General features: G+C 42.2%; 1 long non-coding RNA gene across 1 annotated transcript; it reads left to right on the plus strand.

The window, feature by feature from the left end:
* Window positions 1–4,426: 4,426 nt before the first annotated feature.
* LOC136786629 (uncharacterized) lies at window positions 4,427–11,557 on the plus strand. The gene is made up of 3 exons (XR_010825807.1): window positions 4,427–5,486; window positions 9,944–10,104; window positions 11,422–11,557. It is a non-coding gene; the product is annotated as an uncharacterized lncRNA (long non-coding RNA).
* The last annotated feature ends 60,532 nt before the right edge of the window (window positions 11,558–72,089 follow it).

The raw sequence follows: 72,089 nt of genomic DNA on the forward strand, positions 1-72,089 counted from the left end.
CTAGAGCAATCAGTTTAGCCAGACCACCTCACTATCTGCTCATCCATCCCACACTTCATCAGCTTCTCTAGGAGGATCTTATGGGAGACAGTATTAAATGAAATGTTTATCACTTAAGACTGGTTTCTATCAGACTGATAAATGTGATATGTGCTTTCTGTTGTTTTATGGTTTGGTGCTTTTCATTTATATCAAATTCTCTATTTCAGTGGGGTATATAAGTCATGTCATGTAAGTGGTTCCAGTCAGAGACTGTAGCCAAGCTGGGGGTCAAGGTACCAGCAGAAGTATTAACAACTGAAGTTCCTTGCTTAGTCAGTTGAGTGCAAGGTAGTGACCAAGAACCCCAACAAGTAGTGGCATCTGACACAGTAAGTGTAGAGGTGCTTTGTACTGGCCATATGAACATGGTAATATTTATTGCAGATGGTCTGCTCCACGGGCTGAAGGTTAATCAGTCTCATCTGATGATCAGCCCCAACTGGAAGGAGCTGTGAAAGAAGTTAAGACAGGTGAGAGCTAAAGTAATCTGTAAAGTAAATGGCTGGCACTGGGGTGGTTCATCAGGAAGATATGATGTGATGAAGCTGAAAAGCTGACCTGAGGCCTTCTTTTAGTTTTTGTCATTGATTGGCCATTGAATGCTCTTTTGGCATAAGATGACAGAATTCAAGAGGATAGGCAGAAAGTGGTGATACAACACTTGTGGAAGGTGTTGGCTGTCTCCTGGACCTAGGTGGATGTGAGGCAGCAGGAGCTAGACATTCAGATTGAACTTGTGTGATGGGCAACTGGGCCCTATCCTTTGCAGAATTTATCATTGATCACAGGCTATGTTAGTGTGCTTAGGGGGAAGGAGGGGAAAAGGAAAATGTCTGGCATAAAGACATTAGAAAACTTGCAGCTGATTGCACTGAAGAGAAACTAAAACGTTTGTGCTTGGTCTTGAAGCTCCTGATCCTGAAGCCAGAAAAAGCATCTGTGAACTGGACAGATTTGCCAAGTCTTTCATTCTTTCGCTATATCTTTTTAATGTTGATCTCTCCAGCCTCCCTTTCTCTCCTGCTGTTTTGTGTTTCCACTTAAAGTGCAGGTCCTGGCACTCTCATACAACGAATTTGAAAGAAGATGGGAAAAACAGCCATATGCTCCACTCTGTAGGTATAAATTGTGGCAAAGGGCCATTTCCAAGGTGAGGAGATGGTTACAGGCCCACATTCAATGTAAGTAAATGAACTCTTAAAAGTATTCAGAGCAAAATTGGAAGGAGTGAGTCAGTCCCTAGTGCAGATGCCCTTACCTTTGCTTATCCTTCCCTGAAATCAAGAGAGGCATGCCTGAGCTGAAAGCACTTTGCTGCAATGAACCTGTAAAAGGAATCACAAATTGTCAGTCTGCTTTGTCCACTCTGTGAAGCAACAGAAGAAATGGAAAGCACCACAAACACCAAAGAGACTGAGATGGAGGAAACAAAATGTAAAGGTTCATATAGCAAAGCTTCATGTTATCTGCTGTTCCCTCTGTTCATCCAGAAAATATGAAATCTATGGATAAACATCATATTTTGTATACATTTATTTTTTCTTTTGTTCTCCAAAGATACCAAAGCATGTTACAAAGGAGAATATATGGCAATAATTATGTCCACAGTGGGTTGGAAAGCAGGTTCTTTTTAACCATGCACTGCAATAAAGCCGCAGGAAAGCTTTTGGTTTGGGAGACAGTACTGGGCAATGCCCAGAACACTGTGGTGAGTCCTCCTATCTGTAAAGGAGGATACTTGGTTATTTCATGACCACAGATGTCCAGGGCATCTCTTCTGTCTTTCATCCAAAATCTTTCCTCTTCCATGTAGTTTGGATCCCTTTCTCTAAAACTGATCTAGCCCAACTGCACACAAATATTCTCTGGACTCAGAAAAACAAAATGTTGGTGCTTTTTAACCTGCTGGAAAGCTAACAATCCTGATGTCACTGAAGATTTGGGAGCTTGAGAAACAATATTCAGAAGCCCCAAAAAGCATCTCACGGAAACTACATAACGCAATGGGAAAGCTGAATGTGTAAGACTGCCTGTTTATTTATTTATGCAAATACATAATTTATAGCCACACTGGTGAATTCTTGTTTAGCCATGACTGGTTATACAATGATTAGGTAGAGCAATAGATTTCAACCAGAGTGTCAGCTTGGGTCTTCCATACCTCTGTTTGGCTATTATACCTAACCGTGAAGACACTGAAATAAATCGTTATTGCCTATGCTAAGCAATAAACTCTCTGAGAAGAGCCTCCACACTCCTGGAGCATTTTCAGCACTGGCAAGCAGGAGTTTGTTTGCTCTGGAGTTATTTCTGTGCTGCCTTCTTACCCTTCTTATATTACATTTGGGCTAAATTTACTCCTGGGGAAAAATAACACAGTGTAAAATGCTAACAGGTCTTTCTAGTGCCCATGGCTATATCCTCCAGACTATTTGTACTAACACTCATTTGTTTGCTATCACCCTGCCACATTGTGCTGTCCAAGGCCAGCAACCTGCTAGGAGCTAGAAACGGAAAGCTGGGTGCTGTTGTTCCAGGGAGATTGTGAAGAACCTTACAGATAGGTCTTGCTCTTGAGATGAAGCCTCAGGAGCTCCTGCACTACCTTTACATGGAAAGTTTAATTGAGGGGTGAGTGGTCATCAAGAGCCCATTAGGGTCAAACTCTAAGAGCGCACACATGATCTGTTAGGAGGGGCCCTAGAGAGTGCCCTCTGTGAAGGTGTACTATAAATACCCTTGTTGCAACACTAGCAGTGGGTCAGCAAAACTCTGACATGTGACTGATATGCAGGAGATGCCCTTAGAGGCTCCAAATCTCACCATATGCTCATTTGACCAGGTGGCACCAGTGCCCCTGTACTGAATTTGGTGGCCATGAACCTAAGGCAGCACAGGGTGAGTGAGTGAAGAACAGGTTGTTTCTCTTTTCTTGGATTTTGAGAGGCAAGGAGGATGTGTGTAGGACCACTAGGAAAATATCTGTTATAAACAGATGGGTTTTGGATCACTGGTTCAGGCTGGGTACTGTGCACAATGAACTGACCACTAGAAGAGATTAAGAGTTAAGGACCGTAGCATCATCACTGGAGGCTTTTCATGGTGCACATCCTTCTGTTGGTGCTTGTTGTGCAGTCTCTGCTTTGTCATTACCCTGACAGATGAAAGAGAGATGAACCAGCTGAGCAAGGGGATAAAGCAGATGTCTTCACAGAAATGGGCAGCACTGCCAGATGCTGGAATAGGTACATCCAACTTATATACAAATAGTAGCTGAGCAGAGTTTGTGCTTAGTCTAGGTTCTCAGATAATGGGCATGGATCATCTTTGCTCAGGTGAATTAGGAAAACGTAAACCCTCCACTGTAGTGCAAACTCACCTATTGTGGTCTCTGGGAGAGGGAGGAGGCAGCCAGGGCTGGGGCAGGGAGTGCATTTGCTTATGGAGATACTTCAGTCTGTGATGTTCAAGGTTTTGTCACAGCAATTTTCACAGCTCCAGTCTCACACCAGCTGAGTCCTCTCACTCTTCCCATACACGCAAGCAGAGCAGGGAGGTACAATCCTACCTGTTCTCCAGGTGAGGACACAAGACCCCAGCTCAGCATCTCAGAGGTGTCTGGGCACCCAGGTAATGTCCCAGCAACGAGGACATTGCCCAAATCAACACACACACAAGAAATATCTTTGGCAGGGTGTGGATATGATCTGCTTTTGTAGCTTTGACCAAATGAGGTCCCATGATTTAAACCTGTGTTTGAGATCTCAGACCAGCTCCAGGCTGCTTTCCTTCTTACACCTTTCTACCAAAGGGAGAATTTCCTTATCGTAAGAACTACTCAAGATAACACCAAGATGGGTCTGCAGGACAGCTTTTGCAGGGCTTTTTAGTGTCTGAAACCAATGACAAGATGATCTCATGGGAAAGCTCTTACATCTTACACATGGATCTTTCTTCAGCAAGCTACGTGGGACAGCCAGTGCCTGGTGGGTGTGAGGTTTGAAGGGAGAGCGTGTTTGTTTAGAGAGACCTCTAATTAGACACTACAGCTGCCCTACAGTTGGATATCCCACACTGCTTGCCTCTGACAAGAGCTCTTTGCTTGTGCCAGCAGTTGTTATGACACCGGCATATCCCAGCAGCAGCAGGCACAATCGAATAGATCCACAAATGCATGCAAGAATGCACAAGGCAGAGGAAAAGAGAAAGAAAGAAAGAAAAGTGCTGCTTCTGCTAAGTCTGCATGCGTAAACCTCTGAGGGTTTGCCTGGAGATCAGGGCGTAGCATCCCCCCTCCCCCCCCCCCCCTTTTTTAAATTTAATGTATTTTTTAAATTAATTAATTAATTAATTATTATTATTTTTTAATGTATTCCAGCTGCGCCTTGGGAAGCACCGGCCGCGGGCCCCAGGGCGGCGCAGCCCGCTAGGGGGAGGCATCGGCTCGGGAAAGCCTCCGGATCCCGCCCCGCACCGCCCCGCACCGCCCCGCGCCCGGGGCCGCTCCAGCTGCAGCGTGAGCCGATTGCAAATTCAAAGATGCAAAATTTGCCATGAGAAAGCCAAACGATGTTTCCTCTGTACCCTTTTCGCTGACCCTAGCGTTGTTTTTGTTGGTTTGTTGTTGGTTCTATTGTGTTTTGGTTTCGTTTCATCTTTCTCTTGTGGCAAGGAAATTGGAAAGGAACTATTCTCATTTCATTGTTCCTTCAAGACATACAATGGGAACCATTTGCTTTTCCTGAAGACATCTCCCCTCCTGAGACTCCTCCCAGTCCCAGCTACTTCCAGCAGAAAACACACTGAAGAAAAGGCAGTTCACATTTTTCTCCAATTTTAAAAGAGCAAACTATAGCCAAAATCCCATTGGCCTTTTTCTTCTAGAGGAAACAGCCTCAAGTTGCAACAGGGGAGGGTTAGGATGGATATTAGGAAAATATCTTCACTGAAAGGATTGTGAGGTATTGGAAGAGGCTGTCCAGACAAGCAGCTAAATCACCATCCCTGGAGTTTTTCAAAAAATGTGTCGATGTGGAGCTTAGTAACATGGTTTAATGGTGGACTTGGCAGTGCTAGGGTAAAGTTTGGACTAGGTGATCATAGGGGTCTTTTCCAACCTAAACAATCTATGATTCAATGATTACTCCTGATTGCCCTGTGTACTATGTTACCTTGATCTGGCTGACTCAGACTGGAACCAAACCACTTCAGGATTTGCTTTTTAAATAGGAGAGACCCTCCCACTCTCCTATGTTACACTTGGCTGTTGGTGCAAGATCTCTTGCAAAGGGGTTGCCGGAATCTAAATGTTGTGGACCTGACACAGAGGCCCATTTGCCTTTTTTTTTTTTTTCTTCCTGTGTCTGCTCCAGTTCTACTCCCATAGGTTTGCAGCATCTGCAAAAAGCCTCTTGGAAATGGAGCCTATCTGCATCAATTCAAAGGTGTGTAATTTAATTTTGATTACCTGATTTTCTATAATTCTGAAATTCATATATTCCAGCATTGTTTCCTTCATTTTTCTCCTAGCCTTATCCTCCCAAATCAGGCATAAAAAAGAGCTTGCCCTTCCAAGTGAACTGTGTGATACTCCTGCAAAGAATCACTTAGCAGTCTATAGTGCACCTCTGTGTACACACACATGCAAAAGTGCACACACATTGACACACCCTGGTTCATTTTTATGTGCTATATTTCACCTGCTTTGGGAGGCAACTGTTGTGCTGACATAAGAGTAAAGCTTTATAGGCTTTTGTTTCTACTGAAAATGAGTGACACATTCATCAAGAATCTAGGTGGGTCAATGTCAGGGACAAATCTGAATCAGAAACAACATCCAAAGGGTAGCAAAATATCCAGAGTTTTTCTACACTTTCCATGTTTGTGCTGAACCATGTGAGTTTAATTATGGGTATTGGACATTTTCATATGCACCTTATGTCCGGCACCAGCACACATGGCTAGAATAAACTTTCTTTGATTTCATATAACACCATTCTTAGATAAATGGCTTACAAGATTTTGTTTGTTATGCCCCGCTGCATTACACCAGAGGACTACAGGAATTTCATTCGAGGACAAAATAAAGTCATATGTTCCTTTAATTTTAATTGCTCTTTTGAAATGGCACAAGCAACCAAGAAATGCACACTGAAATGTTCACTTTCTGGTACACTGAAGAGAAAAAATACACTGCTTTTCCCAAATACTATAACTATTGCTTTTGAAAACTATATCGCTCTCTCTTCCAGTTTACAGGACAGTGTTCTAGCACAACAGCTCTATGATCAAAGCTCAATCAGTTTTCTGATGGAGATGTATGACTTTGTTATGTTTTAATCTGTAACGTTAATATCTACTCTCTTGGAAAAAAAAAACAGATTTCCATGGAAAGACTCCAGTATTAGGGTTTAATAGTGTAAAAGCCTGTGGCATGTTTCAAGGAACTTTTGTAATTTTTATGCTTTGTTAATCTGAACGTTCATCAGAGGTGCATATGTCACAGTAACACCTGCTTGCCTCATTGTAGGCATTCATGAGGAGGCATTAATGATGCTGTCAAGGCACCCATGATGAAGAACACCTACTAAGTGTGCAACAAGGCCCATCAGGGCTCAGCATGAAGGAATGTCCTGTAATGATACAAGAACAGTTCTTCCACTGCTGCTATTTCCCAATCATCTTTTGTGCATGGAATAATTGAAAACTGAAAACAAGATAAAAGGGTAGAGCAGTCCTTGGGCAGATCAGTGGACAGAGGATTCACCATCTTTAGTTTTGGCATTGTGAGGCAGAGAAAAATAAGAAACTGACCCAGCTGATAAGAACATCTAGGCAACACAGACTTGTGCTAACTCAGCTCAGTTGTGCTGTGCAATACAGAACAGAAAAAGGTATTCAGCTTAGCTGGCTGGTTGAAATTGCTATATAATTAGCCTCCTCTGAAATTTCTTCCATCAGAAATGGCAAAGCAGAGGGCTTGGGACTGCAGGATCCAGTGATACAATTTGTGCAAATCCTGTGCATTCTGGGCTCTTGGGCTCACTGCAACATTCAGGGAAAGTCTCGTCACAAAACATATGGAGGAAGCAAGTCTCCCACCAAACAGCTACTGAGAAGCAGTGGTTGCTTTGGGCATTGTCTAGACAGTGCTACTGTCTACTAGCAGTATACAAAATTGGGAAGTCCTTTCTCAGCATAGCAAAGCACGTAAGCACATGGTTAATAACACATGGTGTAATAGTTCCAGGGACTCCAATCAAATTAAGCTATGTGCTTACAAGCTCTGTTGAACTGGAACCAGATTGCATTAGCTTGCTTTAACCTCTCCACAGATCACAAACACTTAGACGGAAACACCTGCCTTAGAGAACTGAAGATAATAGAGCAACACAGGAGGAGGTGATACTCTGACTGGTGGCTGCTGGGATGGTTTGGGTTGATGTCGAGCCCAGCATGCAATTCTGGGTTCAGTAAACCTAGGAGTTAATTCTGATGCTGTAGTGTGATTCAGGGAAATAAAGTCAAACCTACCAGAGACCTTGGCCAGGATAATTCTCTTGACTTTTATAAGGATGTTTATGCATACAGAAAGAGGGGGGTCTTCTGCACGTAGAAAGATTGGGGCATAAAATGATCTGTCAGCAATATCCAGCCTTATTGTGAGAGATGAGCCGAGACAGATGTAGTCTGGTTTAGAGAATGAAGTCCACAGAGTGGCACCTGCTTCTAATTTGGGTGAATTCAGTCTGGTTTTGTCACTTGGGGTTTGCTTACATTAGCAAGGAGCATTATCAATACTGCCCAAGCTACCTTCCCAGACTAAAATACCCTGTCATTGTCACTGCAATTCCCTAATGCTGGTTTTACAAGGATTTTACTGCTTGATGTCATTCTTTTTAATTGCAATTGGATTATTTTATTTTATTTTTTAATTTTTTTTTTTAGTCTGAAAAATAAATGGTTGTTATTGCTGGAACTCTGGTCCTCAACAGCATGGCAGAGCTCTTGTGAAGCGTGCTGGTTTGTCCTATATCGTTGTCAATCACAAAATGGCATGAGCTCCTTTAATGACATACATACTTTATGTGAGAAAAATTAAACATGCTCAGTACTGGAAACCTGTCAGGGATTGATAATGGCATCCGTTTTGGAGGCCATTATAACTGTATCTAGGGAGTTTCTGGCAAATTCCAGGTATCTAGGGACAATGTCAAAATAGTCAGATTCAGTTTTTCATGCTTAAAGCCTTTTGCTCTATAAGGACCTGATTGCTCTTCAGATCATCTTCATGAAGCTGTATCCCAAGAGATGTGGGCATGCTAAAGATGAAGAGTGATACCTGTAACCTCTTTTATTTTAAGAGACCCTTAATGATGTACTGCCTTCATCAGGAGACTGAGCATTGGCTGTGGGAAACCCTGGGATGTGAAATGAATCTCAGGGGCATCTGGTTCAAAACAAAGCTCTCCATGTAAAGAATAAGTATCTCCAAACATTTATTTTTCCACATTGAAACACAGTCAGTCTCAATATGACTTGCCAGCATTTCTGTAGTGGTGCTCAAAATTTTATATTTATCAAGGCTTTTAAGGGGGTTTCTGGTGCATGACCGGTGGACGCTCACGGCCAATAAAACCCAACTCCATGGCCTACAGAGGGACTTCTTAACAGTGACCAGAGCCAGCTGACTGCTGACACTTCACTTTTCTTCCATGGTGTCTGACCAGGGAGGTCAGGGCTGCTGGAGCTGAGCAGGGCCTAGGGAAACTCTGCCAAGGCACAGTCAGGCAGACAGTGCCTGAGGGAACCCTGGAGCCCTGGGCTGCTGCTCCAGATGCCCTGCTTGCTCCTCTCTTGCAGCCCTTCCCATACTCAGTGCTGCAGCAAGGACCTATTGCAAGGTCTGTTCTTCTGTGGCTCTGTGTCACCATGACAAGTCTCTTTTTTTTTTTTTTTTTTTTTTTTAATGCACAGCAGGAGCCCTTTAAATGCAATTCAGAGCAAAACAGAGATTTGTGGTTTTAATCATTGAATCATTGTCACAAACACTGGTATTATAGGTGCTTGTTCAGTTGGCCCATAACACTCTAATAGGCGCAACACCAGAAACATAATAAATATAATAAAGATAATATCATAAATATAATAAAGGTAATATAATACAATACAATACAAGCAGTGACAGGAATAAAAGAACGATCTCTGAAGACATAGCAATACCCTGGCCCATTTTGCATAGCCCAGGGAATGGTTTCTCAACCCATCTCCCCAGGAATCAGCAGAATAGCACCAGCTGACAACAGGGAACAATGTGTCTAAAATTAGAGGAAATACCTTTTTGTACTGTTACTATTCAATCAATATTAAGAGACGAATATTTTCTGTTTCAAATGTATATACCACTTCAAAATATCTCCGGAAAGCTATATTCTGACTAGGAGAGTAAAGAAACTTTCATTGTTATTTATTGCTATTTCTTGCTCAGGGAAGGAGGAAGGAAGGAGTTGGGCCAGGCCTTTTGTATTTCAATAGTATTCAGAGAATGTTTCACTAGTTTTCTTCTCATATTCTAAAAGTGTCTGATATGTTACCAGCACAAATAGCCTCTCCTTCAATAAATATAAATGTGTTTTTAAAGATTAGTTTTTCATGCCACTTGTTGCTACTCTTTCCTGCAAACTTGCAGGCTACTGTTCAAAGGCTACAATTTTAGACAGTCTAATATACATCTAAGCCTATCCTAACACCGGCACATTTCATTTCTTTTAGTATATTAGGACAATAAAGCGTAATATCAAAAGTACTTTAAACTTTGCTTTATATGAACATTTTCTAAGATAAAAGCATCAGATGTCCTGAGAAGCCAGCAATAAAATTCACATCAATTTTCCTGGTGCAGAATCAGTCCTACAGAAAATCTTGAATGATCTGGTCTGCAGACTTCAGCTATGAATGTCTCACAAACCTAATCTCACGGATAATAAGGACGAAGTGCTACTTCATCAAAATATGAAAGCCAGCAGTGAAGGAAAGCTGTTACACAGTGAAAGTCCTCATAATGTGAGTACCAAAGCCTTCTGGCATAGCTCCTTGCTTTTTTTTTTTTTTTGTCCTTGATGTTGTATGTCATTTTTGCGATATTTCTTATGAAAGATCAGCTCTGCTGCCACCATTAACACACAGTCGATGTGTTACATTGATGTGGAGTCTGCAGTCCCCTAACAAAAGACCATGGAATTAACTCAAATTCCGCTAGAGTTCTGGGGAGCAGGATTTAACAGAAAGCAAAACTATTTAATTAAACTGTAGAAAGTCTCAAAAGTTTCCCAGGAAAATTGCACTGATATACAGTACACTGTAGAATAGCTGTGGCAGACTACATATATATTTCATAATTTGAAATACCTTTGATTATGTCAGTTCTACTCTGCTGTTGGATTATACCTCACTTTTCAACTACCTAAGAACAAATCTCTTCATTTCCCATCCATGTGTATATATTCTACTAAAATTACACAGTCTGATATTGCTAAAGCTCTCCAAAGTAGGGTTTAAAGTCCAGCATTTATAGAGTCATCCAGAGTCTCCTACCATTACAAAAATAATGGATTTCTGTTAAAAATCTAGCAATCAAACAAACACCAACCAACACTGATGTCAGTTATAGGTTTGTTTGTTGTTTTTTTTTTTTAAAAAGAAGTTCTTATTTTTCTTTCTGTCTAAGATCATACTCCTAAGAAAGGCTGGCTACAGAAGTGTTGAGATAGAAAGGCAGTATACATGTCATTTAATTTCTCTCTATAACTACTTTTAAAATGAGATGTGATAAAAGACTTCTAGTGCTTACATGGGACAACTGGCATGATCCACCTGGCTGTAGCCACTTTTCCAGCCAGTAAAACCTTGCTTTCCTTGCCTGCCTCTTATGTTTCTTCAGGCTCCACTTCTTATGATTATAAATGCCAAAGAACTGACATAGAATATTTGCTGTTTCATGAAAAAAAGTATTATAATGAATCAGCCCCTGTAATAAAATCAAATTGTATTTGATTTCAGTAACATAAACTCAGCTCGTTGCTGTACACCCTGATGTTGTGCCTGGCAGCCACTTGCCAGCAGCTGGGGTGGTTGACTAACTGGAATTACAGCACTACCCATCAAGAGTCCTGTCTTGAAACAACCCTTTTGGTTTGCAGTACTCTGGTGAACCAGCTCAGTGCTGTATTGATTGTGTCCTGCTCTTCATCTGCCAACAAGATTTCATTTGACCTGCCCTCCATTCTGGTTTCTCTTGGTTGCCATCCACTCCTTCTCCAGCTGCTCAGCCTAATTCCTCCTGCCTTGCTGTCTGACCATCCCTCTTCTCGTCTTCTTTAGATTTTGTCATCAATGATCTCTGCATCTTCATCTCATGCCTCTCTGGCTTTTTTGGAGTTCATGAACAGTGCTGGATCTTCAACCAAGATCAACCAAGATTCAACCTTCAAAGCCTTCAACCAAGGCCTTGGGCACCCCCAGCTATTTCATTGTCACCTGCTGCTCTGCTTCTGACTTCTTTTGCTGACAGCTGTTGAGTCTCCTTTGGCAGCTCTGATGCTTTAATCAGTGACACAGCCTTGTTGCTCTGAAGCCTACAACTTCTCTAATGGTGTTTTTTTTTTTTGTTGGACACCTGGGCCTCCGCTTCCACTCTCCTCTCTAATAAGTGAAGAAGAACTCCACTGCATCTTGTCCCTCTGTAGTTTCTTTTTCTGCTGTAAAGAAAAATAAAAAATATTGTGGTTATTAAAGGATCATGAGTTTTACAAACTTAAACCACAGATATCTTGTCTTTGTGATACTGATACAGGTCATGGGGGACTTCCCCTGTTTTTCTTTGTGGGCTAGGGTGGCTTCAGTGACTTTATGGATTCAGACTCCTCAGACACATTGCTAGAAGCAGTTTAACACAGAAGCCTATTGGGACACAGCACGTCAGCTGGGTAGCTTGACACACATAGTTGCATTTTAAATGTAAACTAGAGCTAGTTGTAACACTTTAAGGAAAGGAAAATTTTTCAGAATTGTATTGCTACACTTCCTAAGAGAGCGGTTCTCTGCCCAGCTGTGAGATAATGCTTTGTCTCGGCCAAGTTCTCAAGTTTTACTCGGCATGATTCAGATCACTCAGCAATGAAAAGCTGTCCTTCAAATCTGGCAGAGCTAGGACTTAACCTCCACCTCCTGTATCTTAACCTGGAACCTAGGCTTTTCCCTGCATATTTTATTTATTTTATTTTATTTTATTTTGTGGAATTCAACTTTGACTTTTTCCCTGTGCTTCTGCAGGACACCCACATGTGTAGCCTCAATTTTGGCAGGAGCACTGATCCATTTAGCAGCTGCTTATTAAAAATAGTGTCCTCCTCCAGAAAAATGTTTATGTGAATGCTGTTAGAAAGCGTTTCTCTGACTGTCTTCAGATCTGGGAGTTTTAAAGGGTTAGTTACACAGATGAGCAGAAAAATCTTGCTATAATAATCAAAGGCAGCCCACATTACCACTATACAGATACTAGCAGACATGTATTGCATGTGATTCTCTTATTCTCTTATTGCATGTGATTGCATTCTCTTATTGCATGTCTTATTCTCTTATTGCATGTGATTCTCTTATTCTTAAACCAAGTGCTCTAGTGGTTAAAGCGATTACTTGCAAATTAATGTGTGCTAGACTTGGTCTTCAAATTCAGTTCTTACTTGGAAGTCTTCCTTATAGTAGGGTTTCACTTAAAGATACTGAAGAAAATTATGTACTCCCTTTCTTGCTTTTCACTTGGTCAGGAAAGGCATTACACTGGCTGTCCACAACGCGCCATTTGCTTTCCACCTCCTGTCTGTACAGATCTGTATGCACTATTACGTTCATGGCTCTCTCTGCTCCTGGACAAGCTGGTTACAGGTCCAGTATCAGCCACCTCCCATTGAATTCTGGCAACATTCATTTATCTGAACATGGCAGAGTGAAAATATGTTGCCTTTTCAGCCCTGCAAGCTGTACTTTCGATAACCAGCACTCAGCCTCCTTAAAATGACAGCAATCAATCATGTGTTGGTTCCACTAAGGGCTTGCTGTGGTCACACCTTACCTGAAGCCACCCAGTTCTCCTTTCAGTTTGCACAAGCACTAGGAAAAGGCTCTCTGCCTTGCATACATTGAGCCCCAAATTATTTTGTTTAGTCAGAACATAATCAGAGCAAACTTCCTCACACAGCTGCCAAGTAGGCTCAGTGCTTATCCATAGGGAACACTGTTTTGAAAGCAAACATGCTTTGCTCGGCTGCTCTCGGAATATCTGCTATAACTCTCCCATTATTCACAGGGTGGGACCCGGGGTAGGGAATTGAGGCCATTTGTCAGAGCACAGCCCTTACACGTGGGACTCGTTTTACTTAACAGGAACTGGTGCTAAGGAGCGTATGCGGCTATATCTTTCGGTCCTCCAGCGTCCTACTGCAGCACCAGATCCTTGCTGATGAATCCCTTTACCCCTGGCAATCCATTTACGTAACTGTACAGTCAGGGTTATTTTTGCACTGTAAAAAGGGTTGGAAATTTTAGCAGTTGCTTTTCCTTTCACTCACTTAGCCCAATTACCTCTCTTCCCAAGCAGCCCCACTGCTTTCAGTAAGGGGTCACTCAGTGCAAGTGAAGGATAAGAGTTTATCCATTAATTGCATTGCGTAGCTGGGCTTGTCCTTCATGATTTCAGCTCCTCTACTAATCCAAAGGTGCACAACCCTGGGCTCTGTGGTGCTCAGGGTTTGAAGCTAGGAAGGGTGGACTCACTGGCTGGTGTAGTTGGCTGATCCTGCCATTTCAGTGACATTGTTTCTGAAGGCAGTTCCATCTTTGGAAAATACCCCTGCTTAGATCAGGATCTGTGAAGAGTCCTTTTTCCTCCCTGCTTACAAGTTTGATTCTCTGGCCTTCACAGGTCACTGCTTTCCTGATATATAAACAGAAATATGAAAATATGGATGGAAAGTTCCAATGCCAATGCTAACAGGACAATGATGTCCATGGCAAATTCTAATTTCATTTCTATTAACTCACTAACATGAAGAGAAAAAGTTTGCACTTGAGTATGGGTTTCAGAAAGACAGGCATTTATAAAACAGTGGATGAGTAGCAGTAACATGTTATTTTGTAAGCCTTTTCCCACACCTTAGATGTCTTCCATGTCTGTAAGTCCACCAAGGACATGAATCTAAAAATATCTCTCCTTATACAATTTTCTCCTTCAGAAAAGAAGGAAGTTTGGGCACACGACTGCTTTAAGACTCAACTTTCCTTAACTACCAACAGATAGAGAAACAGATGTTAGCATGCAATTACTACATACCTTGAAGACACAGAATTACAAACATAAGAGCACAAGAAATGCTTCCAGCATCCAGACAGTGACGGTAATCAAGAGGTCTCATAGTCATCATGCATACATTATTGTGCAGGTAAATGTGCACATAGTCACAGCATATTGAGACAAGAGCTAAAACAGCTCAGGCACTTATCTTTTACCAGGGCATGATACTTGTATAAATTATAATATGCACATGCAGAGAACAAAATAAGAATTGATCTGTAAGCTGTAGAGTGGCCTCTGATCACACAACAGTTCTAGCAAAAATATTAGATTCTCAACCCATGCCCACCTTGGTCACTCCCTGAAAACACTGCAGTGAAGTCTGCTGAGTGCTGTTGCTACTATTTAAAACTTAATACAATAAAATTAAATACATCCATATGTAAATAAACATATATAAAATGAAATAAGCAGCATAAAATCACAAAACTTCTTTGCATAAAACCCACAGTATTAGAATGAACAATTTATGTTCTCATTTGTTTGTGTACTTGTACAGGGAGTTAGAGGTGCTGCACTAAGAAATCGGGCTACCTAAATGCTATTTGTTGCCCTTTCATGTCCTTCTGATGTCATCCCAGCCAAAGCATCTCCAGAGGGTAAACTGTCCCCCTCTAAGAGGGATTAATCAATTAATCAATCCCGCCTTGTGGAGGCGGGATTAATCAATTCTGAAGGGATGTTTCTCTAGGAGAACTACATAAGGAGCCTACATGAAGCAGGCTTAGACCAGATGCTTAACTTCTACATGGCTGAAGTTAAGTGAGATGAATTCCTTTTCTGTATTAGTTTGTGTCTGCTTGGAAAGCCGAAGATAATGACACTTCACTCTCTTTGAGTGCTCAAGTGAAGAATACTAGTGTAGGTATTACAGTAAAAATATTTTTGAGAAGTAGAAAGGTTTCTGGAAGAAATGAGTCTGAAATAAATCAGCCCACAGTTTCACAAGGCTTAGGGAATCCATTTCAATTGGAGGAGAAACTGCACGAATGATCCAAAGGATTATTTTGAATATCATTGAGGTATAAGGAAATTCATCCTACTTAACAAACATCTTAATGTTCAACTCCTTGAAAACAAGAATGGTTGGCTGTAAATGCAGCCATAGAAAAATCACTTGTGCCAAGGTTTCCAGTGTAATAAAAATATGCCAAGTATTGCAGGATAATAGGAACCACAGACTCTCATAATTTTGTAGAGGAACCTTGGAGCAATTCTCATCAAGTTGAAATGATTGGGCATTGCACCAACATACATGCTTATTAGTGGCAGTAGTTATGGGTATATAAATCTTAAAACAAAAATCAAACAAACAAAAAAAAAGCATTGCTAGCCTCGTTTTCAGAAAAAGAGAAAAAGTCTGCTTGTGTGCTTCTCCATGGATACTATGTCCCAGACCTTCTTCCTCAGTCTCTATACAGTCCAACTTTTCTTTTTCCTCTTAGCCAAAAGGGCACAATCTACTCCACAGGTTTAAATTTCAGAAGCCATTTATCAAACAATTTACCACATTTATTTGACAAATCAAATGAAATGAGAGAAAGGGGCTTTGAATCTCAGGCTTCATTTCAACCTACAGTGTTGTTGAGGCAGATGGTTAGTAACCGCTTTTGAAAGTATTAGTGATTTTGCACTAAACAGAAGTATTGTCCTTGGAACATGATTCTAGGGCATTTCCTGCACTTCAAGAATTTAACTTTTTATTTCAGGTTGTTTTCTTAAAAGAATATGACCTCCTGTAGTGTCAGGTATAGAATGGACGTAATTCTGCAGAAAACAAAGTCTACCGGATCTTTCCAATTGAAATACTTTCTGCCACCAATGCTATTTTAATATAATAATCTAAACTAAAACTTTCATTAAGAACACCAAACCTCTGAAACCTTTCACCAATTCAGCAAATAACCCTTCATCCCAAAAAGAGAGTACCTGGGCTCCACACTGGGGAGAAGACAAGGTTTGCTTCATACCAGAGCACTCTGCTGAGCACAGGGCATGAGAGATGAATATTCTTGACCAAATGCAAGCATGTGACTGTGCTCATTGAGTCAACTTCCTTCAGCTCAACCCCTCTAAATATCCCCATGTAGGACCTTATCTTCTCTCTGCTGTGCAGTATCAGTCCTTAGCTTAAACCTCAATAAGCAGAGTTTAAGCCAAGGCATATTGCTGTAATTTGGGCACATAAAAATCAAGCTCCACTCGGCTACTCAGCTGCTGGGAGTAAAGTGGGTCAGCCACCCCATGTTTACTGTCTTGTTTCCTTAAAAACTTATGAAATATGTGATATTCTCTTAAGTAACTTTTGCAAGCTGAATGCAATGAATTTTGAAATGAAACCCTGAATCTGAGGGGTGTTTGGCTGTCCTCACACTTTGAAAGTAAAGGTGAGCAAGGGTGCTTGATACATTTGGGAATATTTACCATTCTATCCAATTCCATCCTTTATTTAAGATTTTCTAAATTGAGCTTTACAAAAGCACGGTCCACTTTCCTGCTCATTTTCCCCCAAATACCTACTATTGCAGGCCATGAACAGCCCTTCTTGGTGGAGGGAGTTCAACGACAGATGGGCAGAAAGGAAACTGTTTTGTTTTGGAGCAGCTGAGTCTCAAGCTACCTGTGTTTTAACCTTCTGCTCTTGATGTGGGTTGACCCAAACCAACAACCAAGCACCTACACAACTGCTTGCCCACTCCCCCACTCCCAGTGGGAAGGGATGAGAATAGGAAGAGCAAAAGCAAGAAAACTCATGGTTTGAGATTATGACAGTTTAATAGGTGAAGAAAACAACAACAACAACAACAAAGGAAAAACAAAGACAATCGTTCATCACCTCTCACAAGCAGATCAATGCCTAGCCAAGCTCCAAGTAACATCCATCCTGGAAGCCAAAGAACTGAACCTCATTTTCCTCTACTAAGCTTTTATTGCTGAGCATGGAGCTATATGTTATGGAGTATTGCTTTGGCCAGTTAGGGTCAGCTGTCCTGCCTCTGCCCCTTCCTGATCTCCTGTCTACCTCCAGAGAACTTGCTGGGGCCAGAGTGGGAAAGCCTTGATGCTGTGCAAGTGCTGTTCAGTCATGGCCAAAACACTGGTGTGTTATCAATGTTGTTTGTTTTAGTGACTACCAAAAAAGAGCACTACATGGGCTGCTATAAAGAAAGCTAACATCATCCCAGCCAGACCCAGTATAGCTATTGATGGGCTGAAGAGGTCACATAACTCGGTGCCACCATGGGATACCCTTAAAACAAACACTGTTTTGCTTGTGATCGAACAGTCCTTCCTGTCTGCCTACAGAGGCCATACCTGAGTTCTCCAAAATACAAGACCTTCCATGGTCAATGGCTGCTGTGGGACTTAGCCATGTTTCTTATATCTGCTTTGAGTGAGGATGTTGCAAAGGAGCACTGGGATGTGAGACAGAGCATTCATGGAGGGGTGGAGATGGTCTCTAACCACCCTTCTTCTCATATAAGCTCTCATCACCTAAAGGTGGTTGAAATGCTGGGAATTTTAATTGTGATATAACGGCCAGGGGCCACTGCTGCTGTTAGAGGGGCATCCGGGATTCTGAAATGCCAGAGCACAGCCACCACAGTGGAGAGCTTGTCATGGGGAAGAGGAAGAGTGAGAAGAGAAAAATGTATAGGAAAAGCTGCATGGTCAACTGCCTTCTCACAGCTCAAGACCTAATGCTCTTTCACCACCTCTCAGCTCATTCTAACAAATTGGCTTCAAACTACTCAGTAAGTCCTGCCAAATCATACCAAGACCACAAGAGCGGCACGATGGACTGTATCTTTCACATTTTCATATGGGTTTTCAAACAGGAAAGTTGTTAGGTTGATCAAGAAGTATTTGTGGTCAACTTTTTTTTTTTTTTTTTTGTGAAAAATAGCTTGTCAAACACATCAGCCTAATTATACGGGTCCCGTTTCTGCCAAGATATAATTAACAGACTCACAGTGATATTAAGTGCTGTGAGAGTTCATTCTGAGATGAAACTTGGCCTGAAAGACCCTTATCCAGGGGTGTTATTTTTGCAATATGCTTTATAATAGGATAATTATAATAACTCTGAAAGAGTATTTTAAATACATTTTATATGGCCTGTCTATTCCTAGCCTAGAAGTACTACACTTTCAATACATGGGCTTCTGTTACTTCCAGCACCATAATTTGGGGTGGCTACTGTTGTTTAGACCTTTATTTAACAACTGAGGTACAGGATCAAGGGGCAAAGTATACCTGCAGGAAATTAAGCGAAACCCAATGCAGAATGGGATGCCCTCTCCTCTCTTGCCCTCAGCTCGATGCTATCTCTAAGCAGCTAATTAGAGGCATGTCTTCACAGCCATGAGACAGCACGGCAGGGGCAGAGCATGGCCCCAGAGTATCCCCTTGTGCTGGAGCTAACACACTGCTGTCTCGCCTCGCTCATTGCTGGGAGCACATAAATGTGGCTTCGAAAGTGGGGCTGTGGGGTCAGGCAGCTCCCACTATGTGATGACGAGGTGACACCTGGGGGACCATGCCAGCTCTGCATGTCTCTGTATGTTTGGTTCTGTGCAGCACATGGCTTGGAGGCTCAGGTCCTGTTTGGTGCCTCTGCTACTACTCATGACATTAGTTTTGGTGACACTGTCCTGCCTGTTTGGTGCCTTGATGCCACAATGGCACAAAGTCACCTGGATCCCCCACACCCTGCCCTGCACCAATAGAGTGGTACCCAGTTAGCTGGTTGCCTTCCCAGCTGGCTGCTCCAAAACAGAACAAAACAGAATGTAACACTTCTCAATCTGTCTCACTTCTTAACCAACAAATAACGGCAAGCTGAGGGCAATTTCAGCCCTACTTAAGAGGAGAGCAAAGAATTTCCTTTGCCAGCCAAAAGGATTTATAAGTCAGAATTAAACTATGAGCTATTTACAAAAAGATAAACTCAGGCATTTCATTCCCTATCTGGAGAACTGAATAAGGTAAAGAAGCTGAAATTAATCTGCATTTATCATCTTCTGGTATTAGGGCTGGCAGGGTAACCTGCTCTTATGTAATTGAACTAATAGCTGTGGTTTATTAACATCATTAAATCAATGTTGCCTAGTAAACTTTCCTTTTATCTCACATCATCCTGTCTGCCCTGAAGAAAAGAAGCGGTTTCCTAGAAGTGCATCCTTCCACATCATACATGAATCAGGCGACAGGCACTGACACGGGCTGATCTGGGGCGCCGCGCCGATCGCTTTAATGGTGGGGAAGCACAGATTGCTGTTTTTGCTGAACAGTGTAACAGCTATCGCTGTGCTGCTGCACTTCGGCTGGCAATGGCTGCAAGCGATCCCTGGCAGTACAGATACCCCCAATTCACAGCACTGCTTGTTAATCTTGCAGAGGGGAGATAGAGCTGTAACTAAGGGAAAGTGCAGCTTGATCTGCTTTGCCATTGGGGTGTCTCAAAGCAAATGAAGATTTTTCTATTGGCTTGTTTGATGGTAAATGATTACAAGGGGAAAGCGCCTGCTTGTGTTGTGCCTCTGCCACTGTGATGAGGCTGCAGTTTGTGAGGCTGCAATTTGCACAGACTACATTATTAAAGGAGATGCTACATCAGGAAAGAGGGCTGGGTACACTTGGGGCACTGCAAGATGCGCTCAAATAAATATCAAGGAGAAGAGAAACAAAAACACAGACCTGAGAAGCACTTGTCCTCTTTTGGTTTGTTGCTTGAGGTCTGATGGATTGTTCCCCTAACCATTCACATTTATATCCGGAGCAGCAAAAGGTGAAGAGAAATCTTCAGATCTTACTGATGCTACCACAGTTTTCCAGCTATAAATGCTCCTGCTGCCAAGATATACTCTTCTACATTCCCCACACTTACGCTGACTTGTTTTTTTTAATAGTTCCCAAATATTTACTTCCTAGACAAGGGGTACCATACAAAGGGCATGTAGGTACAGACCAATGTAAAGAAGTGATAGTATGTAGAAATAAAGGAGTGTGAAAATGATTAAAATAGCTGTGCAAATCATGGTTGTGGTTATACCGGTTCCAATACAGATACATTTAGCTGTATCCCAACATGAACACCATCAGCATCAGTATCACCAACATCTGTGGTGACTGCCAGAGATTTGTCAGAGGGGAACATTCCTGTTCCTGGAGGAATTCACTGCATCCCACCTCTGGCTCTGGCAGGACGTGCAGCAGCCCATGCTCCTTGGTTGCAGATGCTCTTTCTCTTATCGCCCTGTGTGTGCTCGTAGCTGTAGTCATTTCGTGCATTACCAAGCTGCCAGTCACTAGGGAATATATTTCCAGCAACAGACCCAGAAAACTTCCTCATTCTAAATATTTAGTGTTGTGTCAGTGAAATGCAGTAATTGTGGCCAGGCGGTACTGCCCTGAACGCCCCTTGCAAGGAACGCCACCAATAACTGTTTACCAGTTTATTTGTTGTGATGTTTTCCTCCACCCTTAGCAGTGAACTCCGGGCACCAGTCAATACCTTGTTACGTTGCTGTACATTAGACACAAAAAAAGCACAGTTGCTTCAGTGATACGGCTTAATATAAAAGCGTTAATGCACTGTGAAGCCTTTTCTTCTGATGACCACAATAATGACAAAGAGCGAAATTATGCCAAACAAAATGCCATTTACACTAGCCTTGACAATTTTTTTTCATGTCAGTTACTTTGATTAAAGGTTTTCCAGTGGAAATGCTGCCAGCACTTTTGTTCTCTGAAACAGCTAATATTGATATAACCTAAAAATGCCTCTTCTGTAAAGTGTGATGTTGGCTCAAAAGCCTAAACTTAGGGCAGCCCAATGAGACAAACTTCTCTGTATCTCATCCTGATCAAACAAGAGTTTTGGAACATAACTTGCACATGCTTAATGACCTCGCTGAATCAATGCCTAACTTGCCTGATACACAGAAGAGCTTGTCCACCCTTGTGTTGACTGGCCCATCTTGCTATAGGGGTCTGATGCTGTGGCTCTGTGAAGTTATTTTCATACAGAAACAATTTTTTTCAGAGATTATGGCTTGCACCTTCAGAAGATGATAAATTCCATATAAAATTACTTTCAGTCCTCAAACTAGATTTAGCATCAACTACATTCTTGTGTCCCAATGGTGTAATGAAAAATTAAAGTACAGACAAATTCATGTATTTGTTGTTGCATGCTGAGCAGTGACAAGTGTCTAAATACCACGCATGCCAAATCAGAAGTGGCTTAACTCCTTTTGCATGTATTTGCTTATCACTGGAGAATAACTTTTCTTTCTATACATTGTCTTCATTAGCTATGATGATTTTTAGGTATGTCTTACTTGGAGAAGGATATTCCTATTTTAAAATAATGTATCCTATTGTTTTCTTTCTTCCTTCCTTTCTTTCTTTTTTCTTTTTGCCCCTAAGCATATCACTGATGGAAAACGTGTTTGTGAGCAGGTCTTTCAGGTCAATTGAGGGCCGCTGCAGCACTGTGAAATGTGAAGGCTGCATTGACTTAATAGCCAATCTAGGAAATTATTATTGCCTGCCCCTGGTGTCTCCATGCATGGTGCATGTGCCCATGTGTATTCTCCACGCGGCTTGGTGCTCTCTGTGTGCCACCTGCAGGCTGAAGCCACCAACTCACCTCATGGGACTAATCCCGAGGTGCAGAGGGAAGACCTCGCAGTACTCAATACCTGCCTTGGGTTTCTTTTAAATCCAAAATCAAAGTGAGGCCCAAGAGCTGAACACACCCTACAAATTCAAAAGCAGTTCCCCTTTCTTTCTGTATTATCCTCTGTGTGGATGAACAGCAGATTCTTCCTTTTATAATAAATATAAATCTGAATTAATCCACTTTTCCTTGGGTCACATCCCAGAGCAACAAGTCCGCTTTCCATTCTGCTCACATTTGCATGGCTTTGTCTTTCACCAGAAGGAAAGAGAGAGAAAGAAATCCACTATTCCTTTGCCAGCTACTACACAATTCGCCCTGTGGAACAGTTTCCACAGAGTAGAGTTCAGAGTGGAAAAGTTGGCTGGTAGTGAATAGTAAGGTTGTTCATTAAGGAAAATTCTCATAGAGAAAGCTTGTGCCCAGATTTAATGAAAAGTTAATGCAACACGCGGAACATCCCTCTGATCTGCAGCTCATTTTGAACAGAAGCTGAACCCAGACAGGTACATCTGAGGTTTTTGATAAATGATTCATGTTAATTTGTGCATAACCCCAGAACTGGAAGACAGCAGGGCACCTAGCAGTTAAACTGTGAGGTGCACAGAGGGAATCAGGACAGTGGGTAGGAAGAAGTGTGCCTTAATATTTTTGAATGAGTAACAAGACACCAATAAGAAAGTAAAAATTACGTTTTTTTTTTCTTTTTTCTTCTTTTTTTTTTTTAATGTATGGTTTCTTGGCTATGAGCTATTACCTCTAAGTAAAAGTAAATAAAGTAGTAGTTAGTTGAAGGAAAGTCTAATATAATTAAGATACATCAAAGAAAATGATCCCATTTATGGTATTGCTACTACAAGATTAGTACTTAAATGTTGGCTAAATCATTTTGCAGCTTGCAGTGGTATCCACGTTAAGTCTGGCCTGCAAATAAGTCAGTGTAGTACGGAAAGTAATGTGTGTAATACAGCTCAATCCTCATTTTGGCAGTAAATACATCAGAAAGTCAGTTTGCTATAGTTGGTTGCCATCTGGGGTTGGGAGGGAGGGGGATCTCCAATGTTATCAAATGCTCAGATACTGCAAATCAAAGAGGCATTACAATTGAATTTGTTCTAAAACTTATACCATCATGTAACATAACCCAAACCAAACTGTAATGCTGAATGCTTAAGAGTTTACAATTGCTTTTTCAGCTATGAGTAAATTATAAATGCTTGTTTCTTTTCCACATTATGTAGTTAATGAGACTCAGTCTGCTTGGAAATAAGCTTGTCTGTTTAAAGAGGCAGGGTATGTGTGAAACACAAATGGATAACCAACAGGTTCACGGCTCTGGAAATAACACCTCCTGACAGCACTGGGATAGAGCACTGCTTTAGCTGGGAGAAGCCAGTCAGACTTGCTTATGCAACATAATATGCCCTGGCTGCCCTAGCATGTGAGGGACTTTTCCCCCACCAATACCACTGAAAGAGCCCTCTATTAGTAATGTACAACCCATCGGTCTCATTCCTCCCCGTGTCTTACAGTTGTGCCATATCTCAAGCACATCAGATGCGTTTTTCTCAAATAGACTGAGTAAAACTCAGTCATTTGTTGGCTCTAATTAACCAGGAAATAGCACGAAATGCTGAGCTGATGGAAAGCAACAACGCAAACTAAAAAACCTGGTGAAATGTTAGTCTCCAGTTTTGACATAACATCAAAGAGCACCTTGAGTTCATACAGGCCCTTTGTGTACATGTTAGAGATGCTTCCAGAATAAAATGACTGCTAACTTAGAAAGGAGAGAGTTCCAGATGTAGAATAAAGGCATTATGGCTGCATATTTCTCTAGTCTATATAAAGTGCATCTCTGGATCTAGACTTCCTGCCAGGCTCCCTTTCCACTGTTGGCTTGTCTTTGACAAAACCAACACTTGGGTTGGTGGGCATATACTGTATATTTAAAGGTTAAAAAGTAAAACCTGAAATTAATCAAAGGACAAGCTGAGCCAGAGGTGGCTACTTTGTGCGTGAGGCTGGACCTGCTCAGCAGCACTCTGCAACTCGCCCAGGAGCTTTGCTCCAGAGGCTGCCCCTGAATTCTTCTTCCCAGAGCACCACATGCTTCAGGGCTCTGAGCTGCCTCTTGGGCAGAATAGGCAGGTACCTGATTTCAAGTTTTCTCTCCTCTCTTTCTTTTTCTTAAAATTCTCTGTTGCCTGCTGGCAATTTTTTGCTGCTTCTAGACAGGCTTTGTAAAGCCATGATACCACAGGGGAGTCATTGGTAGAACAGCCCTAGAAGTGTTGCTGACCTGATTGCAAAGTATCACATTAACCAAACAGGACTTTTTTTTTTCTTTTTTTTTTTTTTTTCCTTTTTTCCCCTTGCTAAGCCTACTAGCTAGGTTTCTGCTCAATCACTCCATGTGTGTGGGAGAGAAATCCAGACACTGCTGCATTACTCACTGGCCTGAATAGGGAAAGCATTTCCATATGTTTTTCCTAATGTGTGTATACACAATACAAACTGAACTTTTAAATCACATGCTTTAAATTTCTAATAGTGACAAAGGGATCAGAACTAGGCTGTTTCTGTCACAGAGGTGAAAAATGGCTTTTAGTTTACTGATGTCTAATTTTTTCCTTGGTTTTCAGGCCAACATTTTTGATGGATACATCAACCTAGATAAAGAAGATTATTATAGCTAAGTTAGCACAAATCACAAATCTGCTGAGGCTTGAAAGCATTATTGTGGTCTCTCTTCTTTTGTTTCACTCCCTCATTTCAAGTAAATATTATTGTAGTGTGGATTCATGGCCTGTTTTATTTAACTTTGATATCAGATGCCTGAGACTCAAATACCATCAAGCCATTCATATATAGTTATCCTAAACACAAAGCAAGCATTGTGCACTCTAAATGAATGTGTTTAATTACCTTCAACCCATTTGAATAAAGCTGTACCACATGACTGGCAATGAATTTCTCACTGATTCTGACTTGCTTGGGATGATGCTAAGAAGCACCACTGCTGTGCTGATGATAATTTCATGTGGGACTTGGGTTCCCAGTCTGAGGGGATGGTGGAGGCTGAAGCGTGGAGGAGCTGGGCTTCTATGCCTTCTGGTGCTGCTCTCAGGTCCTCTCAGTTATCAGAAACCTTTTGGTGCTGCTCTCAGTTATCAGAAATTATTCGACATCCCTAGTCCAAAACCTGAAAGAAAGAGCCACAGGGTGACACAGAGGACAACAAAGAGTCTGTCAGCTAATGATACACAGAGCAGCTGGTGGCACATAAGGGACATACACTGGTGAGAAGCCATCCTGGAGTTTCTGCCACACCAAGTGTGTGACCCTGACACTGGGAGAGCTGTCATGGGAGCCATCACAATGATCAGGATCAGTCCTGCCAGCAGGAAGTCGGGCAAGGGCACAGATGGCCTTTGCAGTGGGGAGACATTTTGTGGAGGAGACTAGAAGGAGGACAGAAGAGAAAGTGTCTTCTGTGTGGGAAAGAGGGGCAGGAGAAAGCAGGAAACGTGTGGAAAGAAACTTCACTAATTCAAGGGACATGAGGATAGGAAGTTGGAGGGGACATCCAGAAAAGAAGGAAAGGACAAGAAGAGAAAGCTTGTTAAAGCTGAATTCTTGAAAAGAATTGCTGGTTGTAAGGCATCAAGACATCCTGAAGGAGAAAATTGCTCAGGTAAGTGACATCCTGAGCCTTATAGGTGAAATCCCTTTTTCCTGGAAAAAATGGGCACTGGAAACAGATATTACCTAGGTAAAAAGAGTGCATTTGATTTATTTGAAAAGTAAACAGAAGGGATAATTATGCTGAATGACATAGAGGTATTACTCAGGGTGAAGATGGAACCAAACCTAGTTTATCAGTACATGGAAGACCAAAACTGCATGGTAGTCTAGCACAGATCTTAGTGATGAAATGGCTTTCCAGAAACTGTTTTTCATTGTGCATGGTGCAAAGGCAATGCCACAGGAGATGGAGACATTAAAAATATATATATATAATGGTTTCTGGGAGGTGATAAGTATTCAGTTGGGAGAAAATGGGTTGCGGAACACCAAAAGAAGTGAGTTAGCCATGCAAGCAACTGCCTGACCTAACCAAGCTGAGACTGCATAGCCAGCAGCCTGTGAGATGGCCTCACTTCTAATCTGAGCATCACACACGTGAAACCTTCTGAACCCATAACTTTAAAAACAGCCTTCAAATGGGCACTTGGGGGCAGTGGTTGCTTGGCTGTAAGTGAGGCAGAAACAGTGCCTGATTGTCAGTCTGGAATTGTGTGAATGCTACCATAAGCAAATAACCATAATGAGAAGGCAGCATGGGCCAAACCACAATTTCTCCAGGTCTCAGAAGGCTTCAGTCTGCGGAAATATATTCATGTTCTGTCATGGTGCTGAATTATGAAGTGATTCTTCGATTTTAACTGGTCCTTCATTCCTGCAGGAAGCACGTGGCCATAAAAGGGCTCAAAAAAAGAAAAGAAATAAAAAAAGGTAAGGGCTGTCCTTCAGAATCTGTCTCTTGCTGTTTATTTATTAGCTACACTCTAGCTGTTCCTGTCTTTTTTTTTTTTTTCTTCTCATGAGAGGCCCGCAGGTGACATCTGTACCAGGACCTTCCCCAGAGGATACTGGGGTGGATGTTCTTGGTTTTCACTGTCTCCTTCTGAACATCCTATTTAGTGCCAACTCCTTTAGCATCGTTGTGCTTTGTTGTTGTTGTTGGACTGTATCTCCATAAGGCCAGCAAACGCCAAAGTGTAGGCAACATCATGTTTTCATGTATTCAGCAGATAGGTAGGATGAAAGAGGAGGGGGATTCAAACCTTGCTAACAGTCATAACAAAATCCTCTGAAAAGTGATACAGCCAAGACTGTTAGTTCTTTTGCGTGACTTTTACTTTCCACGGGAAAAAAATGCACTTGGCATGGTTTTTGTGGGCAGCAATAAGATGCCCACAGATGTGTACAGACAGATGTGACCCACCTCCTGCCTCCACCTCACCCTAAGACAGCTGGCCACTAGCTATTTTTGATCCTCAAAGCCATCTATCTGGGCAAACGTAACTCTCTGCCAGGTGAAAATACCTTTGCTTTCAGTGAGGTTTCTTTAGCAAAGGGACCAAGGTGGAAATAAGAAGCGTTCAGCCCTACAATAACAGAGGAATGATAAGAAAGTTGTTAGGGCTTCTTTAAAAATTTGTAAAATAAAACAGTAAAAATGCTAGGATTTGATCACAATGTTTTATGAATTATAATGTGAAAGTTCAAAAGGACAACTAAGAAAAATGTCAAGGCCCTATTCTTCAGAATTAATCTGAGGAAGCAAAAGCAATCCAGCAGATGATTTCTATGCTAAAGTTGTGCATAAAATAAATGTTCTGATCAGAAATTGGGGATTAAAGTGAACACTTAAAGTCTTAGTGGTGAAAAAAAAAAGGTGGGGAAAAACTTATGGCATATTTTAATTTTGTTCCTTTTTTTTCTATGCTTTTTTTTTCAGCAGCCCATGGGGAACTCACAGTGGAAGTCCATTCTTGAAGGACTGCACATCTGGTATGGACCCATGCCAGAACAGTTTGTGAAGGACTGTATCTCGTGGGAGGAACTCCACACCAGAGCAGGGGAACAGTGTGAAGGAGGAGTGGCAGAGGAAAAGTGCTATGGACCAACCACAGCCCCCACTCACTGTTCCTTGGCACTGTGCAGAGAGGAGGAGGAGGTAGAAGAGTTGGAAATGAAAATGTTGGAATGGAAGTGAAATTGAACCTGGGAAGAAGGTGGATGGGGGGGGGGAAGATGTTTTTAGTTTTGCCCCTTTTTTTTTTAATTATTATCCTGCCCTGTTATTAATTGGCAATAAGTTCAATAAATCTACTCCAAGTCAAATCTGTTTTGCCCATGATCGTAACTGATGAATGATATCTCTAGCCTTATCTTGACTCATGAGCTTTATCATTGTACTTTCTCCCTCTGTCCTGCTGAGGAGCAGGAGTATGAGAACAGCTGGGTGAGGGTCTGGTGGCTAGCCATGTTAACTTACCACATTTGCTTTCACAGTTATTTAAGAAATAGTTAATTAAGTCTATTAATGTAAAACAAAACTCTTTGGTAACATTATATTAAGCTTGGAATACTTTATGCACAAATCAAGGCTGCAGATTTTATGCATAATTAATTTCTGTAATGTTCCAGTTAATGGCCCTCTCGGCTCATCAACCAAGCAAGGGAGTGCACTGTGTCATGGGAAACCATGTAGACAATAGATAAACTCATCCTTTTGGAGGTCTTCCTGACATGAGTCCTTATGGTACCATGAGCTTTCTGTTCTCCAGCAGATGTCTAACTGGAGAGTAGCTGGAGGTATCTCACCTCACTTTGGAGAGTGTACAAAAGGCAGAAGTGAAGTATGGTCCCACCAGGAGGGCTGTAGGACATGGCTCCATCTGCACCAGTACTCTGATGATGTTGCTCTTCAGAGGCAGATCAAAATAGAGACATCTACAGAGCTAAAGGGTAACCAAACATCCAGTTCAAACGCTATTATTTTCCACAGGCTTTGCAGCAAATTAAAATAGGAGCCCTGTTTATCTACTCCAATAACTCTAAGGGCTACCATTCTTGCAAGGTTCATTTTATTTTACCTTCACAATTTCTGAATGACAGAAAAAATGAGCACTTCTGTTGGTCAGCCTGTTCAGCACATTCCTCAGCCGACAGCTGGAAATGAAAAGCCATGGTCTAATCTCAGTAAATTCAATAGAGACTGACATCATGGGGATCAGCGCTGAATCTACATACATGTTGCCAGAGGTAGATCTGGTAATTGGATAGAAAAGCATGGAAAGTTTGTAGATATTCAGCTATCATCTATCACTACTTGTTAATAAAACAGAAAGAGTAAAAGAAAAAATGATTCTGAAGTAATCCTGTTTTGTTGGTAGCAGAATTATAGATGCATAATTAATAATGCATATTGCAGAATTAACAGTCTGTAGTACCTTTGTCTGAAAATGGTAGCAAAGATCTGGATTTTCATCACAGTTCTTCATTGTCCCAAGCAGGTCATTTACCTGTCTGCATTGTGAGATTAACTTTTCTCAATTAATGCTAATATCAGTTCTTTTTGTTCTAATCAGACTCTTCCAAAAGAGCAATAAGCAATGTGGGATTAGCATTAATAAGAAAAAAAGAAAAACAAGCATATTATGCCTGCTGGGCTTTTGCTGCTAGAGTTCCACTTCCACCTACGCTATTAATAAGGCTCTGGGTGAAATTGGCTTCTTTGAAGATGGAAAAAAATAGTCATGTACTTCTAAAGCATTTTTTTTCCATGCAGAAACTGTTATAAGCAGAACAACTGTGTGGATGCAGTGAAAGGCAAGTGTCAGAATACAAATCTTTTCCTCTCAAAACATTTAACATTGACTGTACCAATGCAAATAGTCATCCAAGAGGAGTAAAAAATCACAAAAAAACTGCCTACCACAGTAGCATGAAGGCCTTAACTTTGTAGTATGTCAGCTGCATGGAGATCAGAGAAAAGTCCAGAGGAGCACAGATTCTGAAGTGTGGGCCACCTCACATTTAAGTCCCCCCTCTTCCTCTACCACAAGCAGAAGAAGCTGTTCTGAGTGCGTTATAGACAATTTCTAGTTGTCTTTGTCACAAAAAGTGTGACTTTAATCCCTTATTGGTAGCAGGGGTTTGTTGACTGAAGATAGCTTTGAGGAACAGAGCACTCAACCGTTTTGTGTGTTCATGTTTCATGCCTGGCTAGGGAAGAGATGATAAAACTGCCACAAGGTTGGGTTTTACATGCTGGATAAAAAGCACTAGAGAGGTTTCATTATTACTGTTCTTCAAAAGCTCTGCATAGTGCAGCCTCAGAGTGTGATGCGTTCAAGTCATCGGGAATGAAGAGTTCAGGTATTTCACATAGGGTAAGGCTGTGGAACAGGAAATGAGTAAGATGAGAGACTACTGACACATATCTGAGAGGGCTCCAAATCAGCCTCGTTGGACTGTTTCAAGCAGAGGGTGCTTGAGAGAGTGCATGCCAGGTTCACAGTAGAGTCCTCAAACCTACAGAAAGGAAAGGGCAGAGGTTAAGGCTGTGGATAAGGACAGAGTCCCCTCCAACCAGGGGGTATTCAGGTACTCAGGCAGGATGTCATCTCCCCTTTGCTGATCTGCAGCATATCTGAGGGAAAAAATAAAGGGCAAGGAGGAAAGAATTAAATAAAGTTGTTTCAGAAAGCAAAGACCAGTGCATATTTCTCCTAAGAAAAAACACTGCTTGCAGACCACAGGTGAAAGCATGGTGACGAATTGTGAGTGCTGCTGTTGGGCCAGGGACCAGGGGCTGTGCCTCTAGGTTCGAATTAGATTTTCCATCCCATTTTCTTATGTCCTCTCCATGGTCATGTAGTTAAAACCACAGGGTGGCATGTGGTGTGTACCCACTCTATCATCTTCCTTGCACAGAAGGATGCTTACCCCGATAGCTGAGACACTGGTCTGTACAGCTGGGGAGGAAAATAAGTTCTCTTGAAGTTGGTGGACCTCTTCAGAATGTTTCTCCACAGCCGAGATGCAGGCCTGTAGGGAAGAGGAAAGACTTTCTTCGTACTATCAGAGTTGTTTTGCCAATTCATCCACTGCGGGTTCCTCATGCTCTTTCCAGGTCATTACTGCCAATGAGCTGGCATATAGTGATGGTGCACTCCATACAAACTTCCACCACATGGGTCAAGTACACTTGACTTCATCTGGATCTGTGGACATTTGTTCATTGTCTAGGTCCCTATAAGGTACCTCCCATAAGGTGAATTCCCTTCTCCACAGTGGTCCACTTGCCTGGTAGTTCTTCCTTTCTACCTTTCCTTCACAGCTGTCAGGAGATGCCTCCAGAGGCTGTAGCCTGGTGTTCCATCTCCAGTTGCTTTGTCAATGCCTGCATCTCTAGCAAGGGATCCCAGCCGCCTGGCTTCCCTGCCCTCTAATTCCAGACAATTGGATCTGGTGTCCCAGCACCGGGGCAACCAGGTGACAAGCTGCTCACCTATACAACAACCAAAATCTTTTTGCACATCTTGTAGCTGGTATAGGTTTCGGGTAGTTGCTGTCATTTTTGTGACATCTTCATCCTCCTGTTCCTCTGATGGCCCGGCCTCATCTTCTCCATACCTAGTCTTAACAGGAGTTTCTTTGCATTCTAAATGATCTGACTCTCTAAACCATTTTTTCATCTTTGTTATGGGTGCAACTGACACCGGTACAGTTTGTTTCCCTGGCTCAGCCTTGGGGCCTGTTTTAGGACTTGGACTGGCCACTGGGCCTGTCTCAGGGGTTATATTGGCATTGAATGCAGCTCAGAAAGCATAGGCAAAGCCCCAGCACGTTGCAGTGATTTGTGTATGTCTGGTACTGCCAGGGTGATAACACACCTTTTTCAAGCACTCCACCCATTTTTTAGGATTTTGCAGTTGTTTGGAGTGAATTTCCAAAGCACTAGAGGTGCCCAGTGGTCTAGATGCCTGTCCATATCCTCCCACTCTCCCAGCCACTCATAACTATCCTACACCTCAGGACACATATCTGGATGACACTTAAGTATTTGCTTAACCTTTGACAAAACCTGAAGTGCATTCAAGAGACATAACAATAAGAACATGCCTGTCTGAACAGCCCAAGGAAAGTCAAAGTTTTAGAAAGGTACCATAACTCTCCTGGAGGAGAAGAAAGGGAGAGTGAACAAGTGGGAAAAAACATCTTCCCCTGACCATACCTCAGAGGGTATTAGCAGTTACACCTTTCATACTTTTTCTTCATGGAGCCAATCTATGTAGGGGTCGGGGGGGATGTCCAGCAATAGTTTCTTTCTTTAAAGTTATCTCCTTGAAGATGCTTTTGACTTGCATATTGTGAAAACAGCATTTCTTTTATGAACAGCACATTCTCATAATTTCCACTTAGTGAAAGCAATGATAACGCCACCAGTATCTATCCAAATCCATTTCTACTTACCACAAGACAAAATTTGACTTCACATTAAGGCACCTTTTTCACACAGCCTGTTGTTCAATCTTAACAAATACTTAAGAACGTTCTTCAAAGTCAGGCTTACCTGTATGCTCTTGAGCTTTTTCTTTTTTTTTTTTTTTTAGGGCTGGGAAGGGAGCTTAGAATCCATGTAAGTAATTTCACTGAAAACAGACAAGGTGAAGGAAGCACTCAAACTCCTCAACATTAAACAACTGTAGAACCCAGAAACACTTACCTGCCAGCTTCTGAACTTGAATCACTTCTAACGAGCTCACAGCTTATACAGTGAAATAGTACCACCACCAGGGTTTTACTGTACTGAGAAGGCACCACCAGTGTAACTAGCTCATAGAGTCTCTAAAACTATTCCACAGAGACGGTAGAAAACACAAAAAAGAAAAAACAACCAACTAGGGAACACTAAGTCTACCTCCCCATAAGGGAAAAGCACCCTAGATAACCTAAGCCTCAAACTCCCCTGGGCAGTCAATTCCCCCTAACTGCTCATGCTTCCTATATAGCAAAGGTCAAATGATCCACAGCTGGCAGATTTCACTTAACAAGGGTGGAGCCAAGAGACCTTGTGGAATAGGCTCATCTACCTGGCTTCAATGTTTTAAGGTTAATTGCTCCTTATCACTAATAGAAATAACCTGACAAGGGGCTTAGTGGTTAGAGTTGACCTAATGAATTAACTACAAAAGGTGCACAAGGGTCATATTTCTGTTAGTCATTCTGTGAGGAAAATTAGTACAGAGCTTGTTAAAAAATAATAAATAAATAAAAATAAATAAAAGAAAACACTAAATAACCTTAAAGAGAAAATTGCTATCATAGATTTCCATCTGTCTAGTCATGACAGATAGAGAATATAACAATCAGAATTACTTTTCTTGACGTTAATGTTATTTAAATTTGTTTTTCTGAGATCTCTTCTTTGAGGTTTGTAATATACTTGGCATTCATATCCTACAGAACTACAGACTTTTATTTAAACAAAAATTAAGCAAACACTGAGATACAATTATGAAACTATTAGGAAAAGTATTTCACTTTTATTAATTCTGCAATGAGAAAAAAATCTGAAAGATCAGATACCTATTCAGTAGGAACAGGATACCAATCTACTCATATAAATCACTAAGCTTGATCATGGGATAGATTTAACTGAGGCACGAACTAGGAAAACAGAAGTAAGTGGCAAGTTACTGCAAAAATGGTTCATTCTAGGCCAATTGTGCGAAAGTGATGACTCATCTATTCGGCACCCTGTTTAAGTGTTTTGCCTTTATTCTGATATGGGGAGTATATCATCAAACACACTAAAATCCAGTTAGCTGCTGAAGCACCTGAAAAGCCAGGCTGGAGATTGACTACGTCCTTGCCAGAATTTAATCCACAAGAGATGGAACTGTGGGATGATCTGTACCTCCAAAAAGTAAAGTTCTGTTTTATGCTCTGTACCAATTAACCTTAGCTTGAATTTCCTCACAGGCGAGTAATTAGCATTTCCGTGAATTTGACAGGCATTGTGGTCATGATAGCTGCCAAAGAGCCCTGTGTGGCTAGGAGCTGTTGCAGGCTCCAAAGGCATGCCCTAATCTTGGGAAGGTGCTAGGAAGGTTTGGCAAGCCCCTGCACACTGCTCAGCTGATGATCCTGGCACTGGACCCAAGGACAGGGTTTTGCTTTCTCTCAAAGGCCATGATGCTATTGCAGGCTGTTGACAGTGAGGTGCTGCTTGTGTTCTGCCCAGCAAGAGCAAAACCAAAATAGCTCTTCTATTAAGAGAGGGGGGCTCTCCGTGGCCTGGGTATATGGTGAGGAGGATGGAGCCACTTGCCACAGGGAAGACTGTGGTTCAAAATCACCTCGTGATCCATTCTGCAAAGAGCAGTTTATGCACTAATTTTTCCTTTTCCGTTCTCCATCCTTCCACCTACCTCTCCTGAAACAGTCCTATATACTGTAAGCACAACATTGGTGACAGCAGAGCACACCTAGAAAAAGTCTTGGTGTGAAGAACTGCTGGGCGTCCATGCCAGCTGCCCTCCATCTCATGCCACCAAAATCCCTCCAGACCATATGGCCCAGGGTAGCTGCAACCTCTGTAACCATTGCAGTAGTACAGGAAGCCATGGATTGGTTTAGCATGCATTTTATTTCATGCAGCAATGGTACTACCCTGCTATTTAGCATCTGAAGACAAAGCTGAGCACAGTGCAGGCACTCGAGGCTCTACAGTAATTTTATACCTTGAGCTTCTTTCCAGGAAATTCCGTGGTGCAGAGGGATCTGCTCCACTTAGGTGAGTCACTGAGCAGGTTCCTGGGGGCCAGGCCAAGAGTGGGGCTTCTGTTAAAAGCTGCCTTTATGAGAAATATGGAATGTGATAACTGTTTGCCTTGGAAGTTCCTTCGAAGACTCAGGGCCACGTACACCCGGGGGTGTGTGTGCTCCTAAGCACTCCCTGGAAAGTGAGACTGGAACATTTTACGCCTCTCTGGGCATGCATCTGCTTACCATATAGCTTGCAAAACCTGTCTATGGAGCCATGGGCACTTGCTTGCTTCTGTTTCTTCCTCCTGACCCTTCTTATTAACATTTTCGACAGGTTTAGGTTTTTCCCTTAGGAGAGCTTGCAAGAAATGAGTAAATGCTTATGTCGCCGCTTTTCATCTATTTATTTTGGCTGTTTATTTTCACTTTTCTTAGGAGAGACTGTGATGCATAAATAAGCTATGACCTGTCATCCCAGAGGGAGGAAATGGGAGACAGTGCACGGAAAATGTTCCTTAGCTTTCCTCCTTTAATTTCAGTAATGACATCATACTAAATGATCAGGCTTTTCCCTGGAATAGATTTTGCTGAATTTTCTTTTAATCATCCCCGGTGTATATCCTCACAGTAAACCTGAAAACAATTTGGGATACATATCTTTAAGCCCTCAAGGTCTATATCATACCCCATTTAAACAGCCAATTAAGGTTTAATTTCATTGTAGTTTTCAGATACAAGGCAATCACTGTCTCCTGCAGTGCCGATAAGGACTGCAGCAACAAAGGCTAACACTCCAAGTAGTAATTTAAAGACAGAGAAAGGAGGTGAAAATAAAAGATTTCCCTCCTTTGAAACCAAGCAATTAAAAACCTACAGTGGCCATTTCCTGCTGTGACAACTGCTGTTAAAAAAATAAATGAGAGATATCCTTAACGTATAGACTTCACTGTCATTTGGGGGTGACTTTTTTTGTTGTTGATTTTGTGTGATTTATTTGTTTGTTTTTGTTCTGGATTGTTGGAGGTTTTATTTATTTATTTATTTATTTATTTATTTTATTTATTTATTTTCTGGGGGATTGAGTGAGGAGTGGGGGGTTGCTTGCTTACATTAAGGGAGAACAAGTAACAGCAGGGGCAACAGGTACAAAAGCAGTAGAAGTTTCCCCCATGCTGCTCCACTGATTATTTTAGCACTGACCTGTAAGAAGGGATGCCTTTGAAAAGCCATATAAACTTCTCCCTGAGCGTCTCTGCAGCAGAGGCTCAGCTATCAGGCTTCCAGCACTTGCAGTTGAGCAGAGTGTCTGGTGTGTGATGATTTCATGACGCAGATCACTATCGGTGAGAAGCTAAGATGAAAATTACTTATTTCGTTTCACACAAGATGGGGAATGCAGGCAGGGCTAGAAATAAAGTAAAGCAATGTAGCTAAATTCAGCAAATTCAAATGCGAACAACTTTGCTGACTTCACCAGAGACCAGCTTCTGATTATGGTATTTGAACCAGACTTCTCCAACTGCATAACACAATGACTCCTTAGAGTCCTAAGTCAGGATTTCACTACTTAAGACGTCTGAATATACAAATATATACACACCAATAAAGTTAAATTTATTCTCTTATATTAGCTTTTCTTATTTACATTTTGAAAAAATAAAGAGAGAAGGAGACACCATAGATTAGATGGATAATGTGCCGGTCATCTGCAGATATTCTCACAACACATAATAAACTAAAAAAAAGCCAAAGCTTAAGAGGTTTGACAACATAACTGCAAAGGAATGATCATGATATCAATGTTATCTGTTTTCAGTGTATTAAAGGTTCCTGCCACTGTGCTTTCCCAACCATGTTTATAGTACTAACACCTTCTTTTTCAATATTATTTTTTCTTCCATAAGTATTTGTTGCAAGATCACACCAAAAAGAAAATGAGTGGAAAACTGCCCAGATAGAGAAGCAATGAAACCACATATAAAGAATGGGAGTCATCCTACAGACATCCAGCCCAGGCCTCCATCTACTCCACCTTGACACCACCTGCAGTCAGTGGAATCCAGACGCTACACCCAGTGTATTCATTGCATCCTAAAATAGATGTTCAAGCAGAGCATGTGAGCTGCTCCCTAAATGCGTCTGTTTCTACCTCTCTTCTGACTGCAAAGAGCCTACAGAGAGACATGGTGACTACTGGCTCAGCTGTAGACACCTTAAGGAATTGGGCTCAATGGTCCTTGTGTGTCCCTTCCCCCTCAGGATGTTCTATGATTCAAAGTGATATGAGACAAATCCCACCCAGCGTGTCCATCAAATTCTCACTGAAGTATAGAAATGTATTTTGTTTCTTCTTATCCCATTCATTTCTAGTAGATTGTAAACGTTGTTTGTGACAATAGAGCATAAAACATTTTTTGGTATGTATGTGACTTCAATTGGCAATATGTTTTAAATATATGGTTTGGAATAGACGTATTCACAGGTTTTTGCACTCCATACACTGGATGACAGGCAGAATTTGAAAAGCTCAGTGTTGTTTATAGTTTGGGGAAAAAAATGTCTCTGTGTTTTAAATTTAAAAGAAAAAGACATGAAAAAAAAAAAAAAAGAATCAAAAGATAGTGAAGCAAATTCTATGTATGGAAGCCAAACTTTGCCTCTTCACTTCCTTTGGCCACAACGCCCCCAGTAAGGCAGTTCAAGGTCACACGCCTTATTGGCACCTTCTTACTGGCTTTGAAGACCTAGTTTCGGAGGAGAGTGGCTACAGTCAGGCACTGGTGGGGACTTGCCAGATCTGCAGCCTCAGGCAAACACAGATGCTTCTCTGCTCCCCGCAGACAGATGCTGCTGAGCAGGCTGGGAAAGGCAGTGGATTTCAAGCACCGGGTCCCTGCTAAGTGAAGGCCATGCTCTGACTTGTTGCTGTGAGGTCTGCTTGGGCTTTGCCACTGCCCAGACTGAGCGATGCCCTTGCCTTTGTGCAACACATGGTGCTTTCAACCAAAGTCTGGCCTCAGCTTAGGTTAGGTGTGAGCCCTTAAACGAACAGGCCTAGCTGGGTTATCTTCTTCCAGGAGGGTTCCGCGTTTGTTTTGGTGAACTGCCCCTTCAGGAGACGTGGTGCTGCAGGAGGAGCACAGTGGCCTCCTGTGATGGCTCCTGATGGTGGTTCCTGTGGTTGAGCTTGGCCTGTAAATATCACAAAGATCCCATAATGCAAGAACTTGACTATCAAGTACCCACTGACTGAGGAAGCCTTTTCCAGGCTTCACCAGTAACCTGTCACCACAGTGACACCTGTAATCACAGAGGCATGGCACTGGGGATGTTCCACGCAGGCACACGTGTGGATATAGTCTCATCACACTGCCAAAAGACCTGAGCAGCTCATGGTCATTCATTAGGTGTCTTTAACTTCGCAGCAGGCCCTCAGGTAAGAAAAGGGCACAATCCTTACTTGTTGATGGAGAGAACGGGTGCTTTAACTACCAGACTGAAGTTGCAGGAGAAACCAGCACTGAATGAAACCGTGCCCAGGTCCAAATGGGGAACATCAGTATTTTCCTTAGATCAGGGCTGGATGGAGGTGTAAGGGGACACAATCCCATAAACAGCACTGGGTTGGAGGGTGGACTGTAGCTAAATTAAGAGAAACAGAATTCAAATGAAAAATGCTGTTTTAAACTGAGGCAGGTGTGGAGACAGTGCTCAGAAACCTCAGTCATACCTAAGTCAGACACCTGCCCTCCTGTCCCTGTAAGTTTTACATTAAAATGTTTATAAGCACTTGCACCTAAGAGCTGAGAGTATGGTGCCTGTTTTTTCAGGGGGGAAATCACTGTTCTCTCTTGCAGGGGCTGGCAGACCCCCAGGCTTGGGGTGCCAGGGTAAGGTGGGTTTTGGCCATTCAGCTGTCTCCCTTCTTGTTGTGGATGGGGCATGGGGACCCTGCTGTAGCCCACCTGCCTTTCAGCACAGCCCCACCAGTGTCACACACAGTCACACTGAGGAAGAGGCTGTAAATAACGTGGTGTGAAATCAAGGTTGCTGAAAGGGTCATTGGTGTATTGGTATGGTGGTGGTCACCACAATAAAGTGGTTCCAAGGTGGCCCACCAGAAAAAAAAAGACAATTCTCATCGACAGCTTGCTTTTTATAGTGGTTATAATAAAGTGCTGGAGGCTCAACCAAAAATAATGTCAAAAATATGTCTGTTCTGAACTGGGGGAAAAAGTAACATTTCCAAAAAAAAAAAAAAAGGAAAACAGCAAAGTGAGAATTGAGTACAATCAATTCACATAAATCAAAGGTTTTAATTTTGACTGGAAGCATATCTTTGTGTATGTATATGTGTGTGTTCTACTGAGCCTAAACTGCAATACGAAGATGCTTTGAACCTCAGAAAATAGCTTTGGTTATGTGAGTATAAGAAAAATGTCTTTTTACAGTTTCAGAAGTAGTGTATCACTGTTCTGAGCAAATATTTTGTAATGAAACACATAACTTAGATTTAAGAGAATAGGAATTTCCTGACTGGAAATATTTAATTAGTTAATTTCCAGTCAGCCATTGTGCAAAGCTTAGTTGTAACTCATTGCTCTAGGACCCACATATTAGAGATCAGTGTTTGATATTCCTCTGAAACTTGGCACCTCATACCTTTAGTCAAGCATTAAAAGAGGGGGATATGAAGGGGAGAGCACACTCCACAGCTTCTCCATTTTAAAATTAAACTTGTTTTATAAATTTTATTTGTTTAGACTAAGAGCTAAAGAGCATGTTAAGACATAACTGCCTATTAAGATTAATTCAAACCCAAAGTACCATTTTTAAAAGTCTAATTTCTGCATTGCAACAACAACAAAAAAAATCCATTCAACTACCCTGTATATAAATACAAATTTGTCTCAGCATTATCTGAAAGAGCCCCTCCCCCCAGGCTGGCTTGTTGTCACAGGCAAATGCTTAATAGGTTGTGGCTGGAAAATCCCAGGGAAAGCTGGAGATTTTTATGAGATGAGCACTGATTGTGCAGGAGCCTGCAGCTATTGCTGACCTGCCTCTTCCACAGAAAGAGGATTATTACATAAAAGAGTGCTGGAGATATTGTATGAAAAATACATTTTAATTTCTTTCTCAGCAAGAGAATGAGATGGAGAGAAAGGAAACAGAGGCAGGCAGAGGAACTACTTCTGCAACTCGGTTAGGTGGGATTCCTATATTATTTTTATTGTTATAGTTGTTACTTGGAAAGATCATTAGAGGGTCTTATATGGGTGCTCGTGAATGCATACCTAGTCCCACAGCCTCCCTTTATCTTTTCCAGACACACAGAGTTGGTCTTTTGCATACATAAAACCACATATACTCCCACGAGTATATATATTTTTCTGGCTTTTCCTCACGATTTGCCTTCTGCTACTCCCTCCTTACCTATTAGACAGATTGAACTGAAAGAAAGGCTCTATTTGTCTTTCTAACTATTGTGCACATGGAAGGATGTCAGCCCAGGCTCTTCTCCTAATTGTTAGCTGTCTAGCGGGGACTTTTTTGTTGCTGTGCTTCGTGCCAGGGAGCAGCCTGCCTTCCTACCTTGTACTGAAAAGCGCGGAGGAGACACCGTAAGCTCAATATCTCTGCCAAGTGTTCTCTGTTTCTTCTCCCCCTTGCTTACAGTGGCGCTCACCTGGCGATGGCAGCTGTTTCTGCTCGCTCACTTCCAGCACCAGGTTCCTCCCCAGGTTCCCCCCTCCATCCTCCCTTCCCCTTGGAGCCCGGCGCTGATTTTGCACTTCCAGCAGCTTGTTCACCTGTAACCATGACAACTGGGATGACATCAGCACGAGGGCTCAACATCACAGTGAGGACTCCAAACCAATTAAATGCTAATAACGCCTTTTTAATTGTGCCTGAAATATTTCTAGTACCAAAAAAAAAAAAAAAAAAAAAAAAGTGGGGGGGATGGGTGAGTAGATGTAGAAGGTGGAGGAAAAATTCTCTTTTCTTGCTGGCTGCCTGCATGATGACAACACCACACTTTCCCCAGGCACCACAGCAGCCTCAGCTGCTGTCAGAAATCATTCTTTCATTTCACCGAAGCAGTCGCCTGCATCCACAGCGCCTCTACGACCAGCTGCAAATGCTTGGGTGGCCACTAATGTCTGCTTCGCAGTTGAGATGGGTGGAGGGGTGACACCGCTGCTGCCTTAATTCCTGCTCAATTAGGGAAGCAGGACACAGCTTCGGCACGGCTTTGGCACAGCTTTCCTCAGGCCAAGTCTCTGCCCTTGCCTCACACACACGGCTTGAGCAAGGGTGCTGGCAGGGTGGCAGTTTACCCACCCTGGCTCTGCCAGAGAGATGCTGCTGAGGACAGGGACAGAGGATACAGCGTGCCACAGGGACATTGCATTGGTCCTCTTGCAGAAGGGCTTAAAGCGGGCCTGCTGACTCGTCAGGGGAGCAAGGATTACAGGCACGGGTTGCTCAATCTGTACTAAACTACTAGCTTCATCTCTGCCTTGTATTGTTGCTCCTATATGCACAGGCACAATCTGGCTTACCCTGGCCCATCTCTGTGCTGCTGGGAGCAGCTCCTTGCCTGCAAGACCCCATGGCAGATTTTACAGGGTGATGGCTCTGGCTGAAGCAGAGCTGCTTCCATTTTAAGCAGGGATGAGCATACCTGAGGCCTTGTCCTCCCCCAGGCAGGCAACTTTTCCTAACACAGAAATTTCCTGGGCGCAGAGCAGGGAGAAAAAAACAACTCCTACCTAATCAGATTTGTGGGGGGGGAGCAACCCTTCTTACTCGTGGTGGGTATTAACAATGTAGGTCAGGTCGGGGCCTGACAACTGGAGACTCGTGGCAGCCATCTTCCAGCAGCGGGGGAGCAGCCATGTTCCTCCAGCCCTCACCCCCGCTTTAAAATCAGCTCCTCGAGGTCCTTCCATTGCCCAGAAGAGAGAGTGTCCCCTGTCTGGATCCCTCTGAGAGTCACCACCGCTGCCTGTTGGGGCTGGGAAGCACGCAGTCTTCCTTTTTCACTTCTCTACAGCCCTTGCAGTATGACTGGTACATACTGAGCAGGCCTTTTGCAAGGAGAAAAGGACATCACCTCCACATCTCTGAGATGGTTTAGACTACAGGGAGCATATTTGTCAATCTTTCATCATGTTGAATGTGATTTAGCTTCAGTTCATTGCCTAGCCATTTAAGCAACAATTCTACTCCTCACGAGAGCAGTCACTGGATCTCCAGGTTGTGCTACTCTATCATAGCAGGTCAAATTCAGACTGTTCTAGTTTATGTTTTTCTCTGGGAACAGGTCTTTGATGTCTTACAGGATACGTTTCTCCCTGTGAAAAGGGCCTGTAAAGCTGTTGGTCCCAAGAATGAGGTGAGACTGAATGCAGGTAGCAAACCTGGCTCAGCAGGTAGGGCAGGAGGGTCAGCATCATTACCAGGAAGCTCAGATGACATCTATCTCTTGGTCCTCAGCTTGAGGGTGAAGCCTGCGTGTTTGACAGAGCTGCCTCTGTGCTATAACAGCAAATGTCAAATATGAAAGAAAAGGTAGATAATCAAAAATGAAAAGAAAAGAGAGAAAGGGGAGGAGAAAATAGGAAAGAGAGAGTAGAGAAGAGGGGGAAAAATCATGAAAAAAAATATACCCAGTTGTACTTGGGAAGACAGCAAATAGGGAGAAAAACTAAACTTTGCGGTTGGTCTTCAGGGCTTCCCTCTGACTACACCATATGAACAGCACCAGTAGCAAACCTTCGGTTTTGTGGGAGGACTAGAAAATCAAATCAGTTGGGTAAGATCACCCCCCCACACACTCATTCTTCAGAAATTTACTGGTTACAGCCACTGCCAGGGCTGCTGTAGGACTGTTATTTCATAGTTTGATGTAATTATTACCATTTATCTCTCTAAAGGGCCTGGTCATTTATCACTGGTATCTGTCATTGTGGCTAGAAGTTAACTGACAAAGACCAAGATATTGAATCATTTACTTTTATAATAAGGGATAAATTTTAGCTTACTAAGAAAGTAGCTAATTCATGTAATAGTCTTTGATGTTAATCCATGAGGATTTATGTTGCTCTTGTCCTATCTTATTTGTGTGAACTCCTTTTCCTTATTATGAGAGTAACTGCGCTGCTTGCCTGACAATGCCCTTTTAGCTGAACCGTGAACTGATTTAAATTGAGTATTGGACTAGTTCCCCTTGTGCTCCATAGTCCCATAAATTGGGGAAGGTGTTAGGGAAAGGCTACTTGAGTGAAATAAATGTTTAAATCCTTAGCTAGTTCTACCCTTTCTCTGCAAATGTTATTCCAACACCTTATTTCCAAATTTCCAGATGTCAGTAAAATACAGTAAAGCAATATCCACCCACTGCTACAGATGTTCTTGGCAAGCTTTTAAAGTGTGCTGAGGGAGTTCTGTCAGCTAAACTGGGCAAAAAATTATGTGCCCAGTGAAAAAAAACAGAGGAAAATTGGAAAAGGAGGATTGAGTTTTAAATCTCAAACATGTTTTCCTAGCAGGAAGAGTGGGAGGAATGATTCTCAACCCCCCTTATCCATCAATGGCCTGTGGTCTGTGCAGGGCTGTGTGCTGAGTGCTGAGCAGTACACCTGGGAGAAACCCCCTCCTTGGGCAGAGCATCCCCAACCTGTGATGCACCATGAATGCAAGATGAACAATGGAGCTGGAGGGGGACAGATGAAATTTTGTTTGGAAAAGACCAGTGCTTTCTTATGTCGCAGCTGGAGAGAGGGAATGATGCCACTGTCCTTGTCCTGGAGGCAGGAGGGGAGGACCAGTGTGGACACAGGCTCCCGTGAGAAGAGCGGAGATGCATTTTCAAGGACAGCTGCTTTGCCTGGGAGGAAGGACTGCCTGGAGGAGATGTGGGACCTCCACGCTCCTTCTTGAGGACAGCCAGCTCCTTTGCAGAAAAGCTTCTCTCTGTGGGCAGGATCAAAGCTGCTTGCTCAGTATTTTCCCTACTGTGATCCGAGGAAACATTCACCTCACACCCAGAAAAGCCCTGAGTAGGGCTTCAGCTGCTGCTGGAGACAGCAGGCTGAAGGCTGAACTTGCTGCTCAGCTTCCAGCTCAGATGTTGCCCCTGAATATTGTGTTTTTCCAGTTGAGTGGGGTTCTAGTAGAACCCGCGAGAGCAGCTCTGTCCCCGGGTAACTGCACCACTAGAACAACGCCATGCTGCAATGTCAACTTCCATAATCTTGCTGTTCCCCATCTCCAGCTGAAGTTCCCCGCAAAACTAAAACCAACTTCTGCAGTGAATAGGAGCAGGCCCTATTAGCATTCACCGTATCTGCTCATTGACAGTGCTGCATGTCACATTATCTCGTCACTGTAGGTATCCTGTGTGCCATCCTGCAGAATACATACTATGCATTTTGAGCAGCTGGATCCTCTGTGCTAAGGCACTAGTCTGCCAGCTGCCTTTCTCTGTCAGGCTGTCTCACTGCATCCCTTCTACATTTGCACAGGGCACTCAGCCTGTGAAACTGCGAATTTCCATCAGTTCCCCAGCAGAAAGGTTAGCTCAAGCTTGTGATTTGTTCCATGCAGGCAATGACTGGAAGTCTGAGCTTGAAAATCCAACAGAGCCTTCACGTGGATCCTATAGACCTACGCCAGGATTTGGAAAAAGGAAAAAAAAAAAAAAAAAAGGAAAAAAAAAACCATGTCTAGCATTAGCTCTAAATGCAAAAGTAAGCACTTTAACAGCTTGCATTTGGGAACTGTTGACTGCTCAGACTGTCTGGAACTAAGATTATTCAATTACATGATTTAAGATGGGTTCAGAAGCCTAGTTTTAACTACCTAAATCTGAAAGTTTTGTTTTAAAACCTGTCCAGGTGTCTTTGTACATGTACTGATCTATTCAAATAGTCACTTGAACCATTACATGGTGATGCTGGGGGTAAAATCAGCTGAGGGTAAAATCGAAACAGCGGATGACTTTGCTGCATTACCACCACAGCACAGTCTTTCCTAGACCACCACCGGAAGAAAGCTGGTAGTATGAAGAGAAGGGCAGATACTTTGGGTTTCTAGATGTATCACCTGCACCATACACTTCAAAGAGTTAATTTAAACCCCAACTACCAGAGTTGCTGTAGGCTGTCTGCCCAGCATCTCCATTCACCATCTTGATGTAGGAATTGGAGAGGACTTTGTGTTTTCAAAGTTACATTTGATTTTAGGATAATTTCTGCAGAGATGTTGTATGATGGATGCCATGATGCCTCCCTGAGGTATGGGGGGTATTCAACCCCTTCTCCTTGCTTGTCCCCAGACCAGGGGTTCTGGCAGTCTCTGGGCTCCCTGGGCCCTCTATCATCCTGCAGGTGACCAAAAGGCTTTTGGTTTTGGTTTTTGTGACATTTTCTTCAAATAGAAACACAGATTGAAGGATTAACTAGCCTCAGTAATGGCCCTGCCTGTAGCACTCGACTGCTGGGAATTAACTTGTCATTCTGTGCCTCGTTTACAAATGGAGGAAAAATAGTCTAGGCTCTGTTTAGCTGTACCACTTTTCACCCCAGAATTGCCTTTTACAGCTCATGTTTGAGCTGCAAGCATATATTTTCCTCTTTCCTCACTACACTTTCAGCTCTCTCAGATATTAAATAGCAGGTGCTTAGAATAAAGCATATTATTCTGACAAACATTTTCATCATGAGGTAAATTGGCACATACTAACTGCTTTAAAATACTTACTGAGTAATTGAATACAGCAGTGCAGGTTACTATGCAGATGTCTGTCTCTAATAGTTTACGATTACACACATTTCCCTGCTAAAGGGAGAGACTATTCCACAAGTAGAGCTTGTTGTTACAAATAAAATTAAAAAAAAAAAAAGGAAGGAAGAAGAACAGACAATCGTCTGTACTACCCCCATAGGATATTCTTACCAAGAAAACAAACAAACAAACAAAAAACAACAACAACAAAAAAACAGATGGTTGTATTTTGCAGGAGCTTTTGAAGAAAACTTTAAAGAACTATGCAAATTTTTACCATTGCTTTTTTTGGTTTGCATATTTCTTCTCAGTCTCCTGCTCTATCACACGATTGCAAATCTGTTTCAACCTATAAATAGATTTCTTCTTACAAGCAGAGAGCTTTGTAATAGCAAGATACACATTCCAGAGATTGGGGTGGGGGGCAGGAGGGATGTTATTATCATTATTCTTTATCTTATAGGAAGTTTGGTGTTGCAAAACTCAATGCTTTACATTCGGTTAATGCATCAGATCAAAAATATAATCCCTGCTCCAAGGAGTTTACAGACTAAAGGAGACACCATCATGCCTTAAATTACATTTCTGTCTGAAATAGCTTTACATGCTACTTTCACAGGTAATGCTTATTGACAAGAAGAAAGAGCAAAAGGAGAGTGTGTTTCTCCATTTTTGCACCTTGGTTTGCAGCTTTGCCAGCACTTTGTACATAGCTGGTGTTACAGCTTTGCTGCTAGCCCATTGCCCTTCCCCTTTTGTGTGCCCGAAGGTGTCGCATCCTCATGTGCTGCTCTGTCCTGTGCTCATGGACTTGCCCTCCCTTACGAGGGGATGTGAGGCTGTTTGCCCTAGCACAAGCTGTGGCACTGCTGGTGTGGCAGGAGCTGGGGGAAGCTGGGTGGGAAATGCAGTCATCGCTCAGAGGCAAGAGGTGGGCAGAGGCAAGCTCCTGGCAGTGCCTGGGATGCCACAGCCTCCTTAGAGTCTCCACACAGCACAAAACCAGCTTCCAAGTGAGATGTCCTAAAGGCAACACTTGCTATCATGTCCTCTCCCGGTTAAGCTTAGTGGTGATTTAAATAAATGAATGCCATGCATGATTTCAGATACATATTCCATGGGTGTACTGAGTAAAACTTTCTCTGAGTTTCCATTGCACCCAGAGGTGCCCTGTGCTGCAATGCAGGTGGGTTGGTCTTGGTGTTTATACAAGCAGTAGGTGGGCGCTATGGGGTGCCTTGGGTCCCCCATCATCCAGAACGGGGCACCAGGTGGAGTGCTTTGTGTTTTTTTTTTCCTAGTCCATTTGCTGGGGTACATGGGGTACCCTCCCTGGGGAGGGTTGACCTGTGCACATGCCAAGCCCCATCCTAGGGTAAGCATGAGAAACATCCAAGGCCCTGACACAAGAGCTGGAAGCGCTCCTGGTGTCTGTACACCAAATACACCAGCACCATCATCTGCCCACAGTGGTAAGACCAATACTTCTTGGTGAGCTGTGTCCTGGGAACCTGCCAGCTCTACTGGCAGCAGTCCTCACCACATAATGTTGGGGTTAGAAGGGCTGCCCCAAACTCTATACTTCTCCCCCTCCTGAGGCACAGAAATGCTGTGCTACTCCCTCTGGGACCACTGCCCACAACCACGAATCCACCTCCTCCAGTGTCAACGTTGTTTGTGGCCACACTTCCCTGCAACAAAAACAACCAACATCCTTTCCATGGGGTGGTGGGCACTATAAATATCTTGTCTGTAATCAGCCTTTTGTTTTTCTTTATCTGTTGGATACCTGTTAAATTAAGCAAATGAGATCTGTTAAAGCTTTGCTCCATCTTTGCATATTGGCAAACACTGTTGAATCTGACATCATTTTCTAACTGTGCAAACGTTTTTGCTTTTGGCTTTCTGTTTAACAAAATATCAGCCAGTAACAACACATGCTGTAGTGGTGCTGTTCTGTAATTTAGCAGCACTAAATAGGATTCTGAATCTGATTCTGCAGCCTTTTGCAATAGGTGATTTAGTATTTTAATGATTTTTCCACCAGGACTTTGTACAAGGAATAACAGGAAATGGCACTGACATATCCGAACCTGTATTACACTGCAAACTGCTTAAGTTAGGGCCCAGTGAACTGTGACTAATTGCCAGATATTACTATGCCAGGTCTGTCATGTCGAGATAAAATAAATTAGATATCCATCATTACAGGTTGAGCTATAGCCTCATTAGAAACTACTGTCTCAGTGCAATGGACATAACAGTGTAGGACAAGTTTAGCTTGGCTTGTTTTTTCCTCCCAGTGTGTAAATAATCCATGTCTGCTTTCCTCCAGAAAGGACAATTATTTTTATACTAGAAACATGGTGGTTTTTGGGTTTTTGTTTGTTTTGTTATTGTTGTTGGCGTTGGTGGTTTTGGGTGTTCTTTTTGTTTGTTTGTTCATTTGCTTTTTGCTAACTCTGATCTGTTTTTGTGGCATAAGTAATCAACATTAATAAATCCCTTTCTTGTTGCTCTATAACCTTGTTAAGGTGCATTTGACATTTAGAAGGGTTTCATTATGGGTCAGGCTGTTCTATCCCATGCCTCCAGGTGTTTGTTTAGTCTGCATTAATCCTCATGCTGAGGAGATAGATACCAGTCAGACCCAAAATAGTGGCAGTGTTTGAGAGCTAACTGATCAGCAGCCTCTAATCTGAGCCTCTGTGTAATGCAGTTAACTTGTTCAAACTGCCTCCTACAAGGCTCCTCAGAAAGAGCCATTCCCTCCTCTCCTTCTTCAAACCTCAGAGCCCTCCACTGTGTCAATAAGTGAAAAGTAAGAGTACATGCATTGCAACAGCGCAGAGGTCATGGTGCACAGAAAAGGTCTATCTGGGAGGTGTTTGTTAGAGAAGACTTGACTGATGGCTTATTGATCGTTTTACAGTTCTTCAGATCAAGTGCCCACCTGTGACCACATCTTATAGCCACATGGTCCTCCCTCTCCTGAAGCCATTAGTCAGACCACTGCATCGAACTCTAGATATGAAATTGCCCTGATTTTTGCAGAGCACCCCTAAAGATAACAGAAATAAAAAGAGATTGACACTTGTGAAATCTGGGTACCATGCTCAGTTGTCCATACCCGGAGAAAACTGTGAGAGTGCTGGGACAAAAAAATAAAAATAAAATTAGCTTGCACACAACATTCAGATCTGTGAGAAGAAAATTCAGGTGGCAACTTGATCTGAATTTTTACAAAGCATGTGGCTTTCAGAGACAGTCTTCTCTAAAGGCTTAAGGAAGTTGTCACCTTCAGAGCAGAAAACTCTGTTCATCTGTCCTGCCCTGGCAGGTACTGAGAAAGTACCTACAGAAGGAATTAAATTCCATTCACTGGGATATAAATTGATATAGCCCCAAGAAAGTCTGTGATTTTTTACTTGTTGAACAAAACCCTGTGGCAGCTAGTCAGTGATGCAGAATATCCATCCAACTCATCATAATCTGTTATTCTCATAGGAATTAATGTTATCCTTGGGAGTTTGTGATTTGCTTGTAGATGCTCCCAGAAACCACAAAAAGATACACTTTTCAGAAGTTCGAAGGTGGAAATAAAATAGGAATCCAGGTGGCATAAATTGTTTCAAAATAGCCTGTTATAACTCATTCAAGATCAAACCCAAGAGAATGAAGCTGATCCTGCCTTGACAGAACAAGCCTATAGGACAGTAAGGCACCCCGACATCTTTCAGAATAGGCTCAGGATTAGGTCAGAAGGACATAACTGAGTCTTCATGTACAGACTTTTATGCTTTTTCTGATGTCCACAGAGGCCATCAATTGGGCTTTACCCATTGACATCAAGTTATTCCTAGGAGTGATGTGTTAAATCTGTCTAAGGAAAGGATAAGAGAAATGGCTGTTAACATTACTGAGGGGAAATTCAATTTGGCTTGAAGCAGAACAAGCATCCCGACCACACCAGATGAACTAATATTAGTGCAGTTAAAGATATATTGCTAGAGTTACAGCTGTATCAGAAAAGGAAGGAATTTTCTTGTATCAGGAATTAGGAGGTCTTTCACAGGGCAAGTAGATTGCCTTAAGGAGAAATGCTGGATTCAGAATTAAACTCATAAGTTTTTCCTCCATCTCAGTCTTGCAGGCATTAAGGTCTGTCTTTCCTGTCAATGGATGAGTCAATAATTAATGAATATTCCAATTTTTTTTGCAATATTTAAAGAATAAAATATCAGAGGAATAGATCTCATTTTGAAAGTAAATACAAATAAATTAATTGATACATGCATAACCCAATACCAATTTGAACTAACTCACTCTATACTTGATTTTGACTTCCAGTAGTTCCCACTGGAGTTGATTTACATTACCATCTTCTGCTGATGGACATGTGCTGCTCTAGTGACCATCCACTATTTGAATGAAAGACCTGAGGCTTGATGAGCAAAGCCAGCATCTTGTGTTATTTGCGGTATTTTCAGACATCCATTTTGCTTCCACAGCTGATGTGGAAGTCACAGATTTCCTGGAGACCCTCTGTCATGTCTGCTGATCTTATGCAGGTGTTTCAGATACAGATATTTTGGCAACAGAACTGAGTCCCCAGTGTATTGTAATTGCAGATGGGCCATAACCAAATCCATTCCTTTGCTCCAGTCTCTGTCTTAGATACTTTTGTTGTGCCTGGAAATCTTCTGGACTAACTGCCTTGTCAACCTGTAAGAGTCCTTATTGTCTAATTATCTATTCCAGTATAATCATGAAGCCTTTGAACATTTTTGTTTCTCCCCAAGGAAAATATATCTCAATCACTAGAAAATGACCTTCAGCTTCCATTGTGAGCAATGAAACAAAAAGCATTCTGAACAATATCAGCTTCATCTGTACTTTTCCATTGTCATGCCTTGAAGTCTCATTACTTGGTGGTGATTTCTCATGTTTGTAAAGAGTTTCTTTTTGTTTATCCTAATTTCCTTGGCCATATCTATACTGTTTATAAATTTAACTTCCTTTATCAACTTCATCTCTACTTTCCTCCTCTGACACTTTCACAATAAAACCAGCAATTCCTGTCATAAATCATTTCAAGAACCTTTATTCATTTACTTGGGTCTCTTGAGGTCTCCATGGTACATGCAAACTTGGTATGTTTGAATTATTGGAAGGATTGATTCATTTTCCTTCCTGTGAGAAGGAATAAAGGCGTTTTGTACATACCACAATAGAAAAAACCCACAGAATGAAGCTGGAAGCTATATTTCCTGACTGTCACGTAGGCGGCACGGAGCGACGTTATCAGAGCACAAGGGAAGCTGTGCATCAGGAAGTGCTCTTGGGGTGGGAAGGCCTTACGCTCTCCTGTGGCTGACTGCTCCCTGATGTAGTCAACTCACTGAGTAGCCATCTCTTGTTTTTTGAGCCCTCAGTGTTAAATGGAGGAAAAATACCGTCTAACTGAACTCAGGCAAGGACCCAGACTTGCAGTCTGGGGCATTATTAGATATTTTTCTGCTAAAGCATCTTTACCATCAGTCTGAACATTTTTCTGCCAGCACCTCACTCTAATAATTTTATTGGTGACTTGCTGCTTCTTCAATGTTGTCTGCCTTGACCAAAGTAAATGTGCACCCCTCCAGTCTTTTCCTCGAGATAGTTTCACCAGTATGGGGAAGAGCTTTGTGCACTTCTGGTCTCTTTGGCTTTAGTCTGTCTTTGTCTTCCCACCTTAAAAAATAACAGTTCTGTGTAGACAATCCATGTCAGAAGTACGATACCCCAACATGTTTTTCAAACTATTAGGGGTAAAACTGCAATGCAGGCTCCCTTGGCTTTTCAGTAGTCTGTGTCCTGGTCGCAAGAGGACAGAGAGTCCTGAGGTAGTTCACAAGTCTGGGTGTCTGCTGAGGTTGTGTATTGTGTTATCTCTTGAGACACGTGCATCTCAGTTAATCTGATCAAAGTGGCCCTTCAAATTCAATTGTTTTGACTTTTCTCTTAGGTTTTCACTTTTATTTAAATCTCAGGCTTAATAAAATTACATTCATGGCTCCCCAGCCGTATTCTCCATTATTCTGTATATCCTTTTCTTTAATAGCTTCCTAATTCTCTGCAGTAAAAAGTCTACCACATTTATGTTTCTGCTCTTTATTTCTACCATTTTTCTAGATTTTACCATCTCTGTGTATATCTGTATATTACACTGAGTTGTTGGGCTAATGGCTCTTTCACTTGGGAATTTGGAAAATATTTAATGGAATTAAGTTTTTGTCATCTATTGAAGTAGGATGATGATTCTAGATGGAGTTTTGAACTAAAACAATCACAATAAAGGTTTTTTCCATTAACCTGAACTTACCTTTTCATTTGTTACAGTTGCATTCTGTCTCTCGTATGAAACACTCAAATACTGTTTTTAAAAATAGTCCAGGAAAGATCCTCTATTTTAGATAGGAAATCTTTTCAGAAAGCAGCTCATTTAATTTCTGTGCATCCTTTGAGTCAGACTTACAAGAGGAAGATGTACTACACTGGCACATGGTATAACCTTTCTGGTAAAACACATTTAATCAACGTCAAGTGATCTGAAAGTAGCTTAATTGTAAAATGAGGAGAGGAAGAGAAGAGAAGAGAAGAGAAGAGAAGAGAAGAGAAGAGAAGAGAAGAGAAGAGAAGAGAAGAGAAGAGAAGAGAAGAGAAGAAGAAGAAGAAGAAGAAGAAGAAGAAGAAGAAGAAGAGAAGAGAAGAGAAGAAGAAGAGAAGAGAAGAGAAGAGAAGAGAAGAGAAGAGAAGAGAAGAGAAGAGAAGAGAAGAGAAGAGAAGAGAAGAGAAGAGAAGAGAAGAGAAGAGAAGAGAAGAGAAGAGAAGAGAAGAGAAGAGAAGAGAAGAGAAGAGAAGAGAAGGAAAAGGGAAAGGGAAAGGGAAAGGGAAAGGAAAGGGAAAGGGAAAGGGAAAGGAAAGGAAAGGGAAAGGAAAGGGAAAGGGAAAGGGAAAGGGAAAGGGAAAGGGAAAGGAAAGGGAAAGGAAAGGGAAAGGGAAAGGGAAAGGGAAAGGAAAGGAAAGGGAAAGGGAAAGGGAAAGGGAAAGGAAAGGAAAGGGAAAGGGAAAGGGAAAGGGAAAGGGAAAGGGAAAGGAAAGGGAAAGGAAAGGGAAAGGAAAGGAAAGGGAAAGGGAAAGGAAAGGGAAAGGAAAGGGAAAGGGAAAGGAAAGGGAAAGGGAAAGGGAAAGGAAAGGGAAAGGGAAAGGGAAAGGGAAAGGGAAAGGAAAGGGAAAGGGAAAGGGAAAGGAAAGGGAAAGGGAAAGGAAAGGGAAAGGAAAGGGAAAGGGAAAGGGAAAGGGAAAGGAAAGGAAAGGGAAAGGGAAAGGGAAAGGGAAAGGGAAAGGGAAAGGAAAGGAAAGGAAAGGAAAGGGAAAGGGAAAGGGAAAGGGAAAGGGAAAGGAAAGGGAAAGGAAAGGGAAAGGAAAGGAAAGGGAAAGGGAAAGGGAAAGGGAAAGGAAAGGGAAAGGAAAGGGAAAGGGAAAGGAAAGGGAAAGGAAAGGGAAAGGGAAAGGGAAAGGAAAGGGAAAGGGAAAGGGAAAGGGAAAGGGAAAGGGAAAGGAAGGGAAGGGAAGGGAAGGGAAGGAAGAAGGGAAGGAAGGAAGGAAGGGAAGGGAAGGAAGGGAAGGGAAGGGAAGGGAAGGAAGGGAAGGAAGGGAAGGGAAGGGAAGGAAGGAAAGGAAAGGAAAGGAAAGGAAAGGAAAGGAAAGGAAAGGAAAGGAAAGGAAAGGAAAGGAAAGGAAAGGAAAGGAAAGGAAAGGAAAGGAAAGGAAAGGAAAGGAAAGGAAAGGAAAGGAAAGGAAAGGAAAGGAAAGGAAAGGAAAGGAAAGGAAAGGAAAGGAAAGGAAAGGAAAGGAAAGGAAAGGAAAGGAAAGGAAAGGAAAGAGGAAAGGAAAGGAAAGGAAAGGAAAGGAAAGGAAAGGAAAGGAAAGGAAAGAAAAGTCTTTTACTAAGTTATGGTGTTATATCCTACAAGGATTTTCCTATGGAAGCCATTAAATTCCAACTACTCCAATTCTATCGCTGTTGCATTATATGCATTTTACTTCTGGATAATCATGTAGGAGGAGAAAAAATAATTATAACTTTAATGATATTTGCTATGCATGAAATTTCAGAATTTATAAGAAAGGTGTACATCCCACTTCTATCGCTACTCAAAGCTTGAGAAAGTTTTCAAAATGACCTTGCTAGAGTACTGTTTACAAGCACTTCTGCAGCGACTAAACACACAGCTATGGAGTTTCATACAGGCTGACTGATGGACGTCATTTTGCAGTTCTTTATTCCTATTTTGAAAACTTAGATGACTCAAGAGTCTTCATCAGACATTCTGGATGCAAATAAATTCAATACCATTATGCCAGTCACTCTGAGTTTGAGATTTTATATACATGAAATTCAGAACGTATTGCTTTGTCTGAATCATTTTGTCTTCTGAATGTCTTCCTATGTAATTTACAGTAAATACCATGCCATATACATGCCCTGTTTTAAAAAACACCTTGAAGTCTGCAACCTCCACTTTCTCCTGTGGAGATAAGAGTCTGGGAACAAAGGAAAGAAAGGCCTGAGATTAATAATAAAGATTACAGTCTCAAAAAATAATTTGATTGTGGAATATTCTCATTTCTGTAAGTCTGCATCACTACTCTTCTTCTTTCTTTTTAATTTTTAATCAAAATTGTTGAAAGGATTAAAGGGAGGGTATAGTATCTCAAGAATCCCATTTTCTTGAAACAGTTCAAACTAATTGTACATCGATTCCTTGGAGATAAACAAATGCTATTTATCAATTGATTTTAAAAGCTAGAAAGCAGAGGTTCAAGATCACTTGCTAGCTAAAGCTGAGGATTGAATATAACAGAATAATAAATGGCTGTGGTTTGGTCACACAGATGTGAGAAAGACAGTCAATATCCTCCAGCAGTGCTGCTTATTTGCTGATCCAGCTATAACTGGGAATAAAACAGCCTCAACCACTAAATCAGGTCTGTGCCTTCGGAGGGATATTACAAACTCTTTAAGAGAGGTCAGAGCAGAGAAACAAACAAGTAACCTTCAGTTGTTTCAGTAAAATACAGTTTGCTTTGCATGTTTCTTATACCCCAGACTTTCTTTGAGAAATTCTGTGGATGTTCACAGACAGTTGCAGTGCTGTGAAAATGAATGAGCTGGCGATTGTACTTGCTACCTTAAGCATATGAAGGAACTCAGGGAAAACAGCATGTGCAAAATTCATCTTGAGATAAAAGCAACCTGGAAAAGTAGTTTTAGATTCAATTTGTCCACACCTTGGTCTGTCAAGCTTTTTGACATGGAGGACCTGTGGGACCCTACGACCATCTTCATGATCCCAACATTTATCTCCACTCCAGAAAAGCCTGTTGACCACCTTGCTGTCCTTGGTGAACCCTGAAAAGGACTGATCTGGCATTCTGAGTTATGCAGAGCTGGCCACTCACACCAAGAAATAGCACATATTGGTGACTGTGTTGTAGGCAACCGCCATGCACAACTAAGGAGTTATGCTGCAATCAGGAAGGTAACAGCTTATCATCTTTGGTCTCTATCTCCTAAGAGCAATATTACTTCTGCTTTTATTGGTTAAGAGATCTGGGCAAACATTTTTGACAACCTTGTTGTGTGAATAATTTGCAAAGTTTGTTCAGTGTGAGGTGATGCTAATCTGCCACCTTTGGCTCCCCAGGCTAGTAAATCCTGCATAAGGTGGTCACGGGCAGGTCTGACCAATCTAGAGAATCACATGAAGATTGTTAAACAATACCATTCTCAAGGTGTCACCATGAGTTTTTTATATGAAAGGGAAAATATCTGCCTTCTGGTTACAACATTTTCTTACAAATTCTTGGGGGTTGGATGATAGAGCTATAAAGTTGATGGGAGATAACATCCAAGGGACCTGTGAAACTGCACAGTAACAATAATCAGACAGCACTGTTTTCCCTGAGCTTTCAAATTGCCCATTCCTGCTTTGGTAGAAATGTTATATTTGTGTATTTTCCTTTGCTTCAAGATGGGGGTGACTGAAAGAAACCAAGTGTAGTGCAATAGGTTCTTGTTTTGTTTGACAAAGAAATCTCCAAAGCAACCCCTCCTCATCTTCACCAGAGTTCAGGGAGGCAGAATGACAGTTTTTAATTAAAGGGAAATCATTTCTACTTATAAAATAATTGCTGGGTACTAAACATCTTATCACGTAAAATTTGTAACACCATCTTGTACAAAAACTTACAGCATATTTTTTCCATATTAATGATGCATTTCAGTAAACTATTCAAGATCTTCATTTAAAAATGTTACAGAATTACTCAGTTCTTTATATCAAAAAGTCCTGCTTGGAACAACACATACACAATTATTTTAAATGTAATTTTATTAAACTTTACAGCAAGTCAGAAAAATTTCTCCCATGAAATATATAAAATTCTCACTGAAGAAAAATGAAAAAAATAACACTGCTGACACATGTAAAATGTCTTTCTTTTTTTCCTAAAAGTTGTTGGTTTTCCACTTAGTATTATACATTTTAAGGTAAGAAAAACAAATGAAAAATTGAAAAATATAATTATCCACAGAAAAATTATAGAGATGTTTCTGACCATATGTATTAAATGTGCATCAATATCTGATTCATGGATTGTATTTGGAAGTAGGATTTCCTAGGGATCTGCATCCAGAATCAGAATAGGACTTCCCAACAACCTCAGCATCTTTAGTGAAGGGTATCTGAAAAAATCCAGACACTCAGTGCATCAGGATCCATTTTTTGTACTGACCTCAGCTGGAAATCTGGCCCATCCTTGGAAAAAAAAAAAAAAAATCTTATTTTCATCTCTGTGTTAATAACTTTAGCTAAAACTGCCTTTCAACATTGTTTTAGCAGAACAGCTGAGAGCTTTGAACTGCTTGTCATTGCTTTGATGAAGATCAACAGCAAAGGATTGTACACGATCCTCACTTTATACTTTCATGTAATCCCTGTATTCTTTTATGGATCTTTTCCAACCTAAATGATTCTACAATTCTATGATTCTACAAAAAAAAAATAATAAAAAAAAATCTTGTACAACATTATACATAAGCTCTGCGGCAGAATGGTGGCCTTGAATTTATCCTTGTGTGCAAATTCTTCACATGCATAAGTGTTTGTAGGATGAGCACTTAATCACACACTTTCCCTATTACATCAAGTGGGTGGTTGAGAGAAGCATAGGAGGCATGTAAGAGAGGCAGAAAAAAGTCAATAATGTGATTTGGGCAGAAGAAATCAATGCAACAATGCAGCAAAAATAACTGAATACAGAGGTGTGGATAGAGGTGTTCGATAAAAATACACGTGCTTTTGTGATGCGTGTTGAGTGAACAGGTCCAAATAGGATGGAAGACTAACCTGGGCATTTATCTGAATCCAATACTAACTGGATGTTTGGGGAGGCTCAGCAGAGCTAGTTTTATACATACAGACACCTTTCCTTTCCTTTCCTTTCCTTTCCTTTCCTTTCCTTTCCTTTCCTTTCCTTTCCTTTCCTTTCCTTTCCTTTCCTTTCCTTTCCTTTCCTTTCCTTTCCTTTCCTTTCCTTTCCTTTCCTTTCCTTTCCTTTCCTTTCCTTTCCTTTCCTTTCCTTTCCTCCTTCCTTTCCTTTCCTTTCCTTTCCTTTCCTTTCCTTTCCTTTCCTTTCCTTTCCTTTCCTTTCCTTTCCTTTCCTTTCCTTTCCTTTCCTTTCCTTTCCTTTCCTTTTCCTTCCTTTCCTTTCCTTTCCTTTCCTTCCTTTCCTTCCTTTCCTTTCCTTTCCTTTCCTTTCCTTTCCTTTCCTTTTCCTTTCCTTTCCTTTCCTGTTTCCTTTCCTTTCCTTTCCTTCCTTTCCTTTCCTTTCCTTTCCTTTCCTTTCCTTTCCTTTCCTGTCCTTTCCTTTTCCTTTCCTTTCCTTTCCTTTCCTTTCCTTTCCTTTCCTTTCCTTTCCTTTCCTTTCTTCTTTCCTTTCCTTTCCTTTCCTTTCCTTTCCTTTCCTTTCCTTTCCTTTCCTTTCCTTTCCTTTCCTTTCCTTTCCTTTCCTTTCCTTTCCTTTCCTTTCCTTTCCTTTCCTTTCCTTTCCTTTCCTTTCCTTTCCTTTCCTTTCCTTTCCTTTCCTTTCCCCCTATCCTTCTGATCCCAGGTTCCAGCTAGCTCTGGATACAAATGACAAAACATTCAATAGCTTGATAGAAAAAATAGATTGACAGCATAATCTAATAGATTCAGTTGGTCGGATAACTTACATGCTGATTATTCTGCTGGATGCTGCCTTTTTGCCTTTTTGCCGCCTTTGCATCTTCAAATGTTTTATGTGTTTTCATAATGAAGTAAAAGTCTTATTCAATGCACTTTCCTCTCCAGAACTGTGTTCTAAGTCTGGTCATTTTTTTTTTTTTTCTTGCATCAGCTTACCAGTTTGCCTCCCACCCTGGGACATGCTAAAAAGGCTACCCCTGTATTATCTGTGAGAGGGGACTCTGCCTTAGCCAGGCTGTGAGTCAAATCCTATTTGACTGGCTGCTTTTGATGTGATACATATATACATATATACATATATATATATATGTGTATTTATAATATATATGTCTTTTTTTTCTTTCTTTTTTTTTTTTTTTTCTGTGAACTTTCTGCCCAGCCTTACCTTCTGGCTTGGTCTCTCTATAATACTTCGTATATTGGTCATTTATTTTTTTTCCTTGGGTACTGCTAAACCAAGTATAACCTCAAAATTGATTTTTCCATGAAGGAACAATCTCCCCCCCCCCCCCCCCCTTTTTTTTTTCCATATTAGGGCATGATTTTTTCCCTTATACGAAACTCCTGACTTTGTCGCACACTAGTTGAAAATATACATTTTTTTCTCCTTTGTTGGTGGATACAGGGTATTTATGTTTCAGCTCTGGTGTATGGGTTTCTGCAATGATAAGAGACTATGCGCATAAGCTACATATCTGACCCTGATTCTGCTACACCATTTATTAGATTTATCTCATTGCTGCTCTGTGGAGTTTCAAAGTTTCAATTGCTGCACACTTTACATGGCCAGGGCCACATTTTACTGAACTATTACAATGCTAACACTCAACAGTATGAAATCTGAGCTTCTTGTGTTAGAAAGCCACCCTTATCGCCCACGAGCAAGCACAGCTCCTCCCAGACCGGTTCCCTATAAAGCAATGAACACTGTCTCCAGCCACCAGGAAGATCTTGTAGAGACTTGTGGCTGGACTTCGACCTTGCCGTCCTGCTTGAGTCTTTCCAGCCCTCAGCATCCTGTCTCTCCTATAGGAACCCAGGCAAGACTGTCTCCTCTGACCTAAGTCAAGAGAGCTGATGTTTCCCAGAGATCTTCATAGCTCACAGGAATTACCTCGACAAAATAATGCTGAGAGATATTGTGTGTCAATCGTCTTGCCTGCTGGGAACGCTATGCTCCTGGTCCAGGTAGTTACTAAATCCTGACAGATCTGATGACCGAGGGCATTTTTTCCCCTGCAGCAAGATAGTCCTGCCAGGAGGGCTTAGATGTTTGTTTGCAGAGAAAAACAGGAACATGGTGCTGCTGCGGCTGCAGCTAGCACTAGGAACTGCTTCTGAATAAGTGGGTTCAGCTGGTGTTGGGAAAGGGCTTGTGCCAGTGCCCGGGCAGAAACCCAAGACAGAAAGCTTCACAGGAGCTGGCTTTTCAGTGGTGCATATTTTCCCAATCCTCAGATTTCTTCCCAAAGCCTTTCTTAAACATTTATTTCTTAATAGCTTGTCTGATTCAGAGCATTTTGCTGTGCTGATATGTGCATCCCCAGGGAAGAGTCCCACTCTGTGGAGTTGATGCTACTTCCAAACGTAACCGTGTGTTTTCTGCACTTACCTAGCACGTTTGCTGATCATGTGCTTATGGCAATAAATCCTGGCTGATGACGTAGCCAGAGCTGGTGCAGGGGGAGGCAAGGACAAGGGGACAAATGAAGAGGGTGGTGTATAGCTTATTGCAGAAGCAAATAGACCTGTCAGTGGGAAATCTCAGCCCCAGATTCTGGAGTCTGAACTTATCTACGAACCTATGGAGCCTGTGTTTCCCCTCCAGGCAAATGCAGGCGTAGCAGCAGGGCACATCGCCAAGTCTCACCTTGCCACGTGGCTGCAACAGGCCCCAGCCTACAGATTTGGACCCAGGATATTGGGAGCAGTGCTGCATCTTCAATGAGGACATGTCCTCTGAGAGCAGGGCGACCTATAAACCCCAGCCCTCAGGGCCACAGTATGGTCAGGGAAAAAGCTCTTTCTTCTTCTTCCAGTCCTAGTCAGATGTCCTCAGAAGGGCTGGGAAAATCAAGTTCCCTGGTTTTAAGCTTTGCAGTCTAATTGACAGATGCTTTTTGAAGTTCCCTCGAGGTCTGTTTACGGTTTCTTCCACTGAGCTCCCATCACGATGACGGCACCACTTTTCCAGCAAGATGAATGCCTTCTCTGGGAGAACCAGGAGAAAAAATGTCAATTATAATTAAAAATAACCTCTTCATTTTCAAATGCATGTCACAGACTATGGAGGAAAACTCAGCAGTGTTTCTTGCTGATTTGAGCTTACAGATTTCCACACTGAGTCAAAAGCACTGGGGGGGGGGGGGGGGGGGCGGTCTTCAGAGATGAGCAAAATCCTGTATGATAAGGGTGTAATTAGAAATGTGAAAATGCAGTGTTGTGATTCAAGGGGTAATGCTAATACTTCAAAGGACTGTGGGACAAGATCCAGATCTCATCTACTCCACAGCCAACCCAGCAAATCTGTCCTGAATTCAGTCTGATGACTTCCTTAAAAGTAAAGATTTACATCCCTGTAACAGAGGGGAGAATTGTACCCTACAACCTTAAATCACGGCTTTGGCATTAATGCTAGAGGCCCAATTCCGAAACTGTCAGAAGAGGATTTCAAGGATCTATTTATTGACTAGGAAAGAAGGTTGCCCTTTCAGCAAGCATCAGCCTGACTTTTCACTTATTTTCATCTTCCTTGGACTTCTGTAAAAGTAAAGGCGATTTAGAAACAACAGGGAACTGGGCAATCTTTTACATATGGAGAACTGCTCCAAAGTGATAATCAGCTGCAAGCGAGTACTGGAAATGAAGTAGCTAGAAATATTTGCAGGCAGGATCTGAAATAATCCCTCTGTCTTTTTTGGGACTCCTTAGTTTTGTGTTTACTCAAATAGTGCAAAGTTCTGAGAGAATAACTTGCCCAAAGTAAAATCAATAATAAATCTTGATTCTTAGTTTAGACATGGGGGTGTTTGGGCATTGCTGCAGCTTTAATATTTATGTGGTTAGTGGGGAGAGTGAGTGGAGAGTGGAATGGGAGTTTCTGTTTATTTTTTTCATAAATCAGTAGAAATACTATTTAAAAATTGACTTCTTCTTCATTCAGGTGTTCCATGCCAAAGACCAATGCCAGGCAAATAATTGTAGCTGATTCAAAGAAGTTCCTAAGCTTCCAGATACAGAGGCAAATATGCACTTCCCACTGTGTATATTGTGTGAGTCGCAGTCAATTAAAGCAAATGGAGTTGTGCAATGTTGAATTTGACCCCACATATGAATGTATGTTCTTCCCACTGTGTGTTTGTGAAAGCTGCCTGGGGATTGCTTTATTTTAGCTGGGGTGCTGACAAGGAAGGCAAGTGTAATGAAAACAAAGCAGCTGATGTTCACAGACGTGATATATGTGCTGAAGTCAGGAAGTCTTTTCTCACTCAGGATTTTAAAACACTATATGCAATGTACATGTCACTCAGCCTGGATGCAATCCTCATCTCAAGGGGTCATAAGAGTCTGTGATACATGGTATTAAACTGAGACTGGCTGAGGTTTTTTTTCTGCTGCTTTTCATTTTACTAAATAGCATTTGCATGGAAGGCTTTCTGTTAAGCTTTGCTCAACCAAAAAAAAGTCTATGAAGATATTTATGTTGAGGTAAATGCTGACTTTGATCAGGGTTTATTGCAGTTATTGACCTTTGGCTGTTTTTGAAGTATTTATGGTTTAGAAAGCTGGTGTGAACTCATGGGTATTTCCTGGGCATTCTCCCTTCCCCCTCTTTCCTCCCAGGTAAATTTTGACCTCAAAGACTTTCTGGGGAGATTTGCATTGAGAAATACAATGAAATCCCGGAGGGGGAATTCAGTGCTACTTTTATCCTTTCCAGCTCTTGAGACTACCCTGTAAATAGCTGTGAGCATATCTGCCAGATATCTGGTGTTCTGAGGGATGTCAAGCAAGTTAGTCCCAAAGTTAACTGGACTCCATGCAGATTACTTTTGTCCCATACACTGTTGATATACACTGTTGATACAGATAACAGAAAGAAAGGCTCCTGAAAGAGCTGTGCAAAGCAGTGGGGTTGAATTCTGTAGTATTTTACCTGCTTCTGTGAATGACTGTGTCCCCAAATCTGCATTTTAACCAAACATCTACCTTCTACACTGGTTAAAGGTGTTTAGAATATCAGGGGACTCATGGCAAAGGCTGAGATCACAGCCTTTCTCTGTGGTAGCATGCAGTACCATGAAATACAATGATACTATTCAGGAGACCCTTTCTTCCATCTTTTAATTGTTCCCCCATCCACCACCCTGTGGTGGTTTTAACAAGCTGGGACACCAAACTCCACCACAGCTGCTCTCTCATTCCCTCTCCTCAGAGGGAAAGGGAGAGAAAATATGATGAAAAGGGCTCAAGGGTTGAGATAAGGACATGGAGATCACTCATCAGTTGTCATCATGGGCAAAACAGACTCAATATAGGGAGAGTAATATAATTTATTGCCTATCTCTAGCAGATTAGTGCAGTGAGAAACTAAAAGCAAACCAAACCCACCTTACCCTCATCCACCCTCTTCCACCTCCTCCCTCTGAGCGGTGCAGGGGAACAGGGAATCCGCCGCTCCCTCACGGTCCCTCCCTGCCCCTGCTCCACGCGGGGTCCCTCCCACGGGATGCCGTCCTTCCCGAGCTGAGCCTGCGGGGGCTGCCCACAGGCAGCAGCTCTTCCAGCACTGCTCCCACACGGCTCCGTACCACGGGCTCCATCCATCCCCCAGGAGCAAACTGCTCCAGCACGGGTCCCCCACGGGCGGGCGGCAGCTCCCCCCAGACCCCCTGCTCCTGCGTGGGCTCCTCTCCACGGGCTGCAGCTCCGGCCCGGGGCCTGCTCCTGCGGGGGCTCTCCATGGGCCGCAGCCTCCTCCAGGCCACATCCACCTGCTCCACGTGGGCTCCTCCACGGGCTGCAGCGTGGAGATCTGCTCCGTGTGGGACCCATGGGCTGCAGGGGGACAGCCTGCTCCACCGGGGGCCTCTCCAGGACCTCTCTACCAAAACCTTGCCACATAAAACCAATACACACCCTGACTTCTGGGCTTGATTGGTCTGATAGGTACCCCTGAGAGCAGATGGGCATAACACACTGCCTGAGTTCTAAAGAGTTTTCACAGCCACTTGCTGCCACATGCCCTAGGGATGTGCTCAGGCAGCAACGACCACAGGCCACTAAGGAGAAAGAGAATAACAGGGCTGAGGTGCTTGTGAGTTGATGTGCTTTTCTTTGGCCTCTGGAGGCCTGGCTTGTTTCAATCCTGGAGTACCAATCACAAGTGAAATGGGTCTTATTCTCTTTACTTAGGCTTCAGCTGACACGTCTCCATCAAAAACTGACACATAATTTGTTTCCAATAGGAGAACTGCCCAGGGGAAATTGTCAGTACTAAGGGAAAAAAGACAAGAAAAAGAGAAGAAAATCAGAAAGCATTTTGATACCAGGTCAAAAGGAATTAAGAGCGAAAGCAGTTGACTTTGCACTTGCCAGCATGGCATCAGATGATACTCTTGAGAAAGAAGAAGGAGCCCACAGACACACGTGGGCTGGTCTGAAGGCCAGGCATTGGAAAGCTGAGTCTTCACTGCCCCTGATGCTCCCTGGCTTGGTCGGCAATGTGGCCCAGGCTGTGAGGGTGGTTGCAGGCTCCATCTGCCTGGTTCAAAAGCAGTGGTGTCTGGTGAGTCCTGTCCGGCTCCTCTTGGGCAGAATCACTGCCACTGACCATAGTGATGAAAGGCACCCAGGTGAGAAATTGGGGCATACAAACCCCTGTTCCCAAAACACAAGCCTGCACTTAAGAACTATCAAAGGACGCAGCTGTGCCACAGCTTTTGTATGAGCACATAAGCCAGCTTCACTGTAACCAGTGTGTCCACGGAGCTCACTGTGAGCCTCAGAACGGACTGAAAAAAAACACAATTAAGTCTCGTTGGACTGTTTTCATGCTGAGCCTCAGGCTACTGCAGCTTCCTTGCCAGCAGCCCTGCAGTTTGGTAAACCAAAGCTAGTTCAGGGATATGCACAGCCCCTGCAATGGTTGGGCTACAGATGTATCCAAACCTAGAAGACCTCATATGACAGGAAGATTTTATTGCCAGCCCATGATAAAATCACCCAAAGGGGTCCCTTGCTACCTTTGGGCTGTATCATTTCCTAGGAGAGCACTTTAACATGTACAGGCTGCTGTGGGTATGGAGGGTGGGCTCACAGCTTTCACGCTCCTGGAGCAAATGTGCCCTGTGATGTTCCTCAGGCTCCTTCCTGAGGAACGTGACCCACCAGCAGCAACCATGGGCCCATGGGGCTGCCAGAGCTTCATTGGTTGTGTACAAAGGAGATGAAGTTGTGGGGTGACAGCCCTGGGCAGCTTGCAATATCATGGTGCCATCAGCATCACACTTCACCTGCAAAGGCACAGCAGAGACACTGGAACTGGGTTTTGAAGAAAAACTTGCGCAGATGTGAGCAGAGAAGGTACCCAGCAGGTGTGAACCACCCCTGGGGAGCACGGGGGTCTGCTGAAGAGGCACAGTGTGCTCTGCTTTACTGATGGAGCAGCACCAGGATTCATGTCAGAGAACATGAGAAAAAATGCAGTTTAACTAACTTGCCATTTAAGGAAATAATTGCTAAAATAATTAAGTTAAAAACTACTCCATTTTGATGGAGCAAAGGTTATCTGTCCAGGAACAGCAGATATGCTTCAAAGTCTCCCCAGATGAAAGACACAGCCAGCATGAGCTTTGGGAGTGCTCACTCGGTCAGTTGCTTGCTCTCTGAAGCAGCCTGTCGACTATTCATGCTATTTCCTTTATCTCCCAGCAAAAATAATTTTGCCACATACATTACATAATGTGCTTTTGTCTCCAATAGTGGAGACCAGTGAGTTTCACACCCTCCCCAAGATGACACCTGGTATTTGTGGTGTAAGTCTGAACCAGAGGAAGACACCGGGTAGGCTCTAGCCACAGAAGCACTAGGAGAGTAACAGTGTGAGGTCCCATCACAGTTCTCTGTCTGAGATTTGCATAGCTTCTTTGTGCTGCTTACAAGTAAGAAGAGGATTTATTTTTTTTTTTCCAACCTAAACTCAGCCTTTGATCTTAAAATCAATTGGTGTTCTTTTACTTCTTATACCACCAAAGGTGTTTAAAAATCTGCTGCCAGAATTGTGCTGACAATTTAGCTTTAGAACAAGGGAAGCTCAACCCCATTCTTAAATTAAGAAATGAAAAGCAGATGTTAACAATATAGATACAGCTTTCTTTTTTCACCCAATTATATAGAGGTTTCTTAAAGACGCTGTGTGAGAAGATGTGGGATCAGACGTTGATTCTTTGTGGTGTACCTTTTTTGTGCTGAAGTCTCAAAGTACAGTTACTGCAACATCAACCTCCCCAGCTGCTCCAGAGCTTCCCTTGCAAAGGAAGATGATGTTTGCACATGTGCCATAAGGATTGCTCAGTGCCACCCTGGTATGTTTACAGTGAAGCCAGCGCATCAGGAGAACTATGGGGATGAGCTGCTTGCTAGTCAAGAAGTTGACTTGCAAGTTATCAAGGTGTATGACTATCAAAGACTGGGGGCAGGAGGAGAGGAGGAAGCTAATGAGATTAGCATAACTTGGAGAAGTTACAAGGTTTGACTCAACATCAGCATCTTTGGTACCGGAGGGAGCATTCACTTTTTTAGACGCTCCTGTCTTTCCTTGTGTAGTTGCAGTATGGATCCAGACCTTATTTCTTTCAATAAAATAGCTGCAGTGTTACGTAGCCATTTGTGCTTAAATCCAGCCACTCTCAGAGCAACGAGCTTCTGCTGCTTTCATGTCTGCTCTCTCATGGCAAACTCTGCTCATGGCAGGATTTAAATAATGATTTTCAGATTGCATTACTATCTTTAATTTTTCACTGACCTGCAATTTTCCATAATGGTAGAGGATGTCAGTGCTGTTAAGTGCCACCCTATTCCAGAAAAGATTGCTCAGAGAAAACTATGCAACGCTTCTTAAAGACTTCTTAAAGACAGACAGCCTCCAGGTCCATCCAGTCTCCTCTGAGAGCTTGTTCCCTGGCTTTTTGTCTGCATTATCCCAAAGGAAGCCAAATGCCTGTTCTGGTCAAGAGCCAGTAATGAGCCACCTGTGTTTGCCACATCTGGCATATTTGTTAATGTACGGATCGATAAGAATGCAAGTCTCATGGACAGATATGGTTCATGCTGAACGGTGCATACTGAGTCACTGAAGGCTGTGAAGGGATGATTTTTTTTTTTTTCTTCTGTTGACCCTAGGAATTGTAAAGGTGACAAATGCATCTTAAAAATAAATGATCTGATCTGATTCTTAATTTAGTTACAGGAGTGCCCCAAATAAATTAGAAGCAAATATATTTCATGGGGGAGAGGAGATGGAAGATTAACTTTGTCCAGTTCCTCCTGGAGGCTTCAAAGAAATCAGTTATGAAACTGGCACGCTCCACTAAGAACAGTTTCCCTGTGATGAATGAAACCTAAGGCACAAAGGAAGGCAGAGGGCCTCACGAGGGATGGGTCATAAAAAGCCTATAACAAGTCAGCCAGACAGAGAAAGAGAGAGATTCAAGAACTAATTTGGTATAAGTGCATTTCATATCTTCATGTATCTCTTATAAATATTGGCAAGTGGTGTTGTCTATCTATTTTGGATACCATAAAAATTTCAATTTTCATTTTGCCTGACCTTTTTTTGAGTAAAGAGTGATTTCAAATTAACTAGACAATCATTATTACACAAGGGAGGAAATCTGGGAAATAGTCATGAGATTACCACCTTCCTCCCTTAGCATATATTTATAACGTTCAAAGATGTGTCTCCGCAGGCACTGGAAGAACAGGTCTGAGAGGTGGTACTAGCAAAAAAGAAATGGTCTTTCAGTGACTTTCAAACCCAGGAGGGATCTCTGTTATATAAGGTGATGGACCCCAAAAACCAGAGGTCTCAAAAGAGATGTCACACAATCCCTCTGAAAGACTGCAAAATCTAAGCTACTTCTGATGTCGTCCAGATCTTGGGAGACATTTCTTTTTGTTCTCTGCACTAGCCAAAAAGCTTTGACTGACATTAGAAATGGTTGAGATTTTCCTGGAAAAATCATTCCAACGGAAAATGACCTTTTCACAAAATCCAGAATTTACATGTAGAAATTTCTTGTTTCCCCAAAAGATTTTGACTCTTCAAGAAAATCAGAAATGGGCTGCCCTGGTGGCTCCTCTTCAGGAATATGTTAATTTCACATTTTCATTGGAAGAGAGAAAGGAAACTTAACAGGAATCCTCCAAGCATAAGATGAAGGAGCTGGAAAATGGCAGCAATAGGAACAGAACTAGTGTTACAACTCTCAGACTGGAATGTTCCTGGAACTCCTTCTCTTGAAATGTTTTTGTCTTCATGTCCTGGAGCATAACCAAAATACAGTCTTTGTGAACAAGGTGGTTTTCTGTTTGTTTGTTTTGGCAGCACTGGATTTCTCTTTTCCAAACCTTTTTATTGTCTGCTTCCTTCATCCACTTCTCTGGTTCTTATTAATGGACATTTTGTCATCAATGCCTAATGCCTGAGCCTGCTTTCATAACCCTGTCAGTAGTCTTCTGCTCTTCCTCTCTTAAAACACCCTTTGCAAAAAGCTAATCTTCCCTCACAAAGGAGTAAACCTAAAAATAGGAGGACCAGTACTGCTGTGATAATACATTGAGTGTGACTTTCTGAGTATATTACTGTAATGTCTATCCTTCATTCTCATTAAGCCTGTAACATATTTCTCCCATCTTATTTTGTCTAGCTTGAGTCTAGCTTGAGTCTGCAAATCATATTCAACTTGTAGCCTTTATGCAGGTAAATCAGTGAAGCCAAACAAGAGAGGTTTGCTCCACTCATTAAAAATCTAAGTTTTATACCACCAGACTTACCTCTTGGGAGAGAGCATCAAGACTCTTTTTCAGGAAAGCACTTCACGTCTTAGTGGCACTGTATAAATACTGACTTTAAGAACCAATAGCAGAGTATCACATTATAAACTCTTGTAGTGAGGAAAAAGTACCTTTAACTATATTGGCTGGCTCTAATCAAAGGTCTGAACACCCAGAAGTGTTGTGAATGCTCAGGATCCAGAGCTGCATTTTACAAATGGCACCTGCATTAACAAGAAAAAAACTTTGAAATCCTGACATGTTGTGTACTTGGCACTTAGGGTTTTTCAGTCCAAGGCATTCAAACACCTCATGTCCAGCCTACACCTCATTGTTAGCACTGCTACTTAGATAACCATTCTGCTCTCCATTTTCCTCATAGGTCAGTGAGTAAATAAGCCCTCTGCACCATCTCATTTCTGAAAAAATAGATGTAGCTTGCTGCTGTGTTAGTCTGAAATACTCATGCCCTCCAGGAAGGCTGACGTCCTCAGGACAGGCACAAAAAGCAAGCTTTGCTGAAGCGCTGCTGTCCAGAGATGGCTGTGCTTCTGGCGCTGTTCTCCTGGTCTTCCAGATGACAACACATGCATTTGTTACTGAGTCACAAGATCATCCACAGCAAGCATCATCCTCCTTATCGCAGAACAGCTTGTCATTGGGTCTGAACATCACAAAGTACAACTGGATTTAATACGATCAGGAGGAAGGTTGATACCGAGATAGCCAGCCTGGGCTAGCTAAGGAGGGGTGTAAGCACAAATTCACGGTCAAAAACAAAACCCTCCAACAAAACACAGCCCTTTACACCCAAATTTTCTGTGGAGGTACGTGGTGCTGAAGACAGCACAAGTGGGGCAGAAGCAGGCTCCATAAGGTGGATTTACTGTGTGCTTTGTCTGAGCAGCTCCAGCAATGCAAATTGCTGTAACTCTGATTAATTAGGCTGCTAAACCAGATATATAGATACTATATATTGCCAAAGGAGCATGAAGCAGCTGGAGACTTTCAACAACATTTCATCCTTATGGCCTCACACACACAAGGTTTTCTTGTTTTTAACCACTGTAACTGTGCCAGGTAGGAAATGTTTCCTACAGATTCACACCCATAAACCCTGAGCGTGGGCATGGCTATCTTGGCATAACAGTTCATTATAGCTGCCTTGCTTGTTTAATTCCCAGACTAGGATAAAGCACCTCCTGGTGCAGCTGCGTTCAAATTAAAAAGATCATGCCACTTGGACTGTGTTGGTGTAGTACAGCATCCATGTACAATCATTGAGTTAAACCAATAGAGCTTCTCATATATAGAAAAAAAATAAAAGATCTATGATAAAACATTAGAGTTTCACATTGTTTAGCAAAAGAAGTAAAATATAGCATGTAAAAAGAAAAAGCAAAAAGGGGAAGATATTAATTCCTCATGAATCTGTTTTCACTAGGTCAGAAAAATCTGCATTTTCCTTTCAGTTCTCTGATTACTGTCTTTCTCTTTGGCCACATCTTTGAAAACATTTTTCTTTCCCATTTTTGCTCCCTACAAAAAAACATTGTCTTCAAACAAATATCTCAAAGGGTTTATAGAACTGATTACAGACTGATGCTTGAAGGAAAGGAAGATAATTGTGCGTGAGTTGATAAATGTTGCAGGGACAACTCTAAACAATCATGCATGAATTATATCTTCAACAAATGTAATTACAGAACAATTCAGAAAATGTGAAAAAGCTGGTGGTTTTTAGTAGCTATTTCCTTTCCTGGCCTGTGTTTTGGATTGCTTTCAAGCATCCCTGATTAAATCTGGCCGGAAATCTTCTGGTGGAACCCATTCCCAGCGAGAAATGCCGATTCATCAGAACGAAACACTGCCGAGTGTGGGAATCTGTGGAGCTGGGTTTAGCGCACATGGGCTTCAAAACTTGCCTGCTGTGCAGGTTGCTGGCAGAAAGCAACCAGATTTCCTCCTGTCCCATCTGCACCTCCCTTGGCAGCCCACTGAGCAGACTGCACAGAGGGGCCTGTAGTCTCCAGGCAGTCTTCTCTGCAGGTCTCTGAGGATAAAAGGGATCAGGAGGTAAAAGCTTAGTAGCTACCCACAAGGCAAAAATCCTTATTCTTAAGGCAAAGCAGTCAGCCCCTGACTCAACTTCCATTTTTCTGACGTAGGACCTGTATGTAGTCCCAAAGCAGACTGCAAAATCACCGCAGTATGACTCTTGACTGAAGTTGCTTACAAGTGACCCCAGAAAAAGATTAACCTTTGCTTACATCAATATGTCAGGAAATGTATTACAAGCTCTTTAATGCAGGGTATTTGAAAGCTTTTTGACCTATATTTCTATTAGAGCATCCTGCACTAATGCTGTGTTAATTGCCAGTCCCCACTGCTAGTCTTACCTCTACTGGAGTGACAATTGAGCATTGCATGCAGTTACAGCCACGCTCTTCCATCTTTTTCATGTGCATGGTGGCTGGCTTGGAGCACGGCACACCCCATACCTGCCTTGGAGTCCCCAAGAGCAATCTGCTACTCCGCAAGACCTTGACTGTGGGTTGTAACTTGCCCATGTTGCCCTCAGAAGACATTAGCTGGAGTCTGTAGGTCCCAGATCCCTTTCTGGGTGTTTGCTCAGGACAGTACAACACCTGCCCAGGCAGAGTGACAGACAGGAGTCACTAGGATATGTGCATTGGCACAGCACATTGGGTTCCCAAATGAGATGACAGCCCTGAGGAACTTGCCAACATAAACTCCTGCTAAGAGGCATTTTCTACCCACTCAGCTTAAAAAATGGAGGGAATGGGATAGAATAGAGTCATGGGATCAAAAGGAAAACAGAACTGTGGGAAGCTGAAGGGTTTCACTTCACATTTTACTAGTGTATCACTACTGCCAGAAACGGTCCTTCCTGCAGCAAGATAGTACTGCACAACACCTAAAATGCCTTCACCTGTGTCACGCCAAGGGCTTCCTGCTTGTGTTTCTTCAGCTTGCCTTTCCCCCACAGCTCCGTAGCCTTTTGCTCAGCTGCCGTGACAGTGATTTTCCCTTGCTGCTCTTGTGATGTTTGTCTCAAGTTGTCATTCCCATGGCTATGAACCTACAATGTCTCTCCGTGTGAGAATCACCCCCCTTCTTCTCTTTCCCTTCTCCTGCCTCATGTTCTGTAGCTTTTGGTTTATAACATCATCCCAAATCTCCTGTCTGTTAGGGATAAGAGATTTCCCAGCTGTGCTGGGAAACAAAATCTATTTATAAACTTTTATTTCAGAACTCTGCACCGAGCTTGAGTCAAAGGATGCATGTTCAGATGATTTATCTGTGAGATAAGCAGGTTTAGACAGAACTATTTTGAGTTCAGTTTGAACAGAGATGTGATCTACACAGGATACATTCAGAAAACTCCAAGAAAGCATAATGCATCAAAACACCAACCTGACTTGCTTATACCTCTTTAATTAACCCTTCTAATTAGAAGAGACCTTTCTGAATCATGTAAGCTTCTACTTGTCCCTGGTCTAACTTTGCAGCTCATTGCTCTACCTTTGAAATCTGCAAATGCTTCCACTTGTGTTTTTAAGTCTTTGTATAAATTAAAGCTCATTTTAGCTTCGATCATGTACAGCTCAAGTCAAAAGGAGTTAACAATTAATTTAATTGGCAGCAGGATTCAGCCCTTCTTTAGGAAAGCAGAGACAGGAAGAAGATCATCTTTACTAATTTAATTAATTCATTAGGAAGAGACAGTGGAACTTGCATGATGCTGTTAACCTTACAGTAATTCAGTTTTCTTAACTCTAGCTGGCAATCATAATATCTATTGCTGTTAGGAAATTCATTTGCTTCTGGAACCTGGTTTCAGCAGCTGATCTCAGATTCAGACCCATTGGAGTTAAATGAAACTCTACCTTATTGGGTCTAAGGAAATTCTGCAAACATTTCAGCAAATACGCATTTGTACCTTCAAGAGAGTAATATTGGACTGTGTTTCCAGCGTGTTTGATATTTGTTTGTATCCCTAATCCTGAGTGAATCCCATGGGGAGAAGTGGATGACTGTGGATTTCTTGCAGAATTCAGCATCCTTGTGTTTGGATTTGGCTGTGTTCAACCAGTAGGAGTGAAAATTGCTCAGCTACTCACATTTCTGATGAGCAAACTGTTGCAGATGAAAAAACTGCTTAAATTGTGAATGCCAACAAGTGGCAGATAATTGGGTGTAGATGTGCATGTTGATGTTTGTCCAAAACTGTACTTTTGAACTCTCAAGCACAAGCCTGACACTTGCTAGCTGCAACAAGTATGGGCTGGTTCTGAATTTTGGTAGTACCTGTATGAAACAAATGTGGCATGTCCTGAATCCTCTCATTAATGAAGACACATAAGACAGAAACACCAGTTAGGAGGCTGATCAC

This window comes from Anser cygnoides, chromosome 1 (genome assembly GCF_040182565.1).
Source record: "Anser cygnoides isolate HZ-2024a breed goose chromosome 1, Taihu_goose_T2T_genome, whole genome shotgun sequence".
In the NCBI taxonomy this organism is placed as follows: domain Eukaryota; kingdom Metazoa; phylum Chordata; class Aves; order Anseriformes; family Anatidae; genus Anser; species Anser cygnoides.